At 42.9% G+C, this 72,089-nt stretch overlaps 2 protein-coding genes across 3 annotated transcripts; one reads left to right on the plus strand and one right to left on the minus strand.

The window, feature by feature from the left end:
- Positions 1-9,051: 9,051 nt before the first annotated feature.
- On the minus strand, positions 9,052-39,242 carry LOC124010091 (solute carrier organic anion transporter family member 2B1-like). 2 transcript variants are annotated; one of them, XM_046322435.1, is made up of 15 exons: positions 39,106-39,242; positions 35,560-35,648; positions 29,923-30,060; positions 27,779-27,941; positions 25,808-26,032; positions 25,202-25,300; positions 16,679-16,809; positions 15,982-16,078; positions 15,566-15,730; positions 14,147-14,336; positions 13,895-14,045; positions 13,299-13,456; positions 11,746-11,810; positions 11,210-11,330; positions 9,052-10,949 (listed from the first exon to the last, which is right to left on the minus strand). In XM_046322435.1, the coding sequence occupies exons 1-15, from the start codon at positions 39,155-39,157 to the stop codon at positions 10,763-10,765; spliced, it is 2,031 nt and encodes a 676-aa protein (XP_046178391.1). In that variant the 5' UTR covers positions 39,158-39,242; the 3' UTR covers positions 9,052-10,762. The 2 variants fall into 2 exon arrangements, with proteins under 2 accessions (XP_046178391.1, XP_046178400.1); XM_046322444.1 differs by lacking the exon at positions 39,106-39,242 and adding an exon at positions 37,504-37,558.
- Positions 39,243-65,507: 26,265 nt separating this feature from the next.
- LOC123990655 (olfactory receptor-like protein COR4) lies at positions 65,508-66,697 on the plus strand. The gene has a single exon (XM_046291379.1). It carries the CDS (start codon positions 65,630-65,632, stop codon positions 66,695-66,697), a length of 1,068 nt encoding a protein of 355 aa, XP_046147335.1. The 5' UTR covers positions 65,508-65,629.
- Positions 66,698-72,089: the final 5,392 nt, after the last annotated feature.

The raw sequence follows: 72,089 nt of genomic DNA on the forward strand, positions 1-72,089 counted from the left end.
ACGCATCACCGGGGGCAAACTACCTGCCCTCCAGGACACCTACACCACCCGATGTCACAGGAAGGCCATAAAGATCATCAAGGACATCAACCACTCGAGCCACTGCCTGTTCACCCCGCTATCATCCAGAAGGCGAGGTCAGTACAGGTGCATCAAAGCTGGGACCGAGAGACTGAAAAACAGCTTCTATCTCAAGGCCATCAGACTGTTAAACAGCCACCACTAACATTGAGTGGCTGCTGCGAACACACTGACTCAACTCCAGTCACTTGATGGGAATTATGTCAAATATATCACTAGCCATTTTAAACAATGCTACCTAATATAATGTTTACATGCCCTACATTATTCATCTCATATGTATACGTATATACTGTACTCTATATCATCTACTGCATCCTTATGTAATACATGTATCACTAGCCACTTTAACTATGCCACTTTGTTTACATACTCATCTCATATGTATATACTGCACTCAATACCATCTACTGTATCTTGCCTATGCCGCTCTGTACCATCACTCATTCATATACCCTTAGGTACATATTCTTTATCCCCTTACGCTTGTGTCTATAAGGTAGTAGTTTTGGAATTGTTAGCTAGATTACCTGTTGGTTATTACTGCATTGTCGGAACTAGAAGCACAAGCATTTCGCTACACTCACACTAACATTTGCTAACCATGTGTATGTGACAAATAAAATTGGATTTGATTTATGCCATTTCTGCCCAATGCAACATTGTACAAGATCACTTTTTTTGCGTGTCTTGTCAACAGATAAGGCATTGCCTATATCTCTGCTTACAGTGTATCAATAAAATTCAGATGAGTGGAATATAAGGTTATATTTAATCCAGGTATTTCTACAGCGCATTGTACACTGCACTATAATTCCAAATGGTAGCACATAGTGACTCTCTCCACTTTGTCCTATTGAAGCACACTGGCTGATGGAGAATGATGATGTAGTATTTACAGCCACATCCATGATTAGATTTTACCTTCCAAAATAAATGTATGTCAAATCGATACATTTGTGAGGTAAGAATAAGGAAATCTGACCCACTTGTATTCATACCTATATTGTTGATTGTAAATTACAACATTATACTACTACATTACTAGCTAAAGCCCCTTCAGAAAGTTTTCATGCCCCTTGATTTATTCCACATTTTGTGTTATAGTCAGTCTACTTTCCCCTCACCCATCTCCACTCAATACCCCATAACGACAAAGTGACAACGTTTTTTTAATGTATTAAAAATCAACTACAGAAATAGTACATTTACATAAGTACTACCACCCTTGTGTCGATACTTTGTAGGGTAAATCTGTAAGAGCTTTCCAAACCTAGATTTTCCCATTATTCTTTTAAAAATTCTTCAAGCTCTGTCAAATTGGTTGTTGATCATTCCTAGACAACCATTCTCGGGTGTTGCCGTACATTTGCAAGTAGATTTAAGTCAAAATTGTAACTTGGCCACTCAGGAACATTCACTGTCTTCTTGGTAAACAACTCCAGTGTAGATTTTGTCTTGTGTTTTAGGTTATTGTCCTACTGAAAGGTGCATTCATCTCCCAGTCTTTGGTGGAAAGCAGACTGAACCAGGTTTTCCTCTAGGAATTTGCCTGTGCTTAGCTCCATTCCATTTATTTTTGTATCATGAAAAACTCCCAAGTTATTAACAAGCATACCCATAACTTGATGCAGCCACCACTATACTTGAAAACATGAAGAGTGGTACTCAGTAATGTGTTTTATTGGATTTGCCCCAAACATAACACTTTGTATTCAGGACAAAAGGTTAATTGCTTTGCCACATTTTTTGCAGTATTATTTTTGTTATGTACCAGCTCCCTTCTTTTCACTCTGTCAATTTCGTTAGTATTGTGGAGATACTACAATGTTGTTGATCCACCTACTCAGCTAGTTACGTGCCTGCCGCCCCCACAGCAGTTTGGCTCCTGGCCCTCCCAGCTGCGACCCTGACCCAGTTGAGTGAACCGACTGCCTTTCTGTTCCAGTTTTCACTGCCGGCCGCTCTGGCCTCCCGGCTAACTAACCTGCACTATCGTCATAGCCTCACGCAGCTATCCCACTCTCGGGTCCCGCTGCCCCCGCATCCGTTCGGCCCCTGGCTCTCTCAGCTGTGACCCTGTCCCAGTTGAGTGAACCAACTGCCTTTTTATTCCAGTTTTCACTCTGGTTTTAAATATACTTAAGTATCAAGAGTAAAAGTATAAACAATTTAAAATTCCTAATATTTGGAAACCAGACGTCTCCATTTTCTTGTTATTTTATTTACGGTTAGCCAGGGGCACACTCCAACACTTAGAAATCTTTACAAACTAAGCATGTATGTTTAGTGAGTCCGCCAGATCAGAGGCAGTTCGGATGACCAGGGATTTTCTTTTGGTAAGTGCGTGAATTTGTCAATGTTCCTGTCCTGCTAAGTATTCAAAATGTAACGAGTACTATTGGGTGACAAGGAAAATGCATGGCGTAAAACATACATTATTTTCTTTAGGGATGTAGTGAAGTAAAAGTCAAAGTTACCAGAAATATAAATGGTAAAATAAAGTACAAATACTCCAAAAAACGAATTAAGTAGTACTTTAACCTCTTAAATGTAATGTTAAAATGTAGATTTCTGCCTAAATGGACATACCCAAAAGTAACTGCTATTCATGTGCAATTACATGATTCTGACATGCAAAAACATGGTATGTTTGGAAAGAAGACATCTGGGAGATGAGGAAATGATCAGAAGATAGATGGGAGTTACATAGTTCAGAATACACAAAATCAAGCACAGAATAAATAACAGTTTGTTATTTATTTATTTGGAAAGTCATCTTTCATTGGCTTCCACAACATGTGAACAATATCAGAAAATAATATGCGATTGATAGACCGAACAACTCAACATTTTTTAGTAAGTGGTGTCAGGTGTGGTCACGGGACATCTCCAAGTATTTTTTCAGTAAATAAACACAATTTCTACCATATCAATCTCATTCAAATATTGTGGTGGTGTCAGGGGACATTTGGGGGATACTCAAATGTTTTTTCAACCTCTCCAAAGTGCCTGAATGTTTAGCCTTGGCATATCCAATGTATCAATGTATTGGTCCCACATACAAATAAACTGTTTACAAAAACAATATAAACGCAACAGATATACACTACCATTCAAAGGTTTGGGGTACCTTAAAACTGTCCTTGTATTTTGAAAGAAAAACACATTTTTTTTCCATTACGTTAACATCAAACTGATCAGAAATACAGTGTAGACATTGTTAATGTTGTAAATGACTTTTGTAGCTGGGAAAAGGCTGATGTTTTATGGAATATCGACATAGGCATACAGTGGCCCATTATCAGCAAGCATCACTCCTGTGTTCCAATGGCATAGTGTGTTAGCTAATCCAAGTTTATAATTTTAAAAGGCTAAGTGATCATTAGAAAAGCCTTTTGCAATTATGTTAGCACAGCTGAAAACTATTGTCCTGATTAAAGAAGCAATAAAACAGGCCTTCTTTAGACTAGTTGAGTATCTGGAGCATCGTCATTTGTGAGTTCAATGACAGGCTCAAAATGGCCCGAAACAAAGAACTTTCTTCTGAAACTCGTCAGTCTATTCTTGTTCTGAGAAATGAAGACTATTCCATACGAGAAATTGCCAAGAAACTGAAGATCTCGTACAAAGCTGTGTACTACTCCCTTCACAAAACAGCACAAACTGTCTCTAACCAGAATAGAAAGAGTAGTGGGAGGCCCCACTGCACAACTGAGCAAGAGGACAAGTACATTAGAGTGTTTAGTTTGAGAAACAGATGCCTCACAATTCCTGAACTGGCAACTTCATTAAATTTTACCCGCAAAACACCAGTCTCAATGTCAACAGTGAAGATGTGACTCTGGGATGCTGGCTTACTCCTGGCTAACGTCTCTTTACCACAGCAAGCACCAGTTAGCCTCGAGCTAGGCCCATCTCCCGGCTAGCCAAAGAGGTCCACCAGCCAATTTTTGGGCTACAATACCTCTTTTGCTAATTGGCCTGGACCCTTTACTGTTGATATGGAGCCCTGCCGATCCATCACGACTGGTCTGCCGACGTCACCGTCCGAGGTGGCTTCATCAAGCTCTTTCATTGCGACGTCACCGGATGCCCATCTGCTAGCCCCGGCCCGCTAGCTGTCTGAATCGCCTTGTCTCCAGCTCGCCTAGAGTAGCAGCGACTACGGAATTGGCTCCCTGACTCATCTAGTGCTACTCTCTGGACCCTATGATCACTTGGCTACACATGCCACTCCCATTCCCCAGGCGCTCTCATTTGTTGACTTCTGTAACTGTAAAAGCCTCGGATTCATGCATGTTAACATTAGAAGCCTCCTCCCTAAGTTTGTTTTATTCACTGCTTTAGCACACTCCGCCAACCCCAATGTCCTAGCCGTGTCTGAATCATGGCTTAAGGAAGGCCACCAAAAATCCAGAAATTTCCTATAACTATAACATTTTCCAACAAGATCGAACTGCCAAAAGGGGCGTTGCCGTCTACTGCAGAGATAGTCTGCAGAGTTCTGTCTTACTATCCAGGTCTGTGCCCAAACAATTCGAGCTTCTACTTTTAAAAATGCACCGTCCCAGAAACAAGTCTCTCACCATTGCTGCTTGTTATAGACCCCCTTCAGCCCCCACCTATGCCCTGGACACCATATGTCCGTTGATTGCCCCCCATCCATCTTCAGAGTTCGTACTGTTAGGTGACCTAAACTGGGATATGCTTAACATCCCGGCCGTCCTACAATCTAAGCTAGATGCCCCTCAATCTCACACAAATGATTAAGGAACCTACCAGCTACAACCCTAAATCCATAACCATGGGCACCCTCTTAGATATCATCCTGACCAACTTGCCCTCTAAATACACCCATCACGCACCGCATTGCCTGTGTGCGTGATCGGTCCGCTGTCAAATGACCACCCCTCATCACTGTCAAACGCTCCCCAAAACACTTCAGCAAGCAGGCCTTTCTAATCGACCTGGCCTGGGTATCCTGGAAGGATATTGACCTCATCCCATCAGTAGAGGATGTCTGATTGCTCTTTAAAAGTGCTTTCCTCGCCATCTTAAATAAGCATGCCCCATTCAAAAAATGTATAACTAAGAACAGATATAGCCCTTGGTTCACCCCAGACTTGACTGCCCTTGACCAGCACAAAAACATCCTGTGGCATTCTGCATTAGCATCTAATAGCCCCCGCGATATGCAACTTTTCAGAGAAGTCAGGAACCAATATACTCAGTCAGTTAGGAAAGCTAAGGCTAGCTTTTTCAAACAGAAATTTGCATCCTGTAGCACTAATTCCCAAAAGTTTTGGGACACAAAAGTCCATGGAGAATTAGAGCACCTCCTCCCGGTATCTCACTGCACTTAGGTTAGGAAACACTGTCACCATCGATAATCAATAATTTCAATAAGCATTTTTTCTAGGGCTGGCCAAGCTTTCCACCTGGCTACCCCTACGCCGGCCAACAGCTTAGCACCCCCTGCAGCAACTTGCCCAAGCCCACTCTCGCTTCTCCTTCACACAAATCCAGACAGCTAGCTGATGTTCTGAAAGAGCTGCACAATCTGGAACCTCGTTCTAAAATTATCAGCCGAAATTGTTGAAACCCCTATTACTAGCCTGTTAAACCTCTCTTTCATATCGTCTGAGATCCCGCTGATGCGGTCATCCCCCTCATTAAAGGGGGCGATGCTCTAGACCCAAACTGTTATAGACTTACAGTATATCCATCCTGCCCTGCCTTTTTAAAATCTTCGAAAGCCATGTTAACAAACAGATCACCGACCATTTCGAATCCCACCGTACCTTCTCCACTATGCAATCTGGTTTCCTACCTGGTCATGGGTGCACTTCAGCCACGCTCAAGGTCCTAAACAAGATCATAACCGTCATCGATAACAGATAGTACTGTGCAGCCGTCTTCATCGACCCGGTGAAGGCTTTCGACTCTATCAATCACCTCATTCTTATCAGTAGACGCAATAGCCTTGGTTTCTCAAATGACTGCCTCGCCTGTTTCACCAACTACTTCTCAGATAGAGTTCAGTGTGTCAAATTAGAGGGTCTGTTGTCCGCACCTCTGGCAGTCTCTATAGGGGTGCCGCAGGGTTCAATTTTCGGGCCGACTCTTTTCTCTGTATAGATCAATGATGTTGCTCTTGCTGCTGGTGATTCTCTGATCCACCTCTACGCAGACGACACCATTCTGTATACATCTGGCCCTTCTTTGGACGGTGTTAACTAACCTCCAGATGAGCTTCAATGCCATACAACACTCCTTGCAGTGTTGTCAATTAAAGGTCCTTTATTATAAATTCAGCTTTTACAACTATGACAACACACAGTATCACTGCGGCCCAATTAGGACACCATAGTGCCCTCAATGCTCATCACGAAGCTAAGGACCCTGGTACTAAACACCTCCATCTGTAACTGGATTCTGGACTTCCTGACGGGCCTCCCCCAGGTGGTAAGGGTAGGTAACAACACATCTGCCACACTGATACTCAACACTTCTTAAAGTATTGTTGGTTAAGGGCTTGTAAGTAAGTATTTCACTGTATTTGGCCCTTTGTGACAAATACAATTTGATTTGATTTGAAATGCATAATAGGGCTAGGATTTAGGGCTATAGGCCAACTTTGAGCACCCGGGCAAACTAACAACAGTTGATTCACTCACGGAACGGTGGCCAATGTTCATTCGTTCGGCTCTTCCCGTGCAGGGTTCTGCTCTTCCTACCGAGCAGGGGTCGTTAGTTGATGGCTGGTTTGGTCATCAATGGCAGGTTCAGTTGTCAGTGGCTGCTTGCTGGGCTGTCTCTCATTCAACGCTGGGCCTGCTGGGTTGTAGCCTCTTGTAGCTGTGTCGGGCGTGTCCCCTGTATCAGTAAACATACAAATAGAGCATGTACTGGCCAACAGTTGAAGTCACGATCACATGCTGGAAATAAGCACCTTCCTTTTGATCACATTGTATGAGTTGTCTTTTTCCCACACAGGTGATTAGTGAAGATGAGCAGCAAGGAGGTAGATGTCAGTCACTCGAGAGGTCCCCGGTCCAAATGGTCCATGTCAATCTTTGGAATCACATCACAACATACAGTACAAGCAAGCAAAATAGTCCATGCGTTTCAATTTGATTTCACACGTGAGAATATAAGGAATTAAGTGAAAGGCACTCGTTGTAAACAACACACAGCACACGTGAGAATATAAGGAATTAAGTGAAAGGCACTGGTTGTAAACAACACACAGCACACGTGAGAATATAAGGAATTAAGTGAAAGGCACTCGTTGTAAACAACACACAGCACACGTGAATAAAAGCCACTCATAAATAGACATGATGTCACATAATAAGACATGCTGAAACGTAATATAAAGAGAATGGCCGTCTCTAGTTTAGTGAGTGTTTTGTGTGTGTCTCTGTGTGGCTGAGTGCGAGTGTGTGAGTGTGGTTGGGTGTGTGTGTGAGTGTGTGGAGGGTGCTGGATGCTCTGCAGGGGTCTGCCATGTCCATCCAGTCGTGTCTGTGCACTGTAACGGAAAACTGTAATATATGCGGTAGTTTTCTGTATTGTCCACACTAAAATATTCAGAAATGTTTTACTGCAGCATACTGGGCGGGGAAAGATTTGTTCTATTTGTTCTATGTCATTTCATCCCACAGAATTCAGAACCATACCGTGTCTTTGGAACGCCAAAGACCTTTTGACCACTAGTGGTTGCATGGTATTGTTTTGGATCATTAACATATTTTGACGTGTTTTGACGTGTGCCTTGTAAGAGGCTATATTTGTTTCACCAGTGAGTGAGAATTCTGTACCAGTTTACTGGTATGTGGTTAGTAGTGACCCATAAATGTATAATGTATAAGGGACAGATTGGAGTGGGAGCCAAGTCTCTTTTGGTCTGTTTTGCCCTGCCAGTTTGGAAGGCTTTGTTAAGACCTCTAGAAATGCAAGTAATTTAAAACACCAAATATTCATTAATATGCTGTAATGTGTAAACACAATACCTAGCAGCAAACCTGCTTGCAACAATGCCTTGTAATTACAATAAAATACTGTGAAGTACAAACCCATTCCTTCAATGAATTGAAATAATTCATCCATTCATTCCTTCATTTCAGTTACGGTACCATTTATCTTTTTTTTGGTTTACAGTATAATACAGTCAATTTCACGGTATTGTACTGTGTCATTGAACAGTACTTGCTTTGATACTGTATTTAGATTACAGTAGGTGTCCTACAATATGAAATGCAGAATTTTACTTGCCACTGAGCTGCCTGTAAGTTACTATCAAATTCACAGCAAACACTTTACAGTGTGAAAAGAACACCACCGTGAGTCTATCCTGACTGCTGCTATGTAAGCTAATATCTGTTCTCCCTTTCTGGGTCTAAAACTGGGGGAAAGGTCCCAGAGTTACTGATGGCTTCACTGAGTCTGTGTTTGTTTGTGTTACTAATTCCCCTCCTCACTCACTCCCCTAAACCGCAGCAGTGTTCCGGGAACTTTCAATAAATTCTTCTTCCCGAAACGCCGGTTGGAAGATTCTTAGAATCAGGAGGGAATAAGCAAGAAATTCAGAATCTTTCAAGCAGTACTTCCGGAAAACCAGGGAATTTATTAAAAGTTCCTGGAATGTTGAGACCGTGGTTCTGCATTATCTAAGCAGCAGCGTTGTTGGGGTCAGCCAGCATACACACACACTCAAACACACACAGATCATTCAAGCAGGATGTCTGTCTCTGGTATGACATGGCCTCTTTGCTCCTTGCCTCTGCAGGACATGGCAGAATTCTCTGGTGTTAAGTCAGATATTGTGAGATTAAGGTGCATATCACAAAATCTTAGGTAGGTCTGGGCAGGTCCCAGTTGAGCAACTCCACACAGTACATCAGCAAGTGACGGTTGCTCTCCTGGCATGATTCATTTACACAAAGTATGAGGCCTGAACATGTCTGTCTGCTGATAGAGTTTATTAAGCTGGTGTGTCATCACTCATGATGGCAGTTAGAAAATCATGGTTCAGTTATCACAACATCCTCCCTCCACCTTTAACTCCCTCCTCTAACTCCTCTCTGAAAGAACAATACCCTCTTCCATGTCACAAGGGTTCACAGTAGTTTATAACATGCATGATTTCTTCCCTGTTTGGAAAGGAACTTTAAACTCACAATAGACGTGATAATGAGGTCAATTGACCTCAACCAAAACAATGTAATTACCATGGAAACGCGCGGGGGAAGATCTCGAGTCTCCTCTTTGCCCCACAGCAAAATGATCCTACATTTAGGCTATTGTTTATATGTGTATTTCACACTGTTGAGGTCAAAATCAGAGTATAATGCTGGTATGGATGTCAACCCCAACACATGTTCATATCTTCATTGGCACCAATAAAATGCATTACAGTTGTAAACGACTTTGACTACCATCAACGATTTCTGTATGCTAACCAGCTTATACAAATAGCAGTTAGCATTTAGCAGTCACTTCATCTAAACCTGAAAAGATTTGCAACGAAAACAGCCAAATATATCAAAATCGGACATAAGTAACCACATTGTGGGTCTGTTACAACACCAAAATCATGACAAATTTGACCAATATCCACTTTGTTAGATCAGACTTGTTGAATGTGCTTCAATCTGGTTAATGGAACATCTGCGTTACCACATCTATGCTTACCTACCATAACTCATTACATGACAAGAGCAACAGAGAAACAGATGCATTGTGCATAAATGTCCATCAAATAAAAATCCCACTGACAAGAATTGTAAGAATACTGTAAACTGTACGTAAAAACATTTACATTGTTTCACATGATAAGATTCAAAGCATTATATCTTATTAGAGTTGTATAAATGTAAGGCGCTTGCTTACTGAATCTATAATGATCCTTTTCTTTGAAAGTATAAATTCACCATTTTATATTGTTTACAAAGGCCCAAAAAACATTTTAAAAAACAAAGCAAAATTTAGGGTATATACATGTTTTCTAAAAACAACCAACACCTGAAGAGTATTGGCTTAGTGGGAGTTTGGTTTTCTAATGCTGTCTTTGGTCTGATCGCTTTGGTCTGGTGGCTCGAGTCGACAAGGTGAAAATTCTGTCAATGTGCCCTTTAGAAAGGCACCTGAATTTGCTCCAGGGACGGCGTACTAATATGGCTGACCCTGTAAAACAACACATTTCACTGCACCTAATCGGTGGATATGACAATAAAATTCTACTATAAAAAAATGTCTAGAGATCTAGGATCAGTTTACAGGTTACCCTCCCCTTGTCCTACCCTTAAGCATAAGAGAGATGGAAAAATATTTGACCATGTATCAGTGGAAAGGGGAGCCCTCAGACTGGTTCCAGGGAATGACACGCTATGTTACCATGGCTCAGATACAGCACTGGCAATTTGGGAGCAGTAATAGTGTAGAGATATTTAAACACTCCTCATTGGCCAACGGGAGGAGAGAGAGAAACAGGTCCTCCCATGGACAAAATAGAGGACACAAAGTAAGAGATGGACTCTCCCTGAGAAAGATGCCCACGGAGCGCTTCTCATCTCTGTAGCCTTCATCATGATTCTCTAGAGAATTAGATGGATACATTTTTCTTCTCTGTCTACCCAGCTTGTAATTCAGTTCAATTATCTTTCTCAGTCCTCTCTCATGCTGGCATCCTCTGCAGTTCTTTGGAGGCGGTGTTGTTGTCGGGACTCTTTACTCCGTTCACCACAGTGTATCTCTGTTCCGCCTGCTGGCCTTGTTGTCCTGCCCTATGTCTCAGGATGAGGAGAGAGAGCAGGAAGCAGATGAACGCTCCGCAAACAAACAACACCTGCAGTCCCAGGAACCTAGCCATAAAAGAGATGGAAACTGTAAATATCATACATCCAAGATTCTGTATTCTCTATAACAGACCTGCGTTTAATACATACTGTTTGGCAAATACTTTTTAAAAAATGGAGCTGCGCTTGATTTAGTTTGCCTGGTAAAATGGTCCCAAAAGTGCAATGGAATGGTCCCAAAAGTGCAAAGTCTAAGTATGGCTGAAATGGCTGACATGGAGGCATGAGTCATTGGGCAGGGGGAGGGTATATCTGCTGGTGCTTGCCTCTGTCTGAAGAGGTCCATGTTGTAGTAGTGACATGATGTGTTCCTCCCACACTTCTTCCCCCAGAGGATACAGGTGGTGTCTATGGCAATGCCATACAGGACTGGGGCTGGCAGGAATGCTGGAGACACACACATACACCAATTACAAATACACATCCACGTGAACAAGCACACACAGACATGCATGCACGTACGCACGTGCACACACATACACAATTGGCTGAGAGGCTGTGAGATGATTCTTCTTGAGTGGCAGTGTTGATATGTGTCATTATCCCTCTAGAGATGTGTTTTTGAGTTTACATGGTCCTGCTTCACGTCACCTAACAGGACAGCCAGAGAGGAATTTCGGGGATGGATTTTTTGAAAAGGCATTTTTTCCAAGACGTTTGCTGTTCAAACCGTGGATGTCAAGCAGAAAGGTTGATAACTGTGAAAGTGAATCACTGTGCATTGGTCGTTTATCTACATTTCTTGGAATCCCGGACAAAGATGTGATAGTGTGGCTGTCTGTGAAATGTTGATATAACTCACCCAGCATTCTGAAGAGCATGTACTGAACTCCCACAGCAAAAGACTTATCCTCTGTTCTCACTGTCCTGCAGGATAGAGAGAGGGTGAGAGCGAGAGAGATGGAAAAAGTGAAGGAGAGGGTAAAGGGGATGAAGTAACCAGTTCTGGCGTGAAGAAGTTACTGACCAGCTGAATGGAGTTTGCGTTTAGCTCAGCGTGAAACAGAACAGCTGAACGGATGCAGTAAATTATGTCAGACGTATTATATATATACACACACACACACACACACACACACACACACACACACACACACACACACACACACACACACACACACACACACACACACACACACACACACACACACACACACACACACACACACACACACACACACACACACACACACACACACACACACACACACACACACACACACACACACACACTGCTTAAATATCAATATGCAAAAACTACCCCCATCCAATTTATCTTGAAATCTTCGTTGTTGCATGTGCAGTTGCTGTCTGATAAATGAGTCATCTTTAGTGGACTGTCTAAGTGTTACCCAGTGAGGAAGCAGAAAGCTCTGTTCTTTACTTTATTCTCTTATTATGTTTGCTATCATCCCCACAGGCCCAGTCATGCTGATCATAGACCAACCAACAGACACACACAGTGCTGACGTGTGTGTGTGTGTGTGTGTGTGTGTGTGTGTGTGTGTGTGTGTGTGTGTGTGTGTGTGTGTGTGTGTGTGTGTGTGTGTGTGTGTGTGTGTGTGTGTGTGTGTGTGTGTGTGTGTGTGTGTGCAGCCTCAAACATGCTGAAACGAAGGAGGAATGTGTTAGAACCAACTGAGCCTTCAAGACGGATGATAATGTGTTGATACAGTGGCAACTACTGCCTCAGGGCTAAGCAATAGAACTAGTGTCTGTGTCCCTGCAATAATAACTAAGGGAGAGCGTGAGAGAACTCAGATACCTCAGGCTTTACCATGGGGACATGACTGCACATGACTCTCTCTCTAACTCTGTAGGTAGGTGATTAGTGTGTGTGTGTGTGTGTGTGTGTGTGTGTGTGTGTGTGTGTGTGTGTGTGTGTGTGTGTGTGTGTGTGTGTGTGTGTGTGTGTGTGTGTGTGTGTGTGTGTGTGTGTGTGTGTGTGTGTGTGTGTGTGTGTGTGTGTGTGTGTGCAGCCTCAAACATGCTGAAACGAAGGAGGAATGTGTTAGAACCAACTGAGCCTTCAAGACGGATGATAATGTGTTGATACAGTGGCAACTACTGCCTCAGGGCTAAGCAATAGAACTAGTGTCTGTGTCCCTGCAATAATAACTAAGGGAGAGCGTGAGAGAACTCAGATACCTCAGGCTTTACCATGGGGACATGACTGCACATGACTCTCTCTCTAACTCTGTAGGTAGGTGATTAGTGTGTGTGTGTGTGTGTGTGTGTGTGCGTGTGTGTGTGTGTGTGTGTGTGTGTGTGTGTGTGTGTGTGTGTGTGTGTGTGTGTGTGTGTGTGTGTGTGTGTGTGTGTGTGTGTGTGTGTGTGTGTGTGTGTGTGCTGTACCTCAGTATCATCATGTATGATGGCGTCTGTGAGAAGGATGCGATGAAGCAGGTGAGGGCAGAGAGAACCATAAAGGGCAAGAGGAGGTGTTCACAGTTGCTACCGCATGTCCCCGGCAATGCATGGGACCCGTTGATACAGCCACAGTTTGTGTAGTTCTGTCAGAGAAAGAGTCACATGACATTAACCACCAGCCAATCACCATTGCATCTGGCAGTAGCTGTTGCCATAGTAGGTGTGAATGAGAATCACTCATCTCACAAAATAAAAGTACATTATCAAGAAACTGGCTTGATAGTCTCTCTGGCTTCAAGGAAAGGGAATATTCTTCTCTTGAGCTTTGTATGGTGGTGCAGTGTGTGTGAGTTTTCAGTCTAAATAATACTGGGTCTGGCTGTAAACCCTGACAGTAAAGCAGAAGTGAGGCCCCTTTAGAGCTGTCTATATCTATGTCTATATCCTGGAAATTCATTATCTTTGGTTTCTGCATGTTATCTGATTTAGTTTTCTCTCTGTGTTCTCTTTAACCTCAATATGATTGGCCTGGGAAAGTTAGGATTCAGCCTATTCATGAACAGGCAGGTTTAGTGGTTTACCAGGACTTTGATGGTGTTGTTGTCCTTTACTTTGGTCATGCAACCTGCATGACAGGGTGATATGAACTCCACCCCGTCTGAGCCACACACTGGGTTAAAAGTCTCGGTCGGACAGGAGCACCCAGCGCTACACCCCAAGGAACCATTCTGTCTGAGAACAGAGGAAGAAGAAAGAGGAATGGTACCTGGTGGAGTACACAATGGCAACTTAAGGCTTCAGTGCTGTTTTAAGGATAGGTGATGGTAACCTACGTGGTGGGGTAGACGCCAGTGACACTCTGTGTGGAGCAGCCGAGGAGGAGTAGAGGCAGAGCGGTGAGCATACACATCAAGATGGCTGCCGTGCACATGAGGGCGGAGCCTCTAGTAGAAATACTCAGCCTCCTCATCAGAGCCCCACCTAGCACGATGCCCAGCACTGCTAGAGGGATGCTCACCCCACCTACAGGCACACAGAGGTTAAGGATCCTTTTTTTCAATTTTTGAGGATCCTTTTTTAAATTTTTGCCTAAAATGACATACCCAAATCTAACTGCCTGTAGCTCAGGCCCTGAAGCAAGGATATTCATATTCTTGGTACCATTTGAAAGGAAACGCTTTGTAGTTTGTGGAAATGTGAAAGGAATGTAGGATAATATAACAGATCTGGTAAAAGATAATACAAAGAAAACACCAACCATTCTTTTGTATTTTTTTTAACCATCATCTTTGAAATGCAAGAGAAAGGCCATAATGTATTAGTCCAGCTCAGGTGTAATTTAGATTTTGGCCACTAGATGGCATCAGTGTACGAGGATCGTTTTAGATTGATCCAATGAACCATTGCATTTCTGTAACAAAATGTCGTATCAAGACTGCCCAAATGTGCCTAATTTGTTTATTAAGAAAGCATAACAGTCACTCCGATTTAAGTTGTGAACACGTTCCAGGTCGTGTTGTTTGCAGTCACCCTGCATATTTCAGAAGATAGATCTCAGAAGACAACATGGTTCCGGAGACATGAGCTCTGTGCTGCCTGCCTTTGAAAATGAACCTGGAACACAACCAGTGTTTCCCCTTACATAGGCGGGGTGGTTCCCCTCAGCCTAGCTCTGTTAACCCCCTCCTAATAATAGTTGGCCTTATTTTGTAGTCATGTAAAATGTTGATATTGGCAGCTTCAGGTGCTGACACGGGAGATTCTGCACCCTGCCAAAGAACTAAAACACTGGGGTAAAGGGAAATAAAGTGAATCCCATCCAGATGTGACCCTGCTATAAACAGTAGTGGGTGGCAGGGTTTTGATTGCCTGTGCTCTCACATACAATGGGGTCTTTGTCTTCTGGAATGATTACCTCCAGTTGCTCAATAGCTTCTGTTTCTGTGGTAGTTTCTGTGGTAAAATTCCATGCTCTCTGTGCTATTCATACACCCCTGGAGAGTTGGAGCATTATCTATTATTAATCTCAGCTAGTATTAAGTGTGTATATGATGTGATATTACCCATTTTCTTATTCCCATCAGATCTGAGTCAAATACACATGCCGAATGCTTGAGTTTTGCAGATTTGATTTTAAAGTAATAACTCTCCATTGAGTGGAATTTTAACTTGGTCCATTGGTTCTATTTTTTCTTTATTAGACTAACCCTAAATCAAGATGTTTCACAGAGATAACGAATAATGTCTCTCACCGATCATCATGTTGGAGAAGGAGGCAGTCTGGGTGAACTGGCGCTCTATGAACTTGGCCATAAAGGTGGCGAGGCCGGCTACCATCGCTGCCAGGTGGACCTGTGCCAGCACCACCAACAGGTAGATGGGGTTCCGCAGCGTCCGCAGGGCGATACGGGGGAAACCTGGGAGAAAGAGGGGGAGGGAGGGAGAGGGGGGCTAATGGCTAATGACCTCACTGCTTAAGACAATATTTACCACGGGGGTTGCAACAATAGAGGAAGAGAGAGGACACAATGTGACCACTTCTACGTTTTATATACTATCAGTATGTATATCAGTGTCTGTCACCCTTAATGCCCTGTAATCACCCGTAGACACAGTGAAGAGAAATGGAAAGAAAACAGACGGATGTGGTTTTATAAAAGTGCCTCACTTTTGAGAAACTGTGTGAGGGTGAGTTCCAGGACCGGGTCTGGCAGTGGTTTCTTTTCCTCTTCCTCTCTGAGCTCTGTGGCATCGCTTCCAGTTTCCTAACCAGGGGAGAGAAAGAAGCACACCGCAATTATGCGCTGTACCTGTATTACAACAGATTAGAGTTTGATCACGGCACAGCAAACATGTAATCCTGTCAATATTGCATTAACTCTCTAGTAGCCTTTGTCAGGTCTAGGGAACATGATGTGGGAAAGAGAGAGTGTTGCCTACAAGATCTCTGATTGCGAAATGGTAACATTTAAAGTGTATGAAACACTGCAGTGCACTCAAGTTACACGCCAAGCTTCAGAGCTTTTAAAGCCTTGGCCAGCGTTCAAGAGGCTGTGTGTGTGTTTCTGTGTGTGTGTGTGTACGGCTATGCTATGCTATTGAGCAAGACCTGGCACAATGATTCTTCTTTGTGCCAGATGACTGATGAGAGAAACATGAAACAAAGACTCAACCTCTTTTGTAACATTCCCTTACAGAATGATAAATATCAGCCAGGACCTTATTCAACAAGGTCAAACTGCATCACTCTATCTCTGAACCAAAGTTGTTCTATATGAGAAGATTGCTCAACTTTCATTACATGTTTTTTAGTTCATGCTTAATAAGACATGTGACAATGTGTCAGCTTGATTCCCATACTACACCTCTTTGGGCATCTGCCGGGGGAAGAAGAGGTAGGGCAGGGAGGTGAGGAAGAGGAAGGAGGCTGCCACCAAGAAGCCTAGCCACCAGGCTCCCACCCAGCGAGGGTCTCTTCGCTCCAGACCTATCTGATCTGCAGTTAGGAGAAAGACATGTTACTGTATTAGTGGCAAAGTAAAGTATTCAAAAATAATAAAATAACAATATTCAATCAACTATTCAATTAAATAACCAATGCAATCAAAGGTACTGTATCTATTGAAGTGCACCCTGAGAAAGGTAAGTAAGTGAGTAAGTAAGTAAGTGAGTAAGACATTCACAAGGCTGCGGGGCCAGACGGATTACCAGGACGTGTGCTCCGGGCATGTGCTGACCAACTGGCAGGTGTCTTCACTGACATTTTTAACACGTCCCTGATTGAGTCTGTAATACCAACATGCTTCAAGCAGACCACCATAGTCCCTGTGCCCAAGAACACAAAGGCAACCTGCCTAAATAACTACAGACCCATGGCACTCACGTCCGTAGCCATGAAGTGCTTTGAAAGGCTAGTAATGGCTCACATCAACACCATTATCCCAGAAACCCTAGACCCACTCCAATTTGCATACCGCCCAAACAGATCCACAGATGATGCAATCTTTATTGCACTCCACACTGCCCTTTCCCACCTGGACAAAAGGAACACCTACAGTGGGGCAAAATAGTATTTAGTCAGCCACCAATTGTACAAGTTCTCCCACTTAAAAAGATGAGAGAGTCCTATAATTTCCATCATAGGTACACTTCAACAATGACAGATAAAATGAGAGAAAAAAAATACAGAAAATCACATTGTAGGATTTTTAATTCATTTATTTGCAAATTATGGTGGAAAATAAGTATTTGGTCACCTACAAACAAGCAAGATTTCTGGCTCTCACAGACCTGTACCTTCGTCTGTAAGAGGCTCCTCTGTCCTCCACTCGTTACCTGTATTAATGGCACCTGTTTGAACTTGTTATCAGTATAAAAGACACCTGTCCAGAACCTCAAACAGTCAAACTCCAAACTCCACTATGGCCAAGACCAAAGAGCTGTCAAAGGACACCATAAACAAAATTGTAGACCTGCACCAGGCTGGGAAGACTGAATATGCAATAGGTAAGCAGCTTGGTTTGAAGAAATCAACTGTGAGAGCAATTATTAGGAAATGTAAGTCATACAAGACCTGTAACGGCATTCGTCTGTTGAAGGAAGAGAGTCGGACCGAAATGCAGCGTGTTGGTTACTCATGGTGAAATACTCATGAAATAACTGAAAGTGGTGAATGAAACTATTACAGCGCTGTGAACACTGACAGGAACAATCACCCACAAAATACAAAGTGAAACTCAGGCTAGTTTGAGAAACACCAAACGGAGAGCCAGGCAGCCAAGCTAACTAGACACACCCCTACAGTCCCAATTTGAACAACAAAACCCCATGTCACAGGCCTGACCAAATATATAACGAAAACACAAAATACAATGGGGCGTCTGTCCAGTGGTGGGAGGCTCCGGCCAGAGGGTCGATGGACCCCACTTCATTAATGTCCTAGTTCCTCCCCACTTCAGAGCCTGGAGTCCTGGGATAATCCACCCTCTCCGCCGACCATGGCCTAATAGTCCTCACCCAAATCCCCACTGGACTGAGGGGCAGCTCGTGACTGAGGGGCAGCTCGGGACAGAGGGGAAGCTCGGGACAGAGGGGCAGCTCGGGACAGAGGGGCAGCTCGGGACAGAAGCAGCCCGAGACTGAGGGGAAGCCCGGGACTGAGAGGAAGCCCAGTACTGAGAGGAAGCCCAGTACTGAGATGAAGCTCAGGCAGGTAGTAGGCTCCGGTAGATCCTGGCTGGCTGGCGGAACTGGAAGATTCTGGTTGACTAGCAGATCTGGAAGAGACTGGTTGACTGGCAGATCTGGAAGAGACTGGTTGACTGGCAGATTTGGAAGAGACTGGTTGTCTGGCAGATCTAGAAGATCATGGCTGACTGGCGGATCTAGCTGCTCTATGCAGACTGACAGCTCTGGCTGCTTCTTACAGACTAACAGCTCTGGCTGCTTCATGCAGACTGACAGCTCTGGCTGCTTCATGCAGACTGACAGCTCTGGCTGCTTCATGCAGACTGACAGCTCTGGCTGCTTCATGCAGACTGACAGCTCTGACTGCTCCATGCAGGCTGACAGCTCTGACTGCTCCATGCAGGCTGACAGCTCTGACTGCTTCATGCAGGCTGACAGCACCCTGCAGACTGGCAGATCCTGGCTGACTGGCACTTCTGGCGGATCCTGGCAGACTGGTGGATCCTGGCTGACTGGTGGATCTAACTGATCCTGACAGACTGGCGGCGCTGGGCAGACTGGCGGTGCTGGGCAGACTGGCGACGCTGGGCAGACTGGCGACGCTGGGCAGACTGGCAGCGCTGGGCAGACTGGCGGCGCTGGGCAGACTGGGAGCACTGGCGGCGCTGGGCAGACTGGCGGTGCTGGGCAGACTGGCAACGCTGGGCAGATTGGTGACTCCGGCAGCGCAGGAGAGGAGACAGGCTCTGGCTGCCCTGAACAGGCGAGGCGCACTGGAGGCCTGGTGCGTGGTGCTGGAACTGGTGCTACAGGATCGAGGACACGCACAGGAAGCCTGGTGCGGGGAGCTGCCACCGGAGGACTGGAGTGTGGAGGTGGCGCAGGATGGGCTTGACCGTGAAGGCGTACTGACAGATCTTGAGAGCAGTGTAGGCACAGGACGTGCAAGGCTAGGATGTTTAACAGGAGGCCTGGTGCGTGAGGCTGGCACCAACTTCCCCAGCCACTGACACGCACCTCAGGTTGACAGACCGCTAACTCAGGTGCTATCAAATCCCCGACACGATCCGTCAGACGAATATCGTATCTATAGCACCAAGCTAGCAACTCCCTCATTACTCTCCACTCCACTTTCCCCATTAACTCCTTCACAGTCTCTGCTTCACTCACCTCTAACACTGGCTCTGGTTCTGGTCTCCTCCTTGGTTCCTCACGATAAACAAGGAGTGTTGGCTCAGGTCTATCTCCTGACTCAGCCATACTCTCCCTGAGCCCCCCCCAATACATTTTTTGGGGTGCCTTTCGGGTTTCGCTCTGCGCCGCCGTGTTCTCCTTTTCGACTCCAGTGGTGGGTGATTCTGTAACGGCATTCGTCTGTTGAAGGAAGAGAGTCGGACCGAAATGCAGCGTGTTGATTACTCATGACTTTAATGAATGAAATGCGGTACATGAAATAACTGAAAGACGAAAACAACAAACGGAAAGTGAAACTATTACAGCCTATCTGGTGAACACTACACAAAGACAGGAACAATCACCCACAAAATACAAAGTGAAACTCAGGCTACCTAAATACGGTTCCCAATCCGAGACAACGAGAATCACCTGACTCTGATTGAGAATCGCCTCAGGCAGCCAAGCCTAACTAGACACACCCCTAATCATTCACAATCCCAATAATACAAAAACCCCAATACGAAATACAACAACAAAACCCCATGTCACACCCTGGCCTGACCAAATATATAACGAAAACACAAAATACAATAACCAAGGCGTGACAAGACCACTAATAATCTCCCTCGATCTGGGTCTCCACGCAAGATCTCACTCCGTGGGGTCAAAATTATCACAAGAACGGTGAGCAAAAATCCCAGAACCACACGGGGGGACCTAGTGAATGACCTGCAGAGAGCTGGGACCAAAGTAACAAAGCCTACCATCAGTAACACACTACGCCGCCAGGGACTCAAATCCTGCAGTGCCAGACGTGTCCCCCTGCTTAAGCCAGTACATGTCCAGGCTCGACTGACGTTTGCTAGAGAGCATTTGGATGATCCAGAAGAAGATTGGGAGAATGTCATATGGTCAGATGAAACCAAAATATAACTTTTTGGTAAAAACTCAACTCGTCGTGTTTGGAGGACAAAGAATGGTGAGTTGCATCCAAAGAACACCATACCTACTGTGACGCATGGGGGTGGAAACATCATGCTTTGGGGCTGTTTTTCTGCAAAGGGACCAGGATGACTGATCCGTGTAAAGGAAAGAATGAATGGGGCCATGTATCATGAGATTTTGAGTGAAAACCTCCTTCCATCAGCAAGGGCATTGAAGATGAAACGTGGCTGGGTCTTTCAGCATGACAATGATCCCAAACACACCGCCCGGGCAACGAAGGAGTGGCTTCATAAGAAGCATTTCAAGGTCCTGGTCTGTCATAGTTGAAGTGTACCTATGATGAAAATTACAGGCCTCTCTCATCTTTTTATGTGGGAGAACTTGCACAATTGGTGGCTGACTAAATACATTTTTTGCCCCACTGTATATGAGAATGCTATTCATTGACTACAGCTCAGCGTTCAACACAATAGTACCCTCAAAGCTCATCACTAAGCTAAGGAACCTGGGACTAAACACCTCCCTCTGCAACTGGATCCTGGACTTCCTCACAGGCCGCCCCCAGGTGGTGAGGGTAGGTAGCAACACATCTGCCACGCTGATCCTCAACACTGGAGCTCCCCAGGGGTGTGTGCTCAGTCCCCTCCTGTACTCCCTGTTCACCCACGACTGCCTGGGCAGGCACGACTCCAACACCATCATTAAGTTTGCTGATGACACAACAGTGGTAGGCCTGATCACCGACAACGACGAGACATCCTATAGGGAGGAGGTCAGAGACCTGGCCGGGTGGTGCCAGAATATCACCCTATCCCTCAACGTAACCAAGACTAAGGAGATTATTGTGGACTACAGGAAAAGGAGCACCGAGCACGTCCCCATTCTCATCGACGGGGTTCTAGTGGAGCAGGTTGAGAGCTTCAAATTCCTTGGAGTCCACATCAACAACAAACTAAAATGGTCCAAACACACCAAGACAGTCGTGAAGTGGGCACAGGAAACTAATTGTTTTTGGCATGGGTCCTGAGATCCTGAAAAGGTTCTACAGCTGCAACATCGAGAGCATCCTGATGGTTACCTGGACTATTTGCATTGTGTGTGTCCCCCAACCCCTCTTTTATGCTGCTGCTACTCTCTGTTTATCTTAAATGCATAATCACTTTAACTATACATTCATGTACATACTACCTCAATAAGCCTGACTAACAGGTGTCTGTATATAGCCTTGCTACTCTTATTTTCAAATGTCTTTTTACTGTTGTTTTATTTCTTTACTTTACTTTACTTTACACACACACACACACACACACACACACACACACACACACACACACACACACACACACACACACACACACACACACACACACACACACACACACACACACACACACACACACACACACACACACACACACACACACACACACACACACACACACACACACACATACTTTGTTCCTCACTTTTCTCTGCACTATTGGTTAGAGCCTGTAAGTAAGTATTTCACTGTTGTATTCGGCGTACGTGACCAATAAACTTTGATTTAATTTGAGAACACTTCCTGGTTTAAAACGTTATAACCTTTTGAAAAAATGTTGATATTAGGAAAGAAAGTACCTTTTTTCCCTTGGCATTTTTCAACAGAACATTGAATCTCTTTCTAACTGACAGCAGCTTCCAGGAAGAAGTCATTTTCTTTTTCACTGTGAGAAACTCCACATTCATTCTGAATGACTAAAGTGAAAAACTGAGTGAATGAGGTCATACCAGCTGTTCAGAGAGACCGAGATTCCAGTTAAGAACATATTTTCCTCCAAAAAGGGAAGAAGCTAATTTCTATCACAGAAATTCATCTGATATCATGCACTTTTCTACAGAAGTAAATAACAATAGATATGCACCAACATACCCCCACACACGCCACACACACACACACACACACATACATACTTCAGCAGGCGTTTGAACAGTTTGAACATGTCCCCAATCACTAACGATGCTCTCACACCTTGATAAATGAGATGCATCAAACTGGAAGGACGAGATCAATTACATGAAACTGGAAAGACAGGACAATGGTCCATGACCATGACTGGGGTGAATCGAGTTTCTGAGGTGTCTGAAGCATTGCAGGGAAAGCTGTGGTTCACACAGAATGAGGTGGATTGGAAAAGTCCTTGATGAAAACCTGCTTCAGACTGCTCAGGTCCTTATGACTGGGGTGAAGGTTCACCTTCAAATAGGACAATGACACTAAGCACACAGCCAAGACAACACAGGAGTGACTTGGCAGAGCTTGAGAGGATCTGCAGAGAAGAATGGAAGAAATACCCCAAATACAGGTGTGCCAAGCTTGTAGCATCATAGCCAAGAAGACTCAAGGCTGTAATCGCTGCCAAAGGTGCTTCAACAAAGTACTGAGCAGAGTGTGTGTGTGTGTGTGTGTGTGTGTGTGTGTGTGTGTGTGTGTGTGTGTGTGTGTGTGTGTGTGTGTGTGTGTGTGTGTGTGTGTGTGTGTGTGTGTGTGTGTGTGTGTGTGTGTGTGTGAGTGAGTGAGTGAGTGTGTGTGTGTGTGTGTGTGTGTGAGAGAGAGAGTGAGAGAGAGAGAGAGAGAGAGAGAGAGAGAGAGAGAGAGAGAGAGAGAGAGAGAGAGAAGAGAGAGTGAGTCAGTCAGTGAGTAAATAAGTAAGAGACCTGGCACATTTGGTTCCCTTGGAAGTTGTGGGAATGTGTTTTTTGGTTCCTGGAACGAAGCCCTAAGTGTCCTGACCGGTAAAACGGAATGTTTTTTACACATTCTGAGAACTTAAGCTGTTTTTAAGTTGTAGTGAGGTTTTCCTGGGAGGTTTAAAAGCTCTGAGAATGGAAATTATCGTATTTAAAGGAAAATACAGTTCCCTCAGAAAATATTCACAAACCTCGGCTTTTTCCTAATTTTGTTGTTTTACAGCCTCCACCCAATACCCCATAATGTCAAAGTGGAATTATGTTTTTTAGAAATGTTTACAAATTCATTAAAAATGAAAAGCTTACATGTCTTGAGTCAATAAGTTTTCAACCCCTTTGTTATGGAAAGCCTAAACAAGTTGAGGGTTAAACATCTACTTAACAAGTTAATAAGTAGCTTGGACTCACTCTGTGTGCAATTATAGTGTTTATAACATTAACATTATTTTTGAATGACTGACTACCTCATCTCTGTATACCTCATACATTGCAGTTACTCTGCAATACTAACAAAACCACAGATTGAAAAGAAGGAAACCCGTACAAAATATTCCAAAACATGCATCCTGTTTGCAAACAGGATGCATGTTTTGGAATATTTTTTATTCTGTACAGGCATCCTTCTTTTCACTCTGTCATTTAGGTTAGTATTGTGGAGTAACTACAATGTTGTTGATCCATCCGCAGTTTTTTCCTATCAGAGCCATTAAACTGTTTTAAAGTCACCATTGGCCTCATGGTGAAATCCATGAGTGGTTTCCTTCCTCTCCGGCAACTTATTTAGGAAGGATGTCTGTATCTTTGTAGTGACTGGCTGTATCGATACGTCATCCAAAGTGTAATTAATAACTTCACCATGCTCTAAGGGATATTCAATGCGTGATTTCTTTACCAATAGGGGCCCTTCTACCAATAGGTGCCCTTCTACCAATAGGTGCCCTTCTTCACGAGGCATTGGTAAACCTCGCTGGTCTTTGTGGTTGAATCTGTGTTTGAAATTCTCTGCTCAACTAAGGGACCTTACAAATAATTGTATGTTTGGGGTACAGTGATGAGGTAGTCATTCAAAAATAATTCTAAAAAAACACTATTATTGCATATTATTGCATATATACATGTAGAGAGTGAGTCCATGCAATTTATTTTGTGACTTGTAAAGCATATTTTTACTCCTGAACTTATTTAAGCTTGCTGTATCCCTTATTTAACATTTCTATTTAACCTGTATTTAATGAGGCAAGTCAGTTAAGAACAAATTCTTATTCGGCAAGAGAGACACCACAACACTACATAAAGAGAGACCTTAGACAACAACATAGGATGGCAGCAACACATGACAACACAGCATGGTAGCAACACAACATGACAACAACATGGTAGCAAAACAGCATGGCAGCAGCACAACATGATAGCAGCATAAAACATGGTTCAAACATTATTGGGCACAGACAGCAGCACAAAGGGTAAGAAGGTAGAGACAATAATACATCACGTGAATCAGCCACAACTGTCAGTAAGAGTGTCCATGATTGAGTCTTTGAATGAAGAGACGGAGATAAAACTTTTCCGTTTTTAAGTGTTTTTTGCAGCTCGTTTCAGTCATACTGTATCAAAGCGGTTGAATACCTATTGACAAGACATTTCAGCTTTTCAATTTTAATTAATTTCAAGCAGAGTTCCATTCTGACATTATGGGGTATCATATCTCAAATCTCAATTTAATCCATTTTAAATTCAGGCTATAACCCAACAACACGTGGGAAAAAGTCAAGGGGTGTGAGTACTTTCTGAAGGCACTGTAGAACTTATGGAAAGTGTCACAGTATGATGCATTTTGTGTATGTGCTCACCTTTGGACATCTTGTCGATGTCGACATAAAAGCGCAACATGAAGGAGCCCATCATAAAGCCAAAAGCAGGACCAATAGACGTGACAGCCAGGAGGATGCCTGCAGGGGGAACCAGTCAGACATGTCACCCAGTTGTGGGATCAATACAGTGGCATGGAAAATAATACTCATCGTTTGGTTTCTCCCCCAGATCATACTTCGAAGTTGATGAAAAGAAAATGAAAGACTGCCCATTGTTTGCTGATCTCAAGTATCATTTGATCAAAAAGATTACACACATGACACAGCCTTGAGATCAGCAAAACAATGAATGGATACAAAACATTCACTTTAGTTTCATTACTATTTTTCCACATCCTGCACCAGGGTTATGTGTGAAATTCCAAACTCCTTCTAATGTCCCTGCAAGTATTCTCAGATTTGGAGGGGATTGACTGGAGCCCAAAATTGCGGGAACATTAGAGAAGAATGGTGCAACTTTCCATGTAAAAAAACCAACAGTGATACTATTGATTCCTAGTTAAAAACCCAAAAGACCTGCATCGGAATGTGTATTTCCTGTATTCCAATAATTCCCTGTTTCCCAGTCACTCCCAGTGCTCATACCGAGGTAGAGAGGAGAGTTCCTCTTGCTGGCATAGTCATCAATGTAGGAGATTCCGAAGGGTTGAATGGGAACACCGCCGATTCCCAGGAGTAGCTGTCCTAGGAGCAGGAGTGGAAATACTCCCTGCTGGGAGTGACTCTCCTGCTGAGTGCAGCTATGATTGGACAAGGGTGATTGGAAAGAGCTCTCAAATTGGCAGAGGCCAGAGTCGTCATCCTTGGATTCTATGGAACACAGGTAGAGGTAGGAAGGAGTTAAGAGTTTTTGTTTTGAGATTGTTTTGAGATTCACAGAAATATATGTATGTACTGTATGTGTGTGTGTGTGTACAGTGCCTTGCGAAAGTATTCGGCCCCCTTGAACTTTGCGACCTTTTGCCACATTTCAGGCTTCAAACAAAAGATATAAAACTGTATTTTTTTGTGAAGAATCAACAACAAGTGGGACACAATCATGAAGTGGAACGACATTTATTGGATATTTCAAACTTTTTTAACAAATCAAAAACTGAAAAAGTGGGCGTGCAAAATTATTCAGCCCCTTTACTTTCAGTGCAGCAAACTCTCTCCAGAAGTTCAGTGAGGATCTCTGAATGATCCAATGTTGACCTAAATGACTAATGATGATAAATACAATCCACCTGTGTGTAATCAAGTCTCCGTATAAATGCACCTGCACTGTGATAGTCTCAGAGGTCCGTTAAAAGCGCAGAGAGCATCATGAAGAACAAGGAACACACCAGTCAGGTCCGAGATACTGTTGTGAAGAAGTTTAAAGCCGGATTTGGATACAAAAAGATTTCCCAAGCTTTAAACATCCCAAGGAGCACTGTGCAAGTGATAATATTGAAATGGAAGGAGTATCAGACCACTGCAAATCTACCAAGACCTGGCCGTCCCTCTAAACTTTCAGCTCATACAAGGAGAAGACTGATCAGAGATGCAGCCAAGAGGCCCATGATCACTCTGGATGAACTGCAGAGATCTACAGCTGAGGTGGGAGACTCTGTCCATAGGACAACAATCAGTCGTATATTGCACAAATCTGGCCTTTATGGAAGAGTGGCAAGAAGAAAGCCATTTCTTAAAGATATCCATAAAAAGTGTCGTTTAAAGTTTGCCACAAGCCACCTGGGAGACACACCAAACATGTGGAAGAAGGTGCTCTGGTCAGATGAAACCAAAATTGAACTTTTTGGCAACAATGCAAAACGTTATGTGTGGCGTAAAAGCAACACAGCTCATCACCCTGAACACAACATCCCCGCTGTCAAACATGGTGGTAGCAGCATCATGGTTTGGGCCTGCTTTTCTTCAGCAGGGACAGGGAAGATGGTTAAAATTGATGGGAAGATGGATGGAGCCAAATACAGGACCATTCTGGAAGAAAACCTGATGGAGTCTGCAAAAGACCTCAGACTGGAACGGAGATTTGTCTTCCAACAAGACAATGATCCAAAACATAAAGCAAAATCTACAATGGAATGGTTCAAAAATAAACATATCCAGGTGTTAGAATGGCCAAGTCAAAGTCCAGACCTGAATCAGATCGAGAATCTGTGGAAAGAACTGAAAACTGCTGTTCACAAATGCTCTCCATCCAACCTCACTGAGCTCGAGCTGTTTTGCAAGGAGGAATGGGAAAAATTTCAGTCTCTCGATGTGCAAAACTGATAGAGACATACCCCAAGCGACTTACAGCTGTAATCGCAGCAAAAGGTGGTGCTACAAAGTATTAACTTAAGGGGGCTGAATAATTTTGCACACCCAATTTTTCAGTTTTTGATTTGTTAAAAAAAGTTTGAAATATCCAATAAATGTCTTTCCACTTCATGATTGTGTCCCACTTGTTGTTGATTCTTCACAAAAAAATACAGTTTTATATCTTTATGTTTGAAGCCTGAAATGTGGCAAAAGGTCGCAAAGTTCAAGGGGGCCGAATACTTTCGCAAGGCACTGTATCTGACTTACCGCTGATGTGGTCTGTGTACTTGTAGGGGCCACTGATGAAATGAGACATGGCCATTATCAGAGCAGCCAGACTGACCAACAGTGCCCCTCCACCAATGAACCGTGGTCTGTGGACACGGCTACCAAAGAAACTAACAAACACTATCAGGACTATGTTCCCCACCTACACACACACATAAACACACACACACACACACACACACAGAATCATGAGCACAACACACTCACACAAACACAACCATTAACACACTCATGTGACCACTCTCACATGTAAACATTTAAAGTATACAATTGTTTTCATATATAAATAAAAATAATAATCTGAACCTATATGGATCTGGAATTTATCAGTCAATCTTCCTGTTATCTTGATCAGCCCAAAAGAGTGGTGGGATAGGGTCAGGGTTTCTCCCCTCTCTCTCCAGATGAAATCTTGCGTCTTGTGACGGCTGGCCGCCCAACAACCTGCCCGCTTGACCCTATCCCCTCCTCTCTTCTCCAGACCATTTCCGGAGACCTTCTCCCTTACCTCACCTCTCTCATCAACTCATCCCTGACCGCTGGCTACGTCCCTTCCGTCTTCAAGAGAGCGAGTGTTGCACCCCTTCTGAAAAAACCTACACTCGATCCCTCCGATGTCAACAACTACAGACCAGTATCCCTTCTTTCTTTTCTCTCCAAAACTCTTGAACGTGCCGTCCTTGGCCAGCTCTCCCGCTATCTCTCTCTGAATGACCTTCTTGATCCAAATCAGTCAGGTTTCAAGACTAGTCATTCAACTGAGACTGCTCTCCTCTGTATCACGGAGGTGCTCCGCACTGCTAAAGCTAACTCTCTCTCCTCTGCTCTCATCCTTCTAGATCTATCGGCTGCCTTCGATACTGTGAACCATCAGATCCTCCTCTCCACCCTCTCCGAGTTGGGCATCTCCGGCGCGGCCCACGCTTGGATTGTGTCCTACCTGACAGGTCGCTCCTACCAGGTGGCGTGGCGAGAATCTGTCTCCTCACCACGCGCTCTCACCACTGGTGTCCCCCAGGGCTCTGTTCTAGGCCCTCTCCTATTCTCGCTATACACCAAGTCACTTGGCTCTGTCATAACCTCACATGGTCTCTCCTATCATTGCTATGCAGACGACACACAATTAATCTTCTCCTTTCCCCCTTCTGATGACCAGGTGGCGAATCACATCTCTGCATGTCTGGCAGACATATCAGTATGGATGACGGATCACCACCTCAAGCTGAACCTCGGCAAGACGGAGCTGCTCTTCCTCCCAGGGAAGGACTGCCCATTCCATGATCTCGCCATCACGGTTGACAACTCCATTGTGTCCTCCTCCCAGAGCGCTAAGAACCTTGGCGTGATCCTGGACAACACCCTGTCGTTCTCAAATAACATCAAGGCGGTGGCCCGTTCCTGTAGGTTCATGCTCTACAACATCCGCAGAGTACGACCCTGCCTCACACAGGAAGCGGCGCAGGTCCTAATCCAGGCACTTGTCATCTCCCGTCTGGATTACTGCAACTCGCTGTTGGCTGGGCTCCCTGCCTGTGCCATTAAACCCCTACAACTCATCCAGAACGCCGCAGCCCGTCTGGTGTTCAACCTTCCCAAGTTCTCTCACGTCACCCCGCTCCTCCGCTCTCTCCACTGGCTTCCAGTTGAAGCTCGCATCCGCTACAAGACCATGGTGCTTGCCTACGGAGCTGTGAGGGGAACGGCACCTCAGTACCTCCAGGCTCTGATCAGGCCCTACACCCAAACAAGGGCACTGCGTTCATCCATCTCTGGCCTGCTCGCCTCCCTACCACTGAGGAAGTACAGCTCCCGCTCAGCCCAGTCAAAACTGTTCGCTGCTCTGGCCCCCCCAATGGTGGAACAAACTTCCTCACGACTCCAGGACAGCGGAGTCAATCACCACCTTCCGGAGACACCTGAAACCCCACCTCTTTAAGGAATACCTAGGATAGGATAAGTAATCCCTCTCACCCCCCCCTTTAAGATTTAGATGCACTATTGTAAAGTGACTGTTCCACTGGATGTCATAAGGTGAATGCACCAATTTGTAAGTCGCTCTGGATAAGAGCGTCTGCTAAATGACTTAAATGTAAATGTAAATGTAGGGTTAGGTTTAGGCTTACCTCATTGAAGGATGCCAAGATGCCAGACTTCTGGCTGGAGAAGCCATAGCGTCTCTCTATGGTGGAGATGGAGCTCTTCAGATATCCAGACACCAACAGCTGGGCCAGCTGGAGCATGCCATGGCACAGCACAAATAACTAGAGGAGAGACAGGAGAGAAAGGACAGAGAGGGAGAGAGAGTTTGAAAACCATGGTAGATCCTTTGTTTATGGTTTCATCATTATGCAGACAGACTGTATATACATGAAGTGTATAAAACATATTAATCCCAGCTTACTCTAAGTAGTTAATAATATGATCTGATCAATTAACTACAGAGAGCTCAAAAGTCTGATTTAAATATTCAGGAGAACTTCTTGTTCCACACGGGTCACTATGTCTAGCTGCACATTTGACACCTTTAAAACTTTGTAGTGATCCCTTCCCGCTCAGATCCCGGTAACGGGATTGATTTGACAACATCCAGTGAAATTGCAGCGCGCCCAAATTCACAAAACATTAATATATAATACATCAAAATAAAGCTTAACGTCTTGTTAACCGAGCCTCAGTGTCAGATTTCAAAAAGGCTTTACAGCGAAAGCAGACCATGCGATTATCTGAGGACAGCACCCCGCATACAAACACATGAAAATCATATTTCAACCAGCCAGGTGCGACACAAACCTCAGAAATAACGATAGAATTCATGCCTTATCTTTGAAGATCATCTTCTGTTGGCTCTCCAAAATGTCCCAGAAACATCACAAATGGTCCTTTTGTTTGATAAATTCCTTCTTATATCCCCAAAATGCCCATTTATTTGGTGTGTTTGATTCAGAAATACAACTCGCCCAACACGACTACAAAGTATCTAATAAGTTACCTGTAAACTTGGTCCAAACATTTCAAACAATGTTCCTAATCCAAACTTAGGTATCGTAAATCGTAAATAATCGATCAAATTTAAGACAGGATAAACTGTGTTCATTACCGGACGAAAACAAAGTGAAGCGCATTCCAGGTTGTGTGCACCAAATGACTAGATTCCACCTGGAGTGACACGTGGAAAGAACAGGGCTACTTCTTCATTTCTCAAAAGAAAAACATCAACCAATGTCTGAGACTGTTGCCATCTAGTGGAAGCCATAGGAACTGCAACCAGATTCCTATTAAAAAGGGCTTACCATAGAAAAATAATGGAAAACAGATTGACTTCAATTTATTTTCTTCCCTGGATGGATTGTGCTCGGGGTTTCGCCTGACAAATCAGTTCTGTTATACTCACAGACATTATTCAAACAGTTTTATAAACTTCAGAGGGGTTTCTATCCAAGTCTACTAATAATGTGCATATCCTAGCTTCTGGGCCTGAGTAGCAGGCAGTTTACTTTGGGCACACTTTTCATCCGGATGTGAAAATACTGCCCCCTATCCCTAAGAAGTTTGTAAAGAAAGTATGTAATGCAACAAAACATATTTCTGCAGTAGTCAAGAGGGTCTGGAGGCCGATGAGTAACTTTATGAGGATTTTCACAACCAGAGCAAAATCTGTTACATACAGTACCAGTCAAAGGTTTGGACACAGCTATTCTTTCAAGGGTTTTTCTTTATTTTTACTATTTTCTACATTGTAGAATAATAGTGAAGACATCACAACTATGAAATAACACATGAAATCATGTAGTAACCAAAAAAGTGTTAAACAAATCAAAATACATTTTAGATTTGAGATTTTTTACAGAGTGTGCAAAGCTATCATCAAGGCAAAGGGTGGCTACTGTAAAAAATCTAAAATATATTTTGATTTGTTTAACACTTTTTTGGTTGCTACATGATTCCACATGTGCTATTTTATAGTTTTGATGTCTTCACTAGTATTCTACAATGTAGAAAATAGTACAAATAAATAAAACCCCCTGAATGAGTAGGTGTCACACCCTAATCTGATTCACCTGTCTTTGTGTTTGTCTCCACCCCCCTCCAGGTGTCGCCCATATTCCTCATTATTCCCAGTGTACTTATACCTGTGTTCTCTGTTAGTCTGTTGCCAGTTCATTTTCTTTAGTCAAGCCTATCAGTGTCTATTCCATGCTCCTGGCTGGCTCTAGTTCCTGGTTTCCTGGCTTTGACCATTCTGCCTGCCCTGACCCTGACCCTGGATGACTGAACTCTGCCTACCCTGAGCCTGCCCTTTCGGACTCTGCTCTGGACTACTAACCTCTGCCTGCCCTTGACCTGTTGCTCACCTGCCCCCTTGTTTGAGTAATAAACTTGTGTTACTTCAAAACTGTCTGCATCTGGGTCTTCTCCTGAGCCTTGCCAGTAGGTGTGTCAACTTTTGACTGGTACTGCACCTGTAGTACAAGCTTCCTATTCCTCAACTTTTTAAAAAGTAATTCTTAATTTGCTGAGGTACAGTTTTCTTGTAATACAAGTGCATTCATGTGGCAGTAGACAGTGTAGTTAAAAGAGACACAAAGAAGCATTTATGCGGTGTTATGATATGGGGGAAGGTTAGTGTTAGGACAGACTTTCCCTGGTTTAAGGAAAGGGGGATACCTTGTCAGTTGTACAACTGAATACCTTCAACTGAAAAATGTCTTCTGCCGTTAATCCAATCCCTCTGAATCAGAGGTGCAGGTGTCCGCCTTAATCAAAATCAAAATCTTCAGCGCCCAGGGAACAGTGGGTTAACTGCCTTGCTCAGAATAACAGATTTTTACCGTGTCGGGTCGGGGATTCTATCCAGCAACCTTTTGTTTACTGGCGCAATGCTCTAACCACTAGGCTATTTATAAGCACATGTGCTGCCAATACAGGTTAATGTCACAGTACCAGCTTGGAGTCGTGAGGCTGCTGGTTGGTTTGGTGGCCATGAGGCCTTTAGTTTGGTTTTGTTTCTTTACTTTGGGCATGCCATTTGTTTTCTTTTTGTATTTATTGTCAACATCTGCGCAAATCGACAATCTTTTTGGACTGCTCAACCAAGAGGTCAAGAGAGACAGAGCTGGCCCTGGACCAAGGTAAGGTTGCTGTCCCCCTGGGCACATGTACATTCAACAACTACGCACATAAACTGATTTCTCAAGAAGAAACATCCTCTCACTGTCAACTGTGTTTATTTTCAGCAAACTTAACATATGTAAATATTTGTATGAACATAACAAGATTTAACAACTGAGACATAAACTGAACAAGTTCCACAGACATATGACCAACAGAAATTGAATAATGTGTCCCTGAACAAAGGGGGGTTCAAAATCAAAAGTAACAGTCAGTATCTGGTGTGGCCACCAGCCGCATTAAGTACTAAATTGCATCATCTCCTCATGGACTGCACCAGATTAGCCAGTTCATGCTGTGATATGTTACCCCACTCTTCCACCAAGGAACCTGCAAGTTCCCGGACATTTCTGGGGGGAATGGCCCTAGCCCTCACCCTCCGATCCAACAGGTCCCAGACGTGCTCAATGGAATTGAGATCCGGGTTCTTTGCTGGCCATGGCAGAACACTGACATTTCTGTCTTGCAGGAAATCACACACAGAACGAGCAGTATGGCTGGTGGTATTGTCATGCTGGAGGGTCATGTCAGGATGAGTCCGCAGGAAGGGTACCACATGAGGGAGGAGGATGTCTTCCCTGTAACGTACAGCGTTGAGATTGCCTCCAATGACAACAAGCTCAGTCCGATGATGCTGTGACACACCGCCCCAGACCATGATGGACCCTCCACCTCCAAATCGATTCCGCTCCAGCGTACAGGCCTCAGTGTAACGCTCATTCCTTCAACGATTAACGCGAATCCGACCATCACCCCTCGTGAGACAAAACCGTGACTCGTCATTGAAGAGCACTTTTTGCCAGTCCTATCTGATCCAGTGGGTTTGTGCCCACTGGGTTTGTGCCCATAGGCAACGTTGTTGCCAGTGATGTCTGGTGAGGACCGGTTTTACAGCAGGCCTACAAGCCCTCAGTCCAGCCTCTCTCAGTCTATTGCAGACAGTCTGAGCACTGATGGAGGGATTGAATGTTCCTGGTGTAACTCAGGCAGTTGTTGTTGCCATCCTGTACCTGTGCAGGTGTTGGTGCACGTGGTCTGCCACTGTGAGGTCGATCACCTGTCCTTCCTGTCTCCCTGTAGTGCTGTCTTAGGCATCTCACAGTATGGACATTGCAACGTATTGCCCTGGCCACATCTGCAGTCCTCATGCCTCCTTGCAGCATGCCTAAGGCACGTTCACGCAGATGAGCAGGGACCCTGGGCATCTTTCTTTTGGTGTTTTTCAGCTTCAGTAGAAAGGCCTCTTTAGTGTCCTAAGTTTTTATAACTGTGACTGTAATTGCCTACCGTCTAAGCTGTTAGTGTCTTAACGAATGTTCCACAGGTGCATGTTCATTAATTGTTTATGATTCATTTAACAAGCATGGGAAACAGTGTTTAAACCCTTTACAATGAAGATCTGTGAAGTTATTTGGATTTTTACTAATTATCTTTGAAAGAAGGTCCTGAAAAAGGGACGTTTCTTTTCTTGCTGAGTTTAGATGCACATCTTAAATTCAGTTACAGACCAGTTAACTAGGCCTAAGACCCCTACACTTAGCGGGTGCAACAATATTAGCAGGCTAGTTAATCGGTTTCATAAGTGTCTAGAAACTTTCCCATGCATACCTCATTCCGAGGACATGTTTATGTGTTTCTAAATCTGGAAACAACACAAGGATGCGCTAAAAACACCAGGAAACACAACCCCACCTGGGACTATAGAGGAAAATAACAGTACAGGATGCCAAAACATCAACATTTTCACTACAGTAAGAAATCAACAAAAGTACAGATCGTAAAATAAGGGAGATTCACTCCCTTGCCTCTCTGAATATTTGTTTTTCTCCAGTCCCAAAACATATCCTGTCAATGAAGGTAGGTTAATTTCCTTAATGTTAGCATGCTAGCATGCTCCTCTTATCCCATGAGGTCATCATGTCTGGATTCCTGAACAGCAATCTGTAGACACAGATTTTACCTCACTTCCTAGTATTGTCTCAGTTCTGTGACAACACGACCCATAAATCAGACCGATACATTACTTGGGCTTATTTTACATTACAGACTATCCTCAAATCAGCTTGCAACCTAAATAGCGACTCATTATTGTTTGTAGATCAATCAATCAGTCAGTCACAATTTACCCACACATTTTTGCAGATTTGATGCTCTCTAACAGGGCCACTCACTGAGAGTTGGGAGTAATGATACGAGGTGAAACAGGTAGATGAGGTGATAGACAGGAGCAGTATGTAATATTTAAGACATATATTAGATTTCTTGGTGTTTTTTTGAAAGACCCTGCTTAGAAACACCTGGAATGGCCTAGTACTGCTTTTGACCTTTTCATAATCCAAATAGCATCAGTTGCAGCAAGGATGTGAAGAGGTTTTGTCTTGTTAATGTTTTTGCTATTGTCAAACGAGAACCAATCATTTAGGAAGTTGTACACAACAGCAACAGCCAGACGGTAAAATGCTAATTAGCAGCATCACGTGGCGTTCTAAAAAGTATGTTACTGTCATTCTATTCTGATGCTACTTCTGGTATTGAATTGACATTTGGAGCTAGTTGAAGGTGAAAATGATACATGTAACTTTTGAGCCTACCTTGATGCTGTTGAAGGGGCCCCTGCATCTTGAGGGAGGCGTCGACCTCTGTGAATCAGAGTTCAGCTGGAAGTCGCTGGCTGTCATATCTGCAGAGACGGAAGAGGAAGCAAGACATCACACTCACTATTTTTTTCGGGTTCATATACTGCCAACAAACTAAGCAGACCAGACCCAGCTGCTAACGCCTACATATTACCTCAACTAAACTGTAAACCTGCACATTGACTCTGTACCCCCCTGTATATAGTCTCGCTATTGTTATTTTACTGCTGCTCTTTAATTACTTGTTACTTTGATTTCTTATTCTTAGTCATTTTTGTTTTTAAACTGCATTGTTGCTTAGGGGCTCGTAAGTAAGCATTTCACTCTAAGGACCTGTTGCATTCGGTGCAATTGACTAATACAATTTGATTTGATGCCTACATAAAACTACATCTAAAGTATGAACATACTGTATGAATAAGGTCTGACATGTCCCCACTGGACATTGACCATGTTAACATGAGCACAGCAGTCTGGATTGTAGCTCATATCCCACATAAGGTCTTACTCAGGATGAGCTCTTTACATGCACTTTTAATATCCCGCTCATGAGTATTCCTGTATCCATAAACAGAATATTCCTCATTTAAGTGTATGGGTTAAATGGAATAGTAACATAAATATGGACACTGATGGCAGGACTATAACCTCACATGTAACAAAAAGAAACGTCCCTTTTTCAGGACCCTGTCTTTCAAAGATAATTCGTAAAAATCCAAATAACTTCACAGATCTTCATTGTAAAGGGTTTAAACACATGCTTGTTCACTGAACCATAAACAATTAATGAACATGCACCTGTTGAACGGTCGTTAAGCAGACCGAAACTGACCATTTTTTCTAATGGTTAACGGCGTGAGTAGGATATCTTAAGTTATCCACCGTTGTTGATACCTGTCTGTCACACTTGCCCAACTCACTGATCTGACCCAGGGACTAGAAAAAAATACTTTTGAAAGTCTCTCACCTTATCACACAATGTTATGCAAATGAGTTGCTGTATGTGAGGATGTGGGAGGCATGCTGAGAGAGAGTTTTTGGGAAGCCATTTAGTGCACCCAGCTGCACAATCTGTTCAGCCAAATAAAATACAACTTGATTATTTCATGGTAAATCAGTGTACTGGACTGTTTCCGCTAGTCAACAAACAATGTGCGAATTCCGGTGGCCTTCATTAAAATACTATAGAAATTACACAAGAATTCCAGTCAGACTATATTCCTTGTACTCTGGTTACTGTGTATCCTCAATCTTTATACTCACTTTGTATCTCTATACTTTGAACTCCTGCTTACTTTAATCTCTGCTGGTGTTATGTATCTACTGCTGCTGTTTAATGCAGATGTGCTATTCATTTAAATCATATTGAGACACGATGCTTTGTGTTAGTATTCAGATTGAAGAGAAATGATCTGCATTTACATTAGAATGGGAAAAAGAGCTGTGTTTCCCTGTGCGTGGTCAGGTTTCCTGTATACCCAGGCAGGCGTGTTATATGACTTGAGATGGGGAGTCTGCAGCTCCATGTCTGCAGCTCCATGGTGTTTAACCGAAACAGCTGGAGATCGTCCAGGACTACAGATATAGGATTTTAATTTGCACCAGTTTTCTACATCATGTGCACATGAGTTGCATGTGGTTGTCTGTGTAGGAGAGAAACATCTCTTAATTACAGATATTAAGATAACCTTGACTCCCAAGTAACTCTCACTCACTCATATTGCAATGTGTGTGTGTGTATGTTTGTGTGTGTGTGGTTGTACATGTGTGAGATAAAATTAACACACCATTTTGATAGCCTTGAATAAGCAAATCCCCACTCCAACATATTGAATCATATTGAAATATGTGTGTGTATGGTACAGAATACTATTAAGGGGTAAATCCCCTTGGACTGACTCTGCTAGTTTAGCTTTCCTGTCCAGGGGAGATTCCTGGAATGTGGGATGTAGTGTGGTTGTCCATTCTCCCCCACAAATTGCACAATGCTGAGAAAGAGAGGGGGAGTGAGAGAGAAAGAAAAAGAGAGAGGAGGGGGACAGACAGACAGACAGACAGATAGATACAGTAGTAGATAGATAGTCAATTTGAAAGTCAATGAAAGTCATCACTCCTCCCCTCAAGACTCCCAAGCTGTAATGACATGCTTCCCTCTGACTTGTAACAGTTTGGTAAATTACTGTGCATATTACACACAAGATCAGACCAAACAATGTAGTAAAAAAAATAAAGATCTGACCTGCAGACCACAAAGAGCAGAGGTTGCATAGCACTGGCCACTGAAACACACTATGGAAAAGCATTTCCAGATGTGTAACATTCATTTAACTAGGCAAGTCAGATGCATGGTATCATCAACTAGATTCAGCCACGGGTCAATAATTACATATAATTTGTAAACTGGCTGCAAGAAGCCCAAACATATATAATGTAAAACATGATAATTTCAAACCTTGCTTACATTTGTATACGATCACATTGTGTTATGAGTGGGAATACTTGGGAACAGATTTCCTAAATTAAAATCACTTGGAGCTGATTTCCTGGTGTTTTTTTAATGTCCACCAATGAACATTTCACACACACACAAAACATATACAGTACCAGTCAGAAGTTTGTACACACATAATCAATCAAGGGGTTTTCTTTATTTGACTATTTTCTACATTGTAGAATAATAGTGAAGACATCAAAACGATGAAATAACACATATGGAATCATGTAGTAACCAAAAAAGTGGTTGGGAGAATGCCAAGAGTGTGCAAAGCTGTCATCAAGGCAAAGGGTGGGTACTTTGAAGAATCTCAAATATAAAATATATTTAGATTTGTTTAACACTTTTTTTGGTTACTACATGTGTGTTATTTCATAGTTTTGATGTCTTCACTATTATTCTACAATGTGGGAAAATAGTTAAATAAAGAAAAACCCTTGAATGAATAGATGTGTCCAAACTTTTGACTCAGTTGGGGAACCCTGACATTGTGTTCCGACAGTAAAAGCAGTAACAAAGGGCCAATGCACTTATGCTGCCATATATAGTGTTTTGTAGGGAGTTGTAATGTGTATGTTTGTGCAACACAGGAGTTGTTGCATCTGCTGTCAGCAGAGATAAGATGAGCGGGAGATAACTACCAATCAGATGTGGAATGTCATCAAAAACAAATTCTGAACCACGATAGCAGCATCGCAGCATAACAGCGGGATTGGAATTACGGGTCATGGAAATAACAACCTTCATTTCAGACTCCTCAAATACATACGCACAAAAGCAATACCTTTAAGATGAGGTATTACTAACCCCCTGGTGTTAATTGTTAGGCGCATGCCCTAAATGCCAGAAGGACAGTTCAACCAAACATATGCTCCAAACAGCAACCTTTCCTTTCACACATACGCTCTACACACTGCACACTAAATGAGATAACAGTGTCTGTCCTACTAGAGTTAGTGGATCACAGTTAAAAGCAGTAGTACAGAACAGTACAGTTGTTCACTTACTCTGTAGATGGAGCTGTGGTGTAGGGGTGTTCTCTGTGTCCAATCCTGTCATAGAGCTATGGTGTAGTGTTGCGTTCAGTATCCACTCCTCATTCACACAGAACACTACTGAGCTTGGAATCCCAGGAGGTAGCTCTCACTTGATGAAATAGGCGTGCTCACTGTTAAGGAATTCCATGACCAGAGGTGAGTGGGGCTGGGAGTGGGAATTGTATAGTAAACTGTAGTATCCCTCGATCATGTGTAGTACTTACTATTGAATGTTGTAATAGACTTTAGAATACTATAGTAAATACTACAGCATTATCCACAAAACATCCACTGTTGTAAATACTACGGTAATGTTCGCAGAAACACTACAGTCCGCAAAAGCACTAGACTTTTTTAACTATAGTAAAAACGAAAGTATTTCATTTGCATGTACCCTGCCCATTCCCCTCTCCATTTCCAAATATATGCCACCCATAAGTGAGAAACCTACATGCCAAGTACAGGTCGTATATTGTGTTCCCTAAAGGTTATAGAAAAGCGCAGAAGCTCTGAACTAACCTTTCAGACCTCAGTCCTACCTACAGGTAAAGCAAATATGCTCTTTTAGTATAACCCAAGTAGGTTTCCTGAAGGAAAAAGCTTCCACTTCTATGTCAAATGTAATAAAACCAAAATACTATAGTAAATACAACAGTAATGTCCGCAAAAACACTAAAGATAAATACTGCAGTATACTACAGTTTGCACAAACACTACATTAATTACTATAATAAATCAAATCACATTTTATTGGTCACATGCACATGGTTAGCAGATGTAAATGCAAGTGTAGCGAAATGCTTGTACTTCTAGTTCTGACAGTGCAGTAATATCTAACTAAGTAATCTAACAATTCCACAACAACTACCTAATACACACAAATGTAAATGCCAGCAGGAAACCACCCTGCATACCACTGCTGGTTTGCTTCTGAAGCTAAGCAGGGTTGGTCTTGGTCAGTCCCTGGATGGGAGACCAGATCCTTCCTGGAAGTGCTGTTGGAGGCCCTCTTTCCTCTGGTCTAAATTTTATCCCAATACCCTAGGGCAGTGATTGGGGACACTGCCCTGTGTAGGGTGCTTTCTTTTGGATGGGATGTTAAATGGGATCCCATGTTCCCATGGCACTTATTGTAAGAGTAGGTGTGTTAACCCTGGTGTCCTGGCTAATTTCCCAATCTGGCCCTCAAACCATCATGGTCACCTAAGAATCCCCAGTTTACAATTGTCTCATTCATCCCCCTCCTCTCCCCTGTAACTATTCTCCAGGTTGTTGCTGTTAATGAGAATGTGTTCTCAGTCAACTTACCTGCTAAAACAATGGATAAATAAATAACATAAAGGAATGGAATAAGAATATGTACAAATTGATGTGTGATGACTGAGTGTCACAGGCAAGATGCAGTAGATGATATAAAATACAGTATATACATATGAGTAATGTAAGATATGTAAATGTTATTAAAGTGGCATTATTTAAAGTGATTAGGGATCCATTTATTAAAGTGGCCAATGATTTGAGTCTATATGTTGGCAGCGGCCTCTGTGTCAGTGATGGCTGTTTAACAATCTGATGCCCTTGAGATAAGAAGCTGTTTTTCAGTCTCTCGGTCCCAACTTTGATGCACCTGTACTGACCTCGCCTTCTGGATGGTAACGGGGTGAACAGGTAGTGGCTCGGGTGGTTGTTGTCCTTGATGATCTTTTTGGCCTTCCTGTGACATTGGGTGCTGTAAGTGTCCTGAAGGGCAGGTAGTTTGCCCCTGGTGATGCGTTGTGCAGACCATGCCACCCTCTGCCTTGTAGTTGAGGCCGGTGCAGTAGCCGTACCAGGCGGTGATACAGCCCGACAGGAAGCTCTCTATTGTGCATTTATAAAAGTTTGTGAGGGTTTTAGGTGACAAGCCAAATTTCTTCAGCCTCCTGAAGTTGAAGAGGCGCTGTTGCGTCTTCTTCACCACACTGTCTGTGTGGGTGAACCATTTCAGTTTGTCCGTGGATAGAGGACTGCTCCCTCTGTTGTTTCCTGATGTCCATGATCATCTCTTTTGTTTAGTTGACATTGAGTAAGAGGTTGTTTTCCTAATACCACACTCCGAGTGCCTTCAACTCCTCCCTGTAGGCTGTCTCGTAATTGTTGGTAATCAAGCCCACTACTGTTGTGTCGTCTGTAAACTTGATGATTTAGTTGAAGGCATGCATGGCCACGCAGTCATGGGTGAACAGGGTACAGGAGGGGGCTGAGAACGCAGCTTTGTGGGGCCCCAGTGTTGAGGATCAACGAAGTGGAGATGTTGTTTCCTACCTTCACCACCTGGGGGCGGTCCATCAGATAGTCCAGGACCCAGTTGCACAGGGTGGGGTTGAGACCCAGGGCCTCAAGCTTAATGATGAGCTTGGAGGGCACCATCTAATAGTATATACTACAGTTGAATTTTACTATGGTATTTATTCTATAGTTAAGTGTAAATACTACAGTATACTACAGTCAATACCACAGTACATACTGTAGTCCCGAAACAACACTACAGTAAATACCACAATAAAGTCTACAAAATCAATACAGTGACTACTGTAGTATTTTGTTTGTGTGGGATGTGGGTATGTGAGTGTCTAAACATAACATCCTGTACTGGTTGTTAGACAGCTATGCACATTTTTTATCTGGCTTACAGAAAAGACTGAGCACAACCATTACATGGTTAATTCGGTGTGATATGTGTTCCCTTAATAAGAACTTGTAATTAATAGCACTGGTCTGATATTGGCCTCTAGCGGTTTCATTGAATATCCGCAGGACTCTAGGCTACAATGACATCATATCTCCAGCAGGTGGGGATACAGTGCTTTGTGGTAGCAGAGAGAACAGTCTATGACTAGGGTGGCTGGAGTCTTTGGCAATTTTTAGGGCCTTCCTCTGACACCGCCTGGTATAGAGGTCCTGGATGGCAGGAAGGTTGGCCCCACGCACTACCATCTGTTTCCATGCAAACGGTCAGCATGCTCTCGATGGTGCAGCTGTAGAACTTTTTGAGGATCTGAGGACCCACAACAAATCTTTTCTGAAGGGGAGCACACTACAGAAAATCCCAGAGAGAACCTGTACTAAACAACCAACAGCTAGACAAAACTATTTTGTCAGCAGTCTTCAAACATGACATTTCAGGCTTTGAGAAACAAAGAGGATACTCTTGGTCTGAATCACATGCCTACTGCTCTAATTATACCCAAACCAAACTGTATGGTCATCTATTTAGTAATTGAGTTACTTTCCATCCCTATAGTCATAGAAAAAGTACCCAATATTGTCGTACTTGAGTAAAAGTAAAAATACATTAAAGGTAGACTCATAAATATGATGTAGATGCAGAAAGTAAACAGCATAATGGGTCAATTTCTGCAATTTAAAGCGCTGAAGTGCAAGGCTCAACTTCTCTGCTGTTTTGGTGCCCTGGCTACCAAGTTCACATGCGCAGTTTATTGTGTGAGAGCGAAGTGTTACATCTCGCTTATCTCAATAACTTTCAAATTCTTTATATTAAGAAAACCAGATGGCACAATTTTCTTGTTTTTCAAATTTACAGATAGCCGGGGGCACACCTCCAACCACTCCAACCACGTGTTCTCCTGAATTGGAAAAGGTTCCTGTCCCGCTAAGCATTCAAAATTTATCCACTACATTTGCGTGTCAGGGAAAATGTTTAAAAAATAATACTGGGTGTAAATAGTTAATATTTTCTTTAGGAATGTAGTGGAGTAAAAGTTGTCAAAAATATAAATAGTAAAGTACAGATACCCCCCAAAATACACCACTGGACTCCCCTTAGTGACATTCTAATTCCAATATGGTCTGCAGATTCCCTAGCAAAGAGAAGAGGCTGCCACACACTACTGACAAAAATGTATAGTTTCATATTTGCTACCAGAACAAAGACATTGCATGTGATACTGACTGCATTTCCTATTCACCACTACGACCTCCAATCTAACCCTATAGTGGAACCAGCTCTACTCATCAGCTTGTTTATTCTATTAGCATCACATTTGTGGATGTTTCCAGCCCACAGCAGCATAGAAAATTGAGAGAGAGAAGCAGTGGAAGAAGAGGGAAAAAAGCAAGAATGTTATAAGATAACCATACAGTACATTTACCTGTGTAAGAGATAGTGGGGTATGACATTTTTTACATTCAGCATCACTAGGTCAAGGGAAATATAGTATTCTTTCTGACAAAGATATCTGCATATATTTCAGGATGTTGTGTATCTCTGGAAATAATCAGAATTCATGTAAACATAACAGTTTTGAAAACATAGCTTGTCTAAAAAAAGTGATCTCTTGATCTAGAGTTCCTATGCATGACATAGTACACAAATACTATACATATTATGCATAAAACTGACTAAATGTAATCATCATTTGTATTGGGTATGGTGGCCATGGGCTCAACTTACCTCAAGGCAAACATTTTGACTATATTAGCCCACACAGCTACAAGGATGCACATGCTAGGTTTAGGACCTCATATTGTAGGTTATAGAGACCCCAACTGATGTGGAAAACTATCTTAGCACAATCTACTTTGGTTTAGATACAAGCATCATGCAACCTATAACACAATAAATTAATTTTAATTTGTGAAAATCTGTTTTTGGACCTAATTTGCCACTTTTTCCAAGTGGTTTCTTCCTTCACAGGACTCCATGAAATTATGACCTCTTGCTAAGTATTTGGTCACATGATTCATTTTGTGTATGATTTCCTAGAAACAAGTCGTGGCTCAATGAACCCTTTGGCTTAACCATTCCCCACTCTCCCCTACAGATTCCCAGCAGATGTGGCAAAATTGGCTACATTATGGACTTATTTTCAGATGGTCAAATTCTTGTGTTATGTTAAATTCTTATTCTCATGTGTTTGAGTTTCTATGACAACTAAGTATCACAAACACTTTGTTATTCACAATGGGCTCACGGAAACAGCTGGCTCCCCTAATGCCTAATGCCGTTTCATCACCCCTGACCCAGTCGCAACACCACCCATTTTAATAGCCCTAGGCGCGACTGGAGGATCCATAATGAGGGGAGACTGTTGCACCATCATTAATGAGCTCCACTGTGGGATTCAGCAAACACCTATTAGTGTCTGATTGTAATTAGTCCTTTGGGAGCCAGAGATTCACCAGGTAATTTGTGTTTATCCGATGGCTATGTTCACACTAATGAGATGCAGCCATAATGATGTCTCCTGGTATTTGAGGCCCAACATCTCCACCTCTACCTCACAGTCACTAGACTGCTTTCTGTTTGGCTTTTGGGCATTAGGTTTTTCTGTATAATCTACTAAAGTGACATAGTTTAGACAAAAGTTCAAACATAGATTTTTGCTCAGACAGTATTATATGTTGTCAAAATGAATCCTACTCCTATTTGTGACAATAATAGGCCTACATAAAGTTGCATTATGTAAACTGACTTGCAATTCCTGTTTTCATTTTTTGTCTGTAGGTTTCTGTGTGACACGATTGTCTTTGTCCTCATTAGTATGCTGTGTAACCCTGCCGAAGTGTCCAGTGGATATCCAGGCTGACAGAGGGCGAGAAAGGGGTATGTGCAGGGGAACAATGAGAGAGGGGGAGAGGGACAGGCCAAACTGAACAGTCTGTCCAGAGGGGCCAATCTATTCCCTGTCCCAAGCCCTGGAGGGTCATCCCAGGGTGCATCACTTCACCTCCTCTAATTCAATTATCTCTGGGTCATCTGCAACACCTCTGAGGCCAAAGGGACTGCTCACTTCCTGCAAAACCACACACACCACCTCCTTCACACATACATACACACACACTCACACTGACCACATCAACCATAGTTCCTAAATTGGTACAGTGCAGTCAATTTGTGAAGTAAAACTTTAGTTTGTTAGTCTAATTGACTGGACATTGAGTGAGTCTCTGCACAGTGCCGTCACTACTGACTGTATGGAGGGGATGAATTAGAATTTTTACTGGGTTCCAACACAGAACTAAAAAAAACATTTAACATTCAGTAAATGCTCTCTGGGAACAGAATCTGTCCAGTCATACGGTCGATCACATTAGATGTTCTCTTATTGTTTTCTTGAAGGTAGATTTACTTTTGAGGTGGTAAAGAATTCCATTCAGTGATTGCTCTGTATAAAACTGTAGATTTGAGGAGATTTGTCCTTGGCCTGAGGGATGTCAAATGCCCAGAATTTGCCTGTTTCGTTTAATGGTTATGTTTTCTGCTCGTATACACTTATTGGTCAGAAAAATACTGTGTTTCCTTGAAAAATATAGCATTTCTAAAGAAAACCCAAAGACTGGATTGTAAAATGTTTTCAACAGGAAGCCATGAGAGATTATGATGCATTTGGTTGACATTCATAGAAGAATGAAGAGCCAATCTGGCAGCCCTGTTTTGAGTGAGTCGGAGCTTTTTGTATATTGTTTTGCTGCAGATGACCATATGACTGGACAGTACTCTAGGTCTCATAGAACCAAAGATTGAATCATCTGATTCAGAGTGTTAGATGTTACATACTCAGAATATTTTCTTGAGGCTGTGTCCCTATAGAGGCCTCATTAACCCCCTGGTATTACATGGCGTGATTAGTGGCTTTGTGACTGTGATTGGGGTATTCATTAGTCAGACATGGCCTCTCTAATGTAGAAAAAAGTTGCAACACTTACAAACAAACATGTGTGATGAAACAGCAGAGTCACTCTTACACACCAATATGCCTACACAGGGTTAGGGTCCATTCCAATATAACCAATCAAGTAAACTGAAATTCAAATTTCTGTTGGCACTAATATCACTCCATAATCTACTTCTCAATAAACTGAAAAGGGAATCTACGTTTTTCCTTTTTAAAATTAAAATCTCTTCCTGAATTGAGTGAACTTAATTTGAAATGACCCCTACCCTGCTTCAAACAACAAGCATAGTAAGAAACACACAGAGCTGCAAACACAGACATTTCTGGTATGTATTTGACATACTGTACACACACAGACATTTCTGGTATGTATTTGACATACTGTACACACACAGACATTTCTGGTATATATTTGACATACTGTACACACACAGACATTTCTGGTATGTATTTGACATACTGTACACACACAGACATTTCTGGTATGTATTTGACATACTGTACACACACAGACATTTCTGGTATGTATTTGACATACTGTACACACAGACATTTCTGGTATGTATTTGACATACTGTACACACAGACATTTCTGGTATGTATTTGCAAATCGAGACACAATAATGGGGTTTCAGTTATTAGTTCTGGGATCCGCAGTTTCTACATACATTTTTGGACTTAGAAGTTCATGATATACAAGCTCCATGAGCTCCATCAGAAGCCAAAATATAAGCTTGTTTTACTCCAATGTTTAAACACTGTAAACACTGTAAATGTAAACAAACACTGTCCCAGTGAGCCCTGTCTCACTCAGACATCCGTGGACATTGAACATACAGTGCATTTGGAAAGTATTCAGACACCTTCCCTTTTCCACATTCCTTTATGTTACAGCCTTATTCTAAAATGGATAAAATAAAAAATGTTCCTCATCGATTTCCACACAATAGCCCATAATGACAAAGCTGTCACGGCTCCTACCGAAGGTGGCTCCCCTTCCCGTTCGGGTGGCGCTCGGCAGTCGTCGTCGCCGGCCTACTAGCTGCCACTGATTTTTTCCCTCCCCCTCCTTGTCTGTTTATTGGTTACACCTGTTGATAATTTGGTTATTAGTTGGGCTTTATTAGCCAGCCGGCCCGCCTGCTCTTTGTGCGGGATTGTTCTATGTGTACTTGTCGTGCACGCATGTATGTCACGGCTGTTTCGTGTAGGTGAGCTGTTTTTTGGATACAGTTTAGTTCCCCTGTGGTTTGGGGTATTTGTGTTGAGTGGCGTCTGCTTTTTCACCTGGTCGGTGTATTACAGACGTGCCTACTCTGAACTCTCTGTCTCCTGCGTCTGACTGCTTCCCCCACTACACCCTGGACATTACAAAAGCGAAACAGGTTTCTAGACATTTTGGCAAATGTATAATTAAATAAAAATGTAATACCTTATTTACATAAGTACAGTTCATTCGGAAAGTATTCAGACCCCTTGACTTTTTCCACATTTTGTTATAAAATTATCACATTTTTATACAAGCCCCTTTAAAAAGAAATTCAAGTGGATCTATAAAGACATTTTATTGATCTGCAAGTATTTTCATTTAGAGATTCCGGTAAGCTCTTCGATGTTTCCTTTCATATGTCCAAACAATTATTATTGGATTATTCACAATGGCAACCACTTGTTAGTATATTAAACAAATCTTATTTCTCAGATGGTTGGCTCTACGTGGAGATCTGACCATTTTCATTTGCAGGGATATTTGTGCGTTTTTGTCCAAATATCAAATGTTTACTCTGTTTCATCAATAAACTCCTAGACTAGGCTTCTGTGTCTGTCATCAGACAGGATAGGCAACCGGACTGCACTTGACCAGAGGGCAGTCCGGTTGCCTATCCACACATTAGAGAGCACCAGACTTCATTTTAAATGTTTTAAAAATAAAAAACAAAATCACCTTATTTACACAAGTATTCAGACCCTTTGCTATAAGACTTGAAATTGAGCTCAGGTGCATCCTGTTTCCGTTGATCATCCTTGAGATGTTTTCTACAACTTGATTGGAGTCCACCTGTGGTTATTGAAATTGATTGGACATGATTTGGAAAGACACATACCTGTCTATACAAGGTACCACAGTTGACAGTGCATGTCAGAGCAAAAACCAAGCCATGAGGCCGAAAGGAATTGTCTGTAGAGCTCCGAGACAGGATTGTGTCGAGGCACAGATCTGGGGAAGGATGCCAATGTTTTGGGTTTAGCATTGAAGGTCCCCAAGAATACAGTGGCTTCCATCATTCTTAAATGGAAGAATTTTGGAACCATCAAGACTCTTCCTAGAGCTGGCCACCCGGCCAAACTGAGCAATTGGGGGAGAAGGGCCTTGGTCAGGGAGGTGACCAAGAACCCAATGGTCACTCTGACAGAGCTCCAGTTCCTCTATGGAGATGGGAGAACCTTCCAGAAGCACTCCACCAAACAGGCCTTTATGGTAGAGTGGCCAGACGGGACCCATTCTTCAGTAAAAGGCACATGAGTTTGCCAAAAGGCACCTAAAGGACTATCAGACCGTGAGTAACATCATTATCTGGTCTGATGAAACCAAGATTGAACTCTTTGGCCTGAATGCCAAGCATCACGTCTGCTCCAGAGTGTTCAGACTGGGACAAAGGTTTACCTTCCAACAGGACAACAACCCTAAGCACACAGCCAAGACAACACTGGAGTGGTTTCTGGACAAATCTTTGAATGACCTTGAGTGGCCCAGCTATAGCCGGACTTGAACCCGATCTAACATCTCTGGAGACACCTGAAAATAGCTGTTCAGCAATGCTCCCCATCCCACCACAAAGTGAAAACATGTGTTTCAAACTTTTGGCATATTTATTGAAAATTAAATACAGAAATATTTACATTGTGTGTGTATTCACACCCCTGAGTCAATACTTTGTAGAAGCACCTTTGGCGGAGATTGCAGCTCTGAATCGTCTTGGTATGTCTCTATCAGCTTCGCACATCTGGATTTGGGGATTTTCTCAAGCTTTTTTAGATGGGTAGCGGGGGTGAACAGCAATCTCCAAGTTTTAACACAGATTTTCAATGGGTTTCAAGTCTGGGCTTTGGCTGGGCCACTTAATGAGTTTTACATGCATTATTGTACTGAAGCCATTCCAGCATTGCTTTGGCTATATGCTTGGAGTCAATGTCCTGTTGGAACGTAACTCTTCACACCAGTCTAAGGTCATTTGCACTCTGAAGCAGGTTCTCATCAAGGACCTGGCTCCATTCATTGTTCCCTGTAAAAAGTGCAGCACAGGAGGTGCCTACTCAGAACACACATGCTTTAGAGACAGGGATTGAGAGAGAGAGCTGTGTACTGTCCACTAGTTACCTAATAACTATAAGATGTGAACTTTAATGTCCGTCATGATATCATCTATCACCTTTGACTTTATTTAACTTTTACTGTGATCTCAGTTGAGTTTGCCCAATGCCTTGCAGATCCATCGAGGTGTGTATCTGTCCGTCGAGGTGTGTATCTCTTCCTGTCTTCGCAGATGTCTTTGTTGGCGAAGACGCGACTGTCCTTTATACTATTATTGCCCCCTTTAGTAGGAGTTAATCCATCCTTATATCCATCTATGTATCATAGGTCACTCTGAGAGTTATGTAGAGCAACCTTTAAAATAATTCCAGATATTCACTGGTTTTGCCCTTTAGTGGACAAGGGATTTAAGCCACAAGAGAGGTCATGTAAATTGAGGTCTTGCGGTTGGTAGGACAGGTAGGCCCATATTCCTTCCTCCAGGGTTCCCTGCAAGCACTTACCCTCTCCATTTGTTTAGGAGTAGTACACATATGTCTGATTTCCTTGATGGATCTCTGTCCGTAGGTACACAGTGAATTATATGCCCATCTGGCAAAGTGGTGCAAAGCAGTGGAATAGCTTTGCTTATTATAAATGCGGGTCTTTAACGACCAGTATGGATAATGCTCTCTGTGATAGGCCAGGCAAAAACAATGTAATCTCAATATTGACACCCTGGGAATCCCTGTCAGGAGAATAATCATAATCTTCCGACCCCTGCATGTTACTTGATTATAGCCACCGATTTGCTTAGGATCTTAGCATCAGCTCAATGGATTCCTATGGACACTCACCTTATCACATTATGAGACCAATAGTATTGGCTCAGCTTAAAAGAGAAAAGGTACCGATTGTTTTCCTACAATAGACCCATCTGACTGACTTGGAACATGTGAAATAAAAGCGAGACTGGATAGTGTTTTCCTCGTCCTATCCCCTCAGCTATCTATAGGTTAGGCCTACTATATTTGTTTCTCAACTTTCCTAGTGTTAAGCACATTGCTTATCATTACAACAGGAGTATAGTCTACCTGGCTGGCATGAAAATGAACCACTGGAAAAGCATCCTCCAATCGCTATTTAAGTGCATAGATTACATTTTTTTCCAGCAGCCCCTGTTTCGATACAGGTGCATGATAATGGTCCATTCTAAATCAAAACCAATTTTACACATATATTATTTAGTGTCACGCCCTGACCTTATATTGGTTTGGTCAGGGTGTGATTTGGGTGGGCATTCTATGTCCCTTTTTCTATGATTTTGTATTTCTGTGTGTTTGGCCGGGTGTGGTTCTCAATCAGAGGCAGCTGTCTATCGTTGTCTCTGATTGAGAACCATACATAGGGAGCCTTTTTCCCACCTGTATTTGTGGGTAGTTGTCCATGTATAGTTGCCTATGAGCACTACGTTGGCGTCACAGTTTGTTTTGATGTTTATTGTTTTGTTGATGACATCTTATAATAAAGAAGTATGTACGCTCACCATGTTGCGCTTTGGTCCGCTGTTTCCACCTTAGACGATCGTGACAATTTAGCATGTGTGAAGACAAGATTAAATAAAGAATAGCCTGATGTGTGACAATATTTGCCTGTCACTTGTGACTTATATGCTATCACAGCCTTTTTCAAAGTGGCCAAATCACTTTTTAAAATTAAGCACAATCTGCTTTACAAGGGATGTAGAGTCTTCGTGGCATACATACGCAGCCTGTGTGTTTGAAGTTTGGGTAAGACAACTTTCACTATAAAAATGCACCTTTATAATAAGCATTCAATGCATAATTGCATTTGTGGTCACTCTTTATTATGGTGTTTTCTGCTAATGGAACATTTGCACTTATATCCTACTACCATGTGCAAATTGTTGCACTTATAATGTGAAGAAATAGCCTTATAGTTTATCAACATTTTAAGCTAAACATTCTGATCTGTTGCATCAGCTACAGTGCATAAACAATATAGTTTTTTTGCATAAAAAAGTCCTCATAAATATCCTTGATGTCATGATTATGGCTGAGATAGTGGTCATTGATATGCAGTGAACTTCCACTCCCCACTACCTAACGTTGTGTCTTTTGCTATGCCGGTGTCACGTTCTGACCTCAGTTCTTTTGTTATGTCTTTGTTTTAGTATGATCAGGGCGTGAGTTGGGTGGGTTGTCTATGTATGTTTTTCTATGAGTTGGTATTTCCGTGTTTGGCCTGGTATGGTTCTCAATCAGAGGCAGCTGTCAATCGTTGTCCCTGATTGAGAACCATACTTAGGTAGCCTGTGATTTGTGGGTGATTATTGTCTGTTGAGTGTTTGTATTCTGCACCAGACAGAACTGTTTCGGTTTTGTTCGTTCACTTTGTTGTTTTTGTTCAGTGTTCAATTTCTTTAGTAAAAATATGGACACTTACCACGCATTGATCCTCCGATCCTTCCTACTACTCCTCGTCAGAGGAGGAAGAAGACCGTTACAGCCGGATTAAATGATATGACATGCTATTCTATAAAATCCTTTCTCCGTAACTAATATTACCTGATTGAGCTAATCATGTAAATGTAATTAACTAGAGAGTCGGGGCACCACAAAATAATATTTATAGAGTGGTTATCTTCCGAATAAACTCTTAAAGACCTAGTAACATTTTACATCAATAGCAGTCAATATTAATCGTCACCTTAATTCAGTCTCATCTGAAAGTAAATTCTTGGTTTATCTTCACGAACCCTGGCTAACAAGTTGAATCAGCAATACAAAATTGGGTTTAATTATTTATTTACTAAATACCTAACTAATCACACAGAATTACATATACACAGAATTAATCATACCTTGATTACAAATGACATCATAAAGGAACACGTCAGCTGGTTACACAAAAGAAAAGGGGCTGGGTTTGAGTGAAAGAGCGGGAAGACTGAGGGACAAAGGAAGAAGCTGTGCTATCGTAAATACAGTATCTTATGCATTCTAAATTACCGCCCATTCGGAAAAGGAAAATGCAATAAATATTTACTCTGAGCTGCACTTCGGTAGGTTGGTGGTAGATGTAAGGCCGTGTTGCCAAACCGAGTCCTTTGTCCTTTGGAGAATGTCTCTGGTGGTCAATTAGATACGTAGTAGTAATGTCATTGTGTGGTAGACGGGATACTCTGTCTGTTCTTTCCTAGCCCGCGCTTGCAGCTGCTGTGGCTAACTCAACGGCTAGAAGGTATCACTTATGTAGTGAATAAGAGTTCAAAGTTCATACCATTCGAAACCAAAGCTCACGCTGAGGTTGGCTTAGTTCTGTAGTTGACATGTTAGTCCTTTTTACGCAGAGGCTGCAGACCTCACGTACTTGGAACAGGAGGTTATATTGTTGACAAGGCTTTATATAGGAAGGGAGAGGAGGGCGTGTTTGAAAAGTTTTATAACCCATGTCCCTTCACAGGGGCAGGCCACTGATTGAGCTGAGCCCTAACCGTATGAAAACCCAAATCTCTCATTTGGAAGCTAAAATTACATTTCATATCTTCAACAATAATTTTATATTCAAACGTTTAAATTGAACAACAGTTCCCTGTGAATCCAATAACTACAATGTGCAGACTCTCCACTGTAGAGTTTATGTCATCTTATCATTGATGAGAATGTCTCAGATGACAACCGAACTGGCATCATATTCATTAAGTACCACCGCATATGTTCAATTGGTCGGATTACCAGAATGTAGTTCATTTCCCCCACCTTCTGATGTTCCCAGAATCTCTATGTTAACCAAGGGGTTTTCAAATGTCACATCAGTAGGGTAGAGAGAGGAAACAGGGGGGAAGAGGTATTTATGACTGTCATAAATCTACCCCCCAGGCCAACATCATGACACTACCCCATACCTGGGTACCAGTCTGTTTCTGCTTCATCCATTATGCATTATCTTGTTTCCTGTGGCCTGGTGCAGTCACAATAACCTGGAGCTGAACACTCTCAAAACTGTGAAGGTGATTGACTTCAGGAAACGTCCCTCACGACATCTCCCCCTTGAAATCAATGGCACAGCTGTAAGCATTGCGAGACATTTGAATTTGAATTCCTGGGGACCATCATCTCCCACAACCTCAAGTGGGAGGATAACTTCACAGCCATCAAGAAGGTACACCAGTGGATGTACTTGCATGAACACAGAAATTGGTTATTATAAAAGCATAAACAGAACACAGAAATTCTTTATTAGAAAAGCACAAACGTAAAAATGTCCATTACATTCCATCCTCTTATCAGTTGTAGTTTCCGGCGCCGACTGAGATGGCCGCCTCGCTTCGCGTTCCTAGGAAACTATGCAGTATTTTTTAATGTATTAAAACCTCTTAAGTCTACCCCTTACTTTTTTGAACATTCAACATTTCAGCGTCCTGCTACTCATGCCAGGAATATAGTATATGCATACGATTAGTATGTGTGGATAGAAAACACTCTGACGTTTCTAAAACTGGTTAAATCACGGCTGTGACTATAACAGAACGTGCGTTTCGTCGAAAAGCCCAAGGAAGACTGATCACCAAAAAGTGGAAAATATATCAATGCGCCACTTGCATGTATTGTCTATGGCTCAGCAAATTAGATGGGGCCGAGATTGCAAGTCCTACAGCTTCCACACGATGTCGCCAGTCTTGTCAATTGCCTGGGGGTTGTTTCTTGGTCAAACGAGGAAGAGCGACCCCATTCCTTCCGGTCTCCGACAGGATGTTTTGGAAGAGAGATTTCCGACCATGATTTGAAGACGTGGAGCTATTGAATACACATCGCCCCGTGATCAATTTGATAGATTATTAACGTTTACTAATACCTAAGGTTGGATTACAAAAGTATTTCGAAGTGTTTTGTGAAAGTTTATCGTCGACTTTTTTAATAAAAAAAAAATGACCTTGCGTTTTAAAACGGTCTTTTTTTCTGGATCACACACTTTTCATAGATCGATATTTTGGGTATATATGGACCGATTTAATCGAAAAAAAGACCCAATAGTGATGTTTATGGGACATATAGGAGTGCCAACAAAGAAGCTCGTCAAAGGTAATGAATGTTTTATATTTTATTTCTGCGTTTTGTGTAGCGCCGGCTATGCTAATTATTTTGTTTACGTCCCCTTCAGGTATTTCGGGGTGTTGCATGCTATCAGATAATAGCTTCTCATGCTTTCGCTGAAAAGCATTTTAAAAATCTGACTTGTTGGCTAGATTCACAACGAGTGTAGCTTTAATTCAGTACCCTGCATGTGTGTTTTAATGAACGTTTGAGTTTTAACGAGTGCTATTAGCATTTAGCGTAGCACATTTGCATTTCCAGATGGGACACCTGCGTGTCGGGTGGGCTTAAGAGGTTAATTCTTACATTGTTACCCCAGGAAATCGTAAGTTTTATTACATACAGCTGGGAGGAACTATTGGATATAAGAGCAATGTAAACTTACCAACATTACGACCAGGAATACGACTTTCCCGAAGTGGATCCTCTGTTTGTTCCACCACCCAGGACAATGGATCGGATCACAGCCGGCGACCCAAAACAATGGCGCCGCAGAAGGGACAGACAGAGCGGTCCACAGACACCACATCGTGCATCGCTCCCGAGTATACTACTCGCCAATGTCCAGTCTCTTGACAACAAGGTAGACAAAATCCGAGCAAGGGTTGCCTTCCAGAGGGACATCAGAGATTGTAATGTTCTTTGTTTCCCAGAAAGATGGCTTACTCGGGATACATTATCAGAGTCGGTACAGCCACCTGGTTTCTTCACGCATTTCGCAGACAGAAACAAACATCTCTTTGGTAAGAAGAAGGGTGGGGGTGTATGCCTTATGATTAACGAGACGTGGTGTGATCATAACAAAATACAGGAACTCAAGTCCTTTTGTTCACCTGACCTAGAATTCCTTACAATCAAATGCCAACCGCATTATCTACCGAGAGAATTCTCTTCGATTACGATCACAGTCGTGTATATCCCCCCCAAGCAGTCACATCAACGGCCCTGAAAGAACTTCATTGGACTCTATCTAAACCACATATCCTGAGGCTGCATTTATTGTAGCTGGGGATTTTAACTTCTTGGATATAGAGGGCGTTATTTTCATTTTTGGATGAAAAACGTTCCTGTTTTAAACAAGATATTTTGTCACGAAAAGATGCTCGACTATGCATATAACTGACAGCTTTGGAAAGAAAACACTCTGACGTTTCCAAAACTGCAAAGATATTGTCTGTAAGTGCCACAGAACTGATGTTAACTTCTTGCGTCGAGCCAACCCGGATCCGGGATCATGACTACAGCCTCAAGTCCATTACCATAACGCAACGTTAACTATTCATGAAAATCGCAAATGAAATGATATCAATATGCTAGCTCTCAAGCTTAGCCTTTTGTTAACAACACTGTCATCTCAGATTTTCAAAAATATGCTTCTCAACCATAGCAAACTAGCATTTAGCATTTAGCGTTAGCATTTAGCATTAGCATTAGCAGGCAACATTTTCACAAAAACCAGCAAAAACATTCAATAAATCATTTACCTTTGAAGAACTTCAGATGTTTTCAATGAGGAGACTCTCAGTTAGATAGCAAATGTTCAGTTTTCCTGAAAGATTATTTGTGCAGGAGAAATCGGTCCGTTTTCTGCGTCATGTTTGGCTACAAAAAAAAAACGAAAATTCAGTTATAAAAACGCCGAACTTTTTCCAAAATAACTCCATAATATCGACTGAAACATGGCAAACGTTGTTTAGAATCAATCCTCACGGTGTTTTTCTACATATCTCTTCAATGATGTATCGTTCCTGGAAGTGTGCATCTCCCTCTGTATCGCATGGTAAAATGATTGCCACTGAGAATTGCGCACCAATTTAGACAAAGGACACCGGGCGGACACCTGGCAAATGTGGTCTCTTATGGCCAATCTTCCAATGATATGCCTACAAATACGTCACAATGCTGCAGACATCTTGGACGAACGGCAGAGAGCATAAGTTCGTTCACAGCACATTCAGCCATATAAGGAGACGATAGTAAAACAGAGCTTCAAAAATTCAGCTCATTTCCTGTTTGAGGTTTCATCTTGGTTTCGCCTGTAGCATCAGTTCTGGGGCACTCACAGATAATATCTTTGCAGTTTTGAAAACGTCAGAGTGTATTCTTTCCAAAGCTGCCAATTATATGCATAGTCGAGCATCATTTCGTGACAAAATATTGCGCTTAAAACGGGCACAAGCTAAGCTTGTGTTTGAATATATTTATTTAATTTCATTTGCGATTTTCATGAATAGGAAACGTTGCGTTATGGTGATGAGCTTGAGGCTATGATTACTCTCCCGGATACGGGATTTTTTGACGCTAGATGTTAACTTAGGGCTGCAATCCCGTTAACAGCAGAAATCTCATAACTAAAATTCCTCAAACATACATGTATCTTATACCGTTTTAAATGTAATCTTGTTCTTAATCCCACACAGTGTCCGATTTTAAATAGGCTTTACAGCGAAAGCACCACAAACGATTATGTTAGGTCACCACCAACTCACAGAATACTTTTTCTGTGGCGTCATTTTTCCAGCCAAAAAGAGGAGTCACAAAAAGCACAAATAGAGATAAAATGAATCACTAACCTTTGATGATCTTCATCAGATGACAATCATAGGACTTCATGTTACACAATACATGTATGTTTTGTTTGATAAAGTTCATATTTATATAAAAGAAATCTCAGTATACATTGGCGTGTTACGTTCACTAGTTCCAAAACTGTGATATTGCAGAGAGCCACATCATTTTACAGAAATACTCATTAGAAATGTTGATAAATAGACATGGAAATATAGAAATACCTCTCCTTAATGCAACCACTGTGTCAGATTTCAAAAAACCTTTACGGAAAAAGCATACCATGCATTAATCTGAGACGGCACTCAGAAAATAAATTATCCGCCATGTTGGAGTCAACAGAAATCAGAAATCACATTATAAATATTCCCTTACCTTTGATGATCTTCACCAGAATGCACTCCCAGGAATCCTAGTTCCACAATAAATGCTTGATTTGTTCGATAATGTCCATTATCCTTTCATCCAAGCTACTCAATACTGCCCCTGCAGCCATAATATGTTAATAAGGCTAATCTGAAAACAAGGCCCCCTAAATTTCTATCAGCATTAAGAATGTGCGACCCGGGCTGGCAAAACCCTGGATCAGTGTTACTCTAACTTTCGTGATGCATTAAAAGCCCTACCCCTCCCTCCTTTTGGAAAATCTGACCACGACTCCGTTTTGTTGCTCCCAGCCTATAGACAGAAACTAAAACAGGAAACGACCATGCTCAGGTCTATTCAACACTGGTCCGACCAATCGGATTCCACACTTCAAGATTGCTTCGATCACGTGGACTGGGATATGTTCCGCATAGCGTTGGACAATAACATTGATGAATATGCTGATTTGGTGAGTGAGTTTATTAGCAAGTGCATCGGTGATGTTGTACCCACAGCGACTATTTAAACCTTCCCCAACCAGAAACTGAAAGCGCGTACCACTGCTTTTAATCAGGGCAAGGCGACCGGAAACATGACCAAATACAAACAGTGTAGCTATTCCCTCCACAAGGCAATCAAACAAGCTAAGCGTAAGTATAGAGACAAAGTAGAGTCACAATTCAACGGCTCAGACACGAGAGGTATGTGGCAGGGTCTATAGTAAATCATGGACTACAAAAAGAAAACCAGCCCTGTCGCGGACCACAATGTCTTACTCCCAATAAGAGCAAGACGTCAGTGCCACCGACACGGTCTGCTACCAAAACCTGCAGGCTCTCCTTCACTGCAGCCAGCATGACCAAAACATTTAACCTCTCTGGGATCGTTCAGGACGTGAGCGTCCCACCTCTCAACAGCCAGTGAAACTGCAGGGCACCAAATTCAAAACAACAGAAATCCCATAATTAACATTCCTCAAACATGGAGGTATTTCACACCATTTAAACTTCTCGTTAATCAAACCACAGTGTTCAATTTCAAAAACGCTTTTCCGCGAAAGCACAACATGTTAGGTCAGCAACTAGTCACAGAAAGCATTCAGCCATTTTCCAACCAAAGAGAGGAGTCACAAAAAGCAGAAATAAAGATAAAATGAATCACTAACCTTTGATTATCTTCATCAGATGACACTCATAGGACTTCATGTTACACAATATATGTATATTTTGTTCGGTAAAGTTCATATTTATATCCATAAATCTGAGTTTACATTGGTGCGTTACGTTCAGTAGTTCCAAAAACATCCGGTGATTTTGCAGAGAGCCACATCAATTCACAGAAATACTCATAATAAACATTGATAAAAGATACAACTACTATGCACGGAATTATAGATACACTTTGTAGCGGTCTTCTTCCTCCTCTGACGAGGAGTAGTTGGAAGGATCGGAGGAACAATGCACAGCGTGGTAAGTGTTCATGATACTTTAAAATACAAAATAACAACGTGAAATAACAAAAACCGAAACAGTTCCGTGTGGAACACACAGACACAGAAAATAGGAAACAATCACCCAGAACTCAAGGGTGAAAACAGGCTACCTAAGTATGGTTCTCAATCAGGGACAACGATTGACAGCTGCCTCGGACTGAGAACCATACCAGGCCAAACACAGAAATCCCAAATCATCGAAAAAAGAACATAGACTGCCGACCCCAACTCAGGCCCTGACCATACTAAAACAAAGACAAAACAAAGGACCTAAGGTCAGAACGTGACACACTTCTCCTTAATGCAACCGCTGTCAGATTTTAAAAAAACTTCACAGAAAAAGCACACCATAATCTGAGTAGAGCGCTCAGAGCCCATACATATATCCTCCATGTTGTGGAGTCAACATTAGTCAGAATAGCATTATAAATATTCACTTGCCTTTGATGATCTTCATCAGAATGCACTCCCAGGAATCCCAGTTCCACAATAAATGTTTGTTTTGTTCGATGATGTCCATCATTTATGTCTAAATAGCTCTTTTTGTTAGCGCGTTCAGTCCAGTAATCCACATTCATGAGGTGCGTTCACTAGTTTCAGACGAAAAGTCCAAAAAGTTCCGTTACAGTCCAAAGAAACATGTCAAACGATAAATGGAATCAATCTTTAGGATGTTTTTAACATAAATCTACAATAATGTTCCAACCTGAAAATTCCTTTGTCTTCAGAAATGAAGCGGAACGCAGCTACCTTTCACGTGAGCGCTCGAGACTGAGCTTGTGGCCGCTGGCAGACCTCTGACTCAATCCCCTCTCATTCCCCACTCCTTTATAATAGAAGCATCAAACAACTTTCAAAAGACTGTTGACATCTAGTGGAAGCCGTAAGAAGTGCACAATGACCAATATCCCACTGTGTATTCGATAGGGGCTGAGTTAAAAAACTACAAAACTCAGATTTCCCAGGTTTTTGCCTGCCATATGAGTTCTGTTATACTCACAGACACCATTCAAACAGTTTTAGAAACCTCAGAGTGTTTTCTATCCAAATATACTAACTATGCATATGCATATTCTAGCTTTTATGGCTGAGTAGCAGGCAACTTAATTTGGGCACGCTTTTCATCCAAAATTCACAATACTGCCCCCTACCCCAAAGAAATTAAAGGTGTTAACCCTCGGCATCCCTAGCCGTGTCCCCAGAGCATGCGCAGACCAGCTGGCTGGTGTGTTTACGGACATATTCATTCAATCCTTATCCCAGTCTGCTGTTCTCACATGCTCTAAGATTGTTTCTGTACCCAAGGAAGCTAAGGCAACTGAGCTAAATGACTATCGCCCCGTAGCACTCACTTCCGTCATCATGAAGTGCTTACCTTTCTCAGAGGTCCCCAGCCGGCTTCTCGGGGGAGGAGAAGATGGAACTAATTGAGTTACAAAATAAACTGGATAATATATATAGATTAAAAGCAGAAGAAGCCTTTATTAGATCTAGGAAAAAATGGATTGAGGGAGAACAGAATTCATCCTATTTATGAGAGACTAGTCAAGGACCATATCCCCTCCACCCTACCTGACACCCTAGACCCACTCCAATTTGCTTACCGCCCCAATAGGTCCACAGAAGACGCAATCGCAATCACATTGCACACTGCCCTAACCCATCTGGACAAGAGGAGTACCTATGTAAGAATGCTGTTCATTGACTATAGCTCAGCATTTAACACTATAGTACCCCCTAACCTGTGCAACTGGGTCCTGGACTTCTTGACGGGCCTCCCCCAGGTGGTGAGGGTAGGAAACAACATTCCCTGTTCACCCATGACTGCGTGGCCATGCACGCCTCCAACTCAATCATCAAGTTTGCAGACGACACTACAGTGGTATGCATGATTAACAACAACGACGAGTCGGCCTACAGGGAGGAGGTGAGGGCCCTCAGAGTGTGATGTCAGCAAATTAACCTCACACTCAATGTCAACATAACAAAGGAGATGATTGTGGACTTGAGGGAGCAGCCCTCTATCCACATCGACTGGACAGTAGTGGAGAAGATGGGATGTTTTAAGTTCCTCGGCGTACACATCACGGACAAAATGAAATTGTCCACCCTCACAGAGAGCATGGTGAAGAAGGCGCAGCGGCGCCTTTTCAACCTAGGGAGGCTGAAGAAATTCGGCTTGTCACCAAAAACACTCACAAACTTGGTAAGGCAACTTCTTCGCCTACAACCATAAGGCTCTCCAGAGGGTAGTGAGGTCTGCACAACGCATCACCGGGGGCAAACTACCTGCGCTCCAGGACACCTACACCACCTGATGTCACAGGAAGGCCAAAAAGATCATCAAGGACAACAACCACCCGAGCCACTGCCTGTTCACCCCGCTATCATCCAGAAGGCGAGATCAGTACAGGTGCATCAAAGCAGGGACCGAGAGACTGAAAATCAGCTTCTATCGCAAGGGCATCAGATTGTTAAACAGCCATCACTGACACAGAGGCCGCTGCCAACATATAGACTCAAATCATTGGCCATTTTAATAAATGGATCCCTAATCACTTTAAATAATGCAACTTTAATAACATTTACATATCTTACATTACTCATATGTATATACTGTATTTTATATCATCTACTGCATCTTGCCTGTGACACTCAGTCATCACACATCCATTTGTACATATTCTTATTCCATTCCTTTATGTTATTTATTTATCCATTGTTTTAGCAGGTAAGTTGACTGAGAACACATTCTCATTAACAGCAACAACCTGGGGAATAGTTACAGGGGAGAGGAGGGGGATGAATGAGACAATTGTAAACTGGGGATTCTTAGGTGACCATGATGGTTTGAGGGCCAGATTGGGAAATTAGCCAGGACACCAGGGTTAACACCCCTACTCTTACAATATGTGCCATGGGAACATGGGATCCCATTTAACATCCCATCCAAAAGAAAGCACCCTACACAGGGCAGTGTCCCCAATCACTGCCCTAGGGTATTGGGATAAAAATTTAGACCAGAGGAAAGAGGGCCTCCAACACCACTTCCAGGAAGGAACTGGTCTCCCATCCAGGGACTGACCAAGACCAACCCTGCTTAGCTTCAGAAGCAAACCAGCAGTGGTATGCAGGGTGGTTTCCTGCTGGCATTTACATTTGTGTGTATTACATTTTTTACATTTTACATTTAAGTCATTTAGCAGACGCTCTCATCCAGAGCGACTTACAAATTGGTGCATTCACCTTATGACATCCAGTGGAACAGTCACTTTACAATAGTGCATCTAAATCTTAAAGGGGGGTGAGAGGGATTACTTATCCTATCCTAGGTATTCCTTAAAGAGGTGGGGTTTCAGGTGTCTCCGGAAGGTGGTGATTGACTCCGCTGTCCTGGCGTCGTGAGGGAGTTTGTTCCACCATTGGGGGGCCAGAGCAGCGAACAGTTATTGTGGAATTGTTAGGTTACTTAGATATTACTGCACTGTCAGAACTAGAAGTACAAGCATTTCGCTACACTTGCATTTACATCTGCTAACCATGTGCATGTGATTTGATTTATTATAAAATGTGATTTGATTTATTATAGTAATTAATGTAGTGTTTGTGCAAACTGTAGTATACTGCAGTATTTATCTGTAGTGTTTTTTTTTTCAGACTTTAAACAGCCATCACTAACATTGAGTGGCAGCTGCCAACATACTGACTCAAACATACTGACTCACTTGAATGAACACAGAAATGGGTTATTAGAAAAGCACAAACAGAACACAGAAATGTTTTTTTAGAAAAGCACAAATGTAAAAACTTTAATCATATATCCAAATCACACACTTATCAAGAGAGCATCCCTGGTTATCCCTACTGCCTCTGATCTGTTGCACTCACTAAACACAAATGCTTCCTTTGTAAATTATTAAGGTATCTGTGCTTTTACTCAGGTATAACAATCGAGTAATTTTTCCACCACTGGCCTGAACTATCATCTTTGAACTGCATATTGCTCTTTGCACTCTCTGCACATACTCGTATGCACCTAACACTTTACATATACAGTCAGGTCCATAATTATTGGCACCCTGGATAAAGATGAGCAAATCAAGACTGTATAAAATAAACAATACAAATACAAATGGTGAAATTATATTATTTTACATTAATAACATTTGTCAGACGAAGAGATTTTGTGTAACAAGTAATAAAAATAAATCGAAAAAAAAGATAGGTGTCAACATTTATGAATTTTTCAATACTCTGGCACCCTCCCGTTGCAAAGATAACAACACTGAACACATTGCGAGGGATCTTAGACCATTCCTCTATACAGAATCTTTATAGATCCTTGATACCCTTCATTTGTGCTTATGGACTATGCTCTTTAATTCAAACCACAGGTTTTCAATGGGGTTCAAGCCTGGAGACTGAGATGTTCATTGCAAAATGTTTATTTTGTTTATTTTGTGGTCAAATAACTATTTATTAACGATGCCGTTGACTTTAACAAGGGCCACAGGACGAGTGGAATCAAAACAGCCTCATAACATCAAATATCCACCAGCATATTTTACCGTAGGTGTGAGATATTTTTCTGCATATGCTTCTGTTTTTCAATGCCAAACCCACCATTGGTGTACGTGGCCGAAGATATCTATTTTCATGTGATCTGACTAGCACTGCCTGGAGTTTGATTAACAGCAATGGCACATGGCTTGGAATCGCACATGACATGGAAATAGAGCTCTTTGGCAACGTACACCAATGGTGGGTTCGGCATAAAACAATTGGATGCATATGCAGTAAAGAACCTCATACCTACTGTAAAATATGATGGTGGAATATTGATGTCTTTTTTATATGTTATTTTTCTCAGAGCAGTTGTATTTTTTTTGCATACAGTATACTTCACTATTTGTATTATTTATTTAATACAGTCTTTTTAGCTTTTTTGCTTTTTCAAGGGTGCCAATAATTTTGGATATGCCTGTATACAGCGCCTTCAGAAAGTATTCAGACCTCTTGACTTTTTCCACATTTTGTTACATTGAAGCCTTATTCTAAAATGGATAAAATAAAAACAATTATTCAGAAATCTACACACAATACCCCATAATGACAAAATTAAAAATGGTATTTAGAAATGTTAGAAAATGTATTCAAAACTAAAAATCCTATAAATACCTTATTTACATAACTATTCAGACCCTTTGCTATGAGACTAGAAATTGAGCTCAGATGCATCCTGTTTCCATTGATCATCTTTGATATGTTTTTACAACTTGATTGGAGTCCACCTGTGCTAAATTCAATTGATTAAACATAATTTGGAAGTGCACACACCTGTCTATATAAGGTCCCACATCTGACAGTGCATGTCAGAGCAAAAACCAAGCCAGGAGGTCGAAGGAATTGTCCGTAGAGCTCCGAGACAGGATTGTGTGGAGGCACAGATCTGGGGAAGGCTACCAAAACATTTCTGCAGCATTGAAGGTCCACAAGAACACAGCGGCCTCCATCATTCTTAAATGGAAGCATTTCTGAACCACCAAGACTCTTCCTAGAGCTGGCCACTCGGCCAAATTGACCAATCAGGGGAGAAGGCCCTTGATCAGGGAGGTGACCAAGAACCCGATGGTCGCTCTGACAGAGCTCTAGAGTTCATCTGTGGAGATGTGAGAACCTTCCAGAAGGACAACAATATCTGCAGCACTCCACCATTCAGGCCTTTATGGTAGAGTGGCCAAATGGAAGACACTCCTCAATAAAAGGCATATGACAGCCTGCTTGGAGAAAAGCACCTAAAGACTCTCAGACCATGAGAAGCAAGATTCTCTGGTCTGATGAAACGAAGATTGAACTCTTTGGCCATCTGGAGGAAACCTGGCACCATCCCTATGGTGAAGCATGGTGGTGGCAGGATGTTTTCAGCAGCAGGGACTGGGAGACTAGGATCGAGGCAAAGATGAACGGAGCAAAGTATAAAAAGATCCTTGATGAACACCTGCTCCAGAGTGCTTAGGACCTCAGACTGGGGGGAAGGTTCATCTTCCAAAAGGACAACGACACTAAGTAGACAGCCAAGACAACCCAGTGGCTTCGGGACAAGTCTCTGAATGTCATTGAGTGGCCCAGCCAGAGCCTGGACTTGAACCCGATCGAACATCTCTGGAGAAACCTGAAAATATATGAAATAGAATTAAAGAATTAATTAAAGAATTAAGAGAATAGCTGTGCAGAGCTTGAGAGGATCTGCAGAGAAGAATGGGAGAAACTCCCCAAATACAGGCGTGCGAAGCTTGTAGCGTCATACCTAAGAAGACTCGAGGTTGTAATCGCTGCCAAAGGTGTTTCAACAAAGTACTGTAAATGTAAAATTTCAGTTGTGTTATTTTAAAAAATTAGCAAAAATTTGTAAAAAACAGATTTAGCTTTGTCATTAGGGGGTAATACGTCCAGATTGATGAGGAAAAAACAATGTAATACATTTTAGAATAAGGCTGTAACCTAACAAAATGTGGAAAAAGCTAAAGGGTCTGAATACTTTCCGAATACACTATACTGGCACTAGGCCAGCGTGTTAATGTTGAACCCTGGCATGTTAGGGTTATAGACTGTAGGTGAGTTACTGAACCTGAGAGATGAGACAAATTTAGAGCCTGTTGCTTGGCAACGCTTTCCCCACAGAGTACTGTGACCGAACCTACGGTACATACCCCAGCATTAGAGATACCATCCCTAACCTAATAAAAGGTGGTGGTGTTGCTTTTTCTGGCTGGTGTTTCAGATAGGGTGAACTGGACACAGATTAATCTAGTGAATAACTTCGCACTCTCTCTCTGTCAATGGTATGAGATGTTAGAATAAAGCCTGTATGTTTATGTAGCAGGGGCCGTTTATTAAATTAAGTGAGTGGCGTCTATGTATACACATTTTCCATTAGCCATTTAAATTTTCTTTAACTTTGACTAAGTCATTCCAGTTTCACATGAAATTGGTGGCAGTGTCGGGATTGGATTATAATATCATACATTTTTTGATTGATTGGAACTGTATCTTATGTGTTTTTCTATTAATTCTCTTCTCTCTTTCAGGTCTCTCCGCCCCTCAGATGGAGAACCATACATACAATGAGCTTGTTCTCCTCCTAGAGGGGTTAAACGTCACCCACCAGTCTTCCTACCCTGCCTTCATCATCCTCCTTGTTATCTACATCTTCACAATGGTGGCCAACATCAGCCTCGCAGTGGTGATCTGCATGGAGAGGAGCCTTCACCAGCCCATGTACATCCTCCTTTGCAACATGTCTTTCAACGATGCTCTCAGTATCACCACCTTCATACCTCGAGTGCTGAGTGATATTTTCAAAGCAAGTGGAGAAAGATATATTACCTATGTTGAGTGTGCCATACAAGCGTTCTGCGGTCACATGTTTGCTGCGACCGGACATACAATACTAATGATCATGGCTTTTGACAGGTATATGGCCATCTGCAACCCTTTGCGATATGCCTCCATCATGAACAACAAAATGCTGGTAAAACTGTGTGTGTTTGCCTGGGGTGTGGCATTTCTCATTGTGGCGGTCCTTATAGGTCTCTCTGTCCGCTTATCACGCTGCCGGTCAAAGGTTTTCAACCCTTTCTGCGACAACGCTTCGTTGTTCAAGCTCTCCTGTGAGAGTGTGTTTATAAATGACATATACGGACTCTTTTTCACTGCGCTCCTTTTTATCGCCTCCATCGGGACTGTGGCTCTGACATACATTAGGATCACCATGGTGTGTGTGAGGAGTAAGAGCAAGTCGTTGAACAGCAAAGCCCTGAACACTTGCTTCACACACCTGGCTGTATACCTCATTATGCTGATGACAGGTTTCATCATTGTCTTTCTTCATCGGTACCCACAGTGGTCGAATCACAGGAAACTGGCATCCATTATATTTTCTCTGGTTGCTCCTTGTCTTAACCCAATTATCTATGGGCTTCAGTCCAAAGAGATTTACAAAGTGGTAAAGAAAATGTTCCAGTCCAAGATTATGTCTCTTCGATTGTAATATACTTTTTAATGTGTAAAAGTGAATAAAAAGTGTTTGTCCCTATTGAAATGCACCACTAGTAATGCTGTCTTTGTAAACTAGGGTCAATGTTAATAAGGATCACCTTTTTTTCTATTTTTTAAAATGACATACCCAAATCTAACTGCCTGTAGCTCAGGACCTGAAGCAAGGATATGCATATTCCTGATACCATTTGAAAGGAAACACTTTGAAGTTTGTGGAAATGTGAATTAATGTAGGAGAATATATCACATTAGATCTGGTAAAAGAAAATACAAACAAAAAAACATGAATTAGTTTAATACATTTTTTGTTATATCATTTTTGAAATGCAAGAGAAAGGCCATAATAAAAAAATTCAGTTTAGACGCAATTTAGATTTTGGCCACTAGATGTCAGCAGTGTATATGTAAAGTTTCAGACTGATCCAGTGAAGCGTTGCAATACATCAGAAAATGTTGTATCAAGCCGAATTGGTCAATTGATACATTTCCAAGTACATAACTATAGAGAACATACAAAAATGATATGGTAATAAAACATTTTCCGTTTACACACTCCCAGGAAGGTTCTACATGATGGAAAATTAGCTTCCTACAGAAAAGACACTAATCTTCACATGGTGTGGGGCCAGAAACAGCAGGGGTGTTACATCTGCTCCTGCCACGCCCTCTACTTCTCATCCTGGACCCCCCTAACCTGCCACCACTCCCCCAGTGCACTCTCTCTCTCTCTCTCTCTCTCTCTCTCTCTCTCTCTCTCTCTCTCTCTCTCTCTCTCTCTCTCTCTCTCTCTCTCTCTCTCTCTCTCTCTCTCTCTCTCTCTCTCTCTCTATGTGATTGTGTGAGTGGAGACAGGTGTGCTGGAAGCAGAGCAGATTCCCACCAGCTGCAACCTGTTCCATAATCAAGAACCCTACAAACTAGCCTCTACTCAGTCATTCTGCATTTCTAGCTGTTTGTTCCTGCATAGATTTTGTTATCTTGTTGTGCCTGTTTTCCCTGAACTCACATACAGGCCCATCTACTCTGACTCTGGTACCTGTCTCCAGTCCCTCGTCTCCTCAGTCCTGCTTTTCTGCCCTGGATCCCCGCTACTGGGATTAGGGTCTCTCGACTGCTTCATTGGATTCCGTTCCAGACCTGCTTACCCGGTTCCTAATCTCCTTGCCCTCAGCCTCAGTTCGGATTCCCTACTACCTGCCCTAGATTCTCCTGGACTGCACCCCATCTCCTCTCCCGCTTTTCAATAAATACATTGGTTACCTATCCTTGTCTCCTCGTCTGAGTCTGCATTTGGGTTCACCTTCTCCGCACGCGTAACAAGGGGTTCAAACTTTAAAACCCAGTTCCTACATTTGAATATAAACATTTATTTGATCAAAAAAAACTATGCTACATTTTATCTCTGGAACACCCAGAATGACCAATCATAGCAAGATTATTGAATGAGAGTACATTATTTACCTTCAGAGGTGAATGTATCAAACCAGTTGCCGTGATAAACATGTTTTGTTGTTGTGCACTCTCCTCAAACAATAGCATGGAATGTTTTCACTGTAATTGTCACACCAGCCTTCACTTTGGCTTCCCTCCCTGTCCAGCTCAGGTGTTCGGGGTCGCCGGCCTTCTAGCTGCTGCCGAACCTACTGCTGGCAAACGCCCTTTACTCATCAATCCCGGACTCTCGTCATCATTACACACACCTGGTTACATCCCCCACTCTATCACTGTATATGTATACATACTCCCTCTGCCATTTTACTTTGTTGGTCATTCTAAATGTTACTTGAATTCCTGAGAGGAACCTCTCCTACTATTTCCCGTGCACTGTATATTTTACACTTTGTGTTCGCCCTGTGCCTTTTTGTTCATGAAGATATATTTTGAGCACAACAGCGTTTGGGTTATGTCCCTCTTTGATCTCTGGTGCTTAAGAAATTCAGAAGTTCTAAACCTGCGACTACGACCTGCCTACTCCTCTCTACACCAGTGACAGTAATAGCTACTGTAAATCGGACAGTGCAGTTAGATTAACAAGAATTTAAGCTTTCTGCCATATAAGACATGTCTATGTCCTGGGAAATGTTCTTGTTATTTACAACGTCAAGCTAATCACATTAGCGCACGTTAGCTCAACTATCCCGGTGGAGGAACACCGATCCCATAGAGGTTTTAACAAGGGTTAGCAAATTAAATCTGTCAAAGTAGCAGTGGGATTTGCTGAGGCCAAATGTTCTTCTCCTTGCCATTAACACTAATATATCAATTCAGCCTGCCCACAACCTCACTCCTGTATATTGATATATACACTTTGACAAATCCAATCAGTAGTCGGAGTAGAATCATCATTGGAAGAGAGCTGAAAAGCATAGGCGCATTGGCATATAAGTGATATTCTAGACAGATTTTCAATCCACTGCATGAGCTACTTAGTTCATAGAACTGCGGTTAGTACAATGCCTTCTGAAAGTATTCACACCACGTTTTCCAAATTTTGTTTTGTTACAGCCTGAATTAAAAATGTACGGACATATTCAATCAATCCCTATACCAGTCTGCTGTTCCCACATGCTTCAAGAGGGCCACCATTGTTCCTGTTCCCAAGAAAGCTAAGGTAACTGAGCTAAACGACTACCGCCCCGTAGCACTCACTTCCGTCATCATGAAGTGCTTTGAGAGACTAGTCAAGAGACCCTGGGTCTCGACCCCACCCTGTGCAACTGGGTACTGGACTTCCTGACGGGCCGCCCCCAGGTTTTGAGGGTAGGCAACAACATCTCCTCCCCGCTGATCCTCAACACGGGGGCCCCACAAGGGTGCGTTCTGAGCCCTCTCCTGTACTCCCTGTTCACCCACGACTGTGTGGCCACGCACACCTCCAACTCAATCATCAAGTTTGCGGACGACACAACAGTGGTAGGCTTGATTACCAACAACGACGAGACGGCCTACAGGGAGGAGGTGAGGGCCCTCAGAGTGTGGTGTCAGGAAAATAACCACACACTCAACGTCAACAAAACTAAGGAGATGATTGTGGACTTCAGGAAACAGCAGAGGGAACACCCCCCTATCCACATCGATGGAACAGTAGTGGAGAGGGTAGCTAGTTTTAAGTTCCTCGGCATACACATCACAGACAAACTGAATTGGTCCACTCACACTGACAGCGTCGTGAAGAAGGCGCAGCAGCGCCTATTCAATCTCAGGAGGCTGAAGAAATTCGGCTTGTCACCAAAAGCACTCACAAACTTCTACAGATGCACAATCGAGAGCATCCTGGCGGGCTGTATCACCGCCTGGTACGGCAACTGCTCCGCCCTCAACCGTAAGGCTCTCCAGAGGGTAGTGAGGACTGCACAACGCATCACCGGGGGCAAACTACCTGCCCTCCAGGACACCTACACCACCCGTTGTTACAGGAAGGCCATAAAGATCATCAAGGACATCAACCACCCGAACCACTGCCTGTTCACCCCGCTATCATCCAGAAGGCGAGGTCAGTACAGGTGCATCAAAGCTGGGACCGAGAGACTGAAAAACAGCTTCTATCTCAAGGCCATCAGACTGTTAAACAGCCACCACTAACATTGAGTGGCTGCTGCCAACACACTGTCATTGACACTGACCCAACTCCAGCCATTTTAATAATGGGAATTGATGGGAAATGATGTAAATATATCACTAGCCACTTTAAACAATGCTACCTTATATAATGTTACTTACCCTACATTATTCATCTCATATGCATATGTATATACTGTACTCTACATCATCGACTGCATCCTTATGTAACACATGTATCACTAGCCACTTTAACTATGCCACTTTGTTTACTTTGTCTACACACTCATCTCATATGTATATACTGTACTCGATACCATCTACTGTATGCTGCTCTGTACCATCACTCATTCATATATCCTTATGTACATGTTCCTTATCCCCTTACACTGTGTATAAGACAGTAGTTTTGGAATTGTTAGTTAGATTACTTGTTGGTTATCACTGCATTGTCGGAACTAGAAGCACAAGCATTTCGCTACACTCGCATTTAACATCTGCTAACCATGTGTATGTGACAAATAAAATTTGATTTGATTTGATGCTCTCAGGCTCTCCAGTACGCCTTCACGGTCCGCTCCATCCTGTGCCACCTTCACACACCAGTCCTCCGGTGGCAGCTCCCCGCACCAGGCTTCCTGTGCGTGTCCTCGGTCCAGTGCCACCAGTGCCAGCACCACGCACCAGGCCTTCAGTGCGCCTCGCCTGTTTAGCGCAGCCAGAGCCTTCCTCCTCTACAGCGCTGCCGGAGCCTCCCGCCTGTTTAGCGCAGCCAGAGCCTTCCTCCTCTCCAGCGCTGCTGGAGTCTCCCGCCTGTTTAGCGCAGCCAGAGCCTTCCTCCTCTACAGCGCTGCCGGAGCCTCCTGCCTGTTCAGCGCAGCCAGAGCCTTCCTCCTCTACAGCGCTGCTGGAGTCTCCCGCCTGTTTAGCGCAGCCAGAGCCTTCCTCCTCTACAGCGCTGCCGGAGCCTCCTGCCTGTTCAGCGCAGCCAGAGCCTTCCTCCTCTACAGCGCTGCTGGAGTCTCCCGCCTGTTTAGCGCAGCCAGAGCCTTCCTCCTCTCCTGTGCTGCCGGAGTCTCCCACCTGTTCAGCGCTGCCAGAGCCTTCCTCATCTACAGCGCTGCCTGCATGGAGCAGCCTGAGCTACTACTGCATAGAGCAGCCAGAGCTGCCAGTCTGCATGGAGCAGCCAGAGCTGCCAGTCTGCATGGAGCAGCCAGAGCAGCTAGATCCGCCAGTCAGCCAGACTATTCCAGATCTGCCAGTCATCCAGACTCTTCCAGATCTGCCAGTCATCCAGACTCTTCCAGATCTGCCAGTCAACCAGACTCTTCCAGATCTGCCAGTCAACCAGACACTTCCAGATCTGCCAGCCAGCCAGGATCTGCCAGAACCACCAGCTAGCCAGGATCTGCCAGAGCCTACTACCTGCCTGAGATTCCTCTCAGTACTGGGCTTCCTCTCAGTACTGGGCTTCCTCTCAGTACTGGGCTTCCTCTCAGTACTGGGCTTCCTCTCAGTGCTGAGCTACCCCTCAGTCCCGAGCTTCCTCTCAATCCCGAGCTTCCCCTCAGTCCCGAGCTTCCACCTCAGTCCCGAGCTGCCCCTCAGTCCAGTGGGGTCCTTGGTGAAGGTTATTAGGCCAAGGTCGGTGGCGAGGGTCGCCAATCAAAGGACGCATTACAGGGGGACTAAGACTTGGTTGGAGTGGGGTCCACGTCCCGAGCCGGAGCCGCCACCGTGGACAGACGCCCACCCGGACCCTCCCCTATGGGTTTAGGTGTGCACCTTGGGGGGGTTCTGTCACGCCTTGGTCTTAGTATTTT

This window comes from Oncorhynchus gorbuscha, linkage group LG02 (assembly GCF_021184085.1).
Source record: "Oncorhynchus gorbuscha isolate QuinsamMale2020 ecotype Even-year linkage group LG02, OgorEven_v1.0, whole genome shotgun sequence".
Taxonomy (NCBI): Eukaryota; Metazoa; Chordata; class Actinopteri; order Salmoniformes; family Salmonidae; genus Oncorhynchus; species Oncorhynchus gorbuscha.

What these genes read in the sequence shown, in the direction of transcription:
- LOC123990655 (XM_046291379.1), top strand. Translation starts at nt 65,630, where the DNA reads ATGAAATTGGTGGCAGTGTCGGGATTGGATTATAATATCATACATTTT.
- LOC124010091 (XM_046322435.1), bottom strand. Translation starts at nt 39,157, where the DNA reads ATGACAGGATTGGACACAGAGAACACCCCTACACCACAGCTCCATCTA. An exon ending in CCTCACACAGTTTCTCAAAA is followed by an intron (nt 15,731 to 15,981) that starts GTGAGGCACTTT and finishes TCTTTCTCCCAG; the next exon opens with GTTTCCCCCGTATCGCCCTG. An exon ending in ACAACACCATCAAAGTCCTG is followed by an intron (nt 13,457 to 13,894) that starts GTAAACCACTAA and finishes TTTCTCTGACAG; the next exon opens with AACTACACAAACTGTGGCTG.